This window comes from Heterodontus francisci, chromosome 49 (assembly GCF_036365525.1).
Source record: "Heterodontus francisci isolate sHetFra1 chromosome 49, sHetFra1.hap1, whole genome shotgun sequence".
NCBI lineage: Eukaryota > Metazoa > Chordata > Chondrichthyes > Heterodontiformes > Heterodontidae > Heterodontus > Heterodontus francisci.
Window position 1 is genome coordinate 4,108,210 of NC_090419.1, and position 72,089 is coordinate 4,180,298.

Sequence of the window (72,089 nt, forward strand, 5' to 3'; positions counted from 1 at the left end):
GAGGTGGGGTAGCAGTGAAGGCAGGAGCAAGTGGCTGAGGGAAAGCAATGGGGAGCGATCACCGAGCAGACGGGCATGGGAGGGAGTGGCTAAGAGAAGGGTGATGGCAGGAGGGGGCGGGTTACTGTTGGGATGGAAGCGGCGATGGCAGCCATTGAGGTGATTCGGGTTTAATTTCTTTTTCCTGACAAATTGAGTAGTGCCATCTTTATTACTGGCAGCTGCCTGAGAAGTCGCAGCAGTGACGTTTCAGTGGGTGATGCTGTATTTGAGCATCTGTCACTGCTGTGACACCTACTGGTTGCCTTTTCAGCAAACGATAAGTTTAATTTCTTCCTCTCGATGATTTCAAGATATATTTCCTGTGGCCATTTTCAGTGTTGTGCGCTGAGGTCATTTTATCTGTTATGCACAGTGGCCATTATAAATTATATTTGTTGCAGCCATTCTGAGAGAAATTTTGCTGTGGCCAGTTTACGTGATATTTCCTGCAGCCATCTGAAGTGAGATGAAATCACTTGCAATATGATTTCAAAACCAATGGACGTTCCAAACTGTGTTACATCCAATGAAGAAATTTTGAAGTCTTTTGCAATGTGGAAGACGCAGCTGCAAATTTGTGCACAGTACAATATTGTAAACAGTAAGCTCGAAGTCGCCAGATGCTCCTTTTCTACAATGTTGATTGAGGATTTAATATTGGCCAGGAAAGTACAGCTATCTGCCCTGCCCTTCCTTAAAATTCTGCAATGGGATCATTCGCCTCCACCTGTGAGAACAAAGGGAGCCCTGGTTTAATGTTTTATAAGAGACAAAGGTGCCTTCGACAATGAAGCGCTCCCTCAATAATGTAAAAACATCGAAACAGAAAGTAGGAGCAGGAGTAGGTCACTCAGCCCTTTAGGCCTTCTCTGCCATTCAAAAAAATATTATGGCTGACCGTCTAATTCCATACCCTGCTCCCCATGTCCCTTGATCACTTTGAATTTAGAAGAAATATCTAGCTCCTTCTTGAATATATTTACTGACTTGGTCTCGACTGCCTACTGCAGTAGAGAATTCCACAGGTTCACCACTCTCTGAGTGAAGAAAGTTCTCCTCATATTGGTTCCAAATGGCATATCCGTATCCTGAGACTGTGACCCCTGGTTCTGGACTCCCAAGCCATCGGGAACACTCTCCCTGCATCAAGCCTGTCTCGTCCTGTGAGAATTAAATTGGTTTCTATGAGATCCCCTCTCTTCTAAGCTCTAGTGAATATAGGCCTAGTCGACCCAATCTCTCAATTTACGTCAATCCTGCCGTCCCAGGAATCAGCCTAGTAAATCTTTTTTGCACTCCCTCCAAGACAAGAACATCCTTCCTAATATAAGTAGACCAGACCTGCACAAATACTCCAGATATCGTCTCACCAAGGCCCTCTGCAACGGCAGTAAGACATTCTTGCTCCTGTACCCAAATCCTCTTGCAAAGAAGGCCGACATACCATTGGCCTTCCTAATTGCTTGCTGACCTGAATGCTTGCTTTCAGCGACTGGTGTACAAGGACTCCCAGTTATCGTTGTACCTCCCCCTTTCCCAATCTATCACCATACAGATAATAATCTGCCTTTCTGCTTTTACAACCAAAGTGGATAAACGCACATTTATCCACGTAACACTGTATCATCCATACATTTGCCAACTCACCCAACTTGCCCAAGTCACATTGGAGCCTGTTTGCATCCTCCGCTGCATCCACAGCTCAGAACCCCAGCCCCAGCCGCCAGTCATTAATATATATTGTGCACAGCTGGGGCCCAAGCACTGATCCCTGCGGTACACCACTTGTCACTACCTGCCACCCTGGAAGAGACCCATTTATTCCTAATCTCTGTCTCCTGTCTGTCAAGCAATTCTCAATCCATGCTGGTATATTACCCCAATCCTATGTGCTTTAATCTTTCACACTAGCCTTTTATGTGGAACCTGATCAAAAGCTTTCTGAAAATCCAAATACACCACATTTACTGGTTCTCCCTTATACATTCTACTACTTACCGCCTCAAAATCTCCAGTAGATTTGTTAATCATGACTTGCTTTTCGCAAACCCATACTGATTTTGCCCAATCCCGTTCATACATTCTAGGTGTTCTGCTATCACTACCTCAGTAACAGACTCTAGCATTTTCTCTACTACAGATGTAAGAATTACGGGACTATATTTCCCTACTTTTTGCTCCGTCCTTTTGAAATAGTGGGGTAACATTTGTCAACCTCCAATCGGTAGGGACTGCTCCAGAGTCTATATAATTTTGGAAGATGACTACCAATGCATCCACTATTTCTAGGGCCACTTCCTTTCATACTCTGGGATGTAGCTTATCGGACCCTGGGCATTTGTCAGCCTTTAACCCCATTAATTTCCCCAGCACTTTTTTTTTACTCATTTTATTTCCTTCATATCCTCCCACTTATTTGACCTCTGATTCCCTAACATTTCCGGAAGGTCATTTGTATCCTGCTTTATTAAGACTGAACCAAATTATGAGTTTAATTGTTATGCCATTTCTTTGTTCCCCATTATAGTTTCCTCGTTTCTGACTGTAAGGGACCCACATTTGTCTTCACTAATCTTTTTTCTCTTCATATATTAATAGAAGCTTTTACAGTCAGTTTTTATGTTCCCCACATGTTTGCTCTCAAACTCTATTTCGCCCCACGTAATCAAACTCTTTGTTCTCATTTGCCAAACTCTAATTTGCTACCAATCCTCAGACTTACTGTTTGTTCTGGCAATTTTATATGGCTCCTCTCTGGATATTATACTATCAGTAATTTATTTTGGAAGCCATGGTTGAGCCATCTTTCTGGTTTTATTTTTGCGCCAGACAGGAATGAATAATTGTTGTAATTCATTCACACGTTCACGTGTGCATGCCAGTGAGGTGAGAAATAGGAAGTTAGTGCTGTTAAACACGTGGCTGAAAAGCTGGTGTAGAAGGGAGGGTTTCAGATAACTGGACCACTGGGATCTCTTCAGGGAAAGATGGGACCTGTACAAGAAGGACGGGTTGCATCTAAACTGGAGGGACACAAATATCCTGGCTGCGAGGCTTTCTAGCGTCACTTGGGAGAGTTTAAATTAGTGTGGCAGGGGGTGGGAATCAGAGCATTAGGACAGCAAGTGAAATAAATGAAGGGGAACTAGTAAATAAGGCCAGTAAGACTAAGAGAAAGAGCAGGCAGGGAGATGTTGCGGAGCACTGCGGGACTGGTCGTCTGAAGTGCATTTGTTTCAATGCAAGAAGTGCTGCAGGTAAGGCAGATGAACTCAGAGCTTGGATTAGTTCCTTGAATTATGATGTTGTTGCTATTACAGAGGCTTGGTTGAGGGAAGGACAGGATTGGCAGCTAAATGTTCCAGGATTTAGAAGCTTTAGGCGGGATAGAGGGGGATGTAAAAGGGGTGGGGTAGTTGAATTACTTGTTAAGGAGAATATCACAGCTGTACTGTACACCTCGAAGGGGTCGTGCAGCGAGGCAATATGGGTGGAGCTCAGGAATAGGAAGGGTGCAGTCACAATGTTGGGATTTTCTACAGGCCTCCTAACAGCCAGCAGGAGGTAGAGGAGCAGATATGTACCCATATTTTGGAAAGATGTAAAGGTATCAGGGTTGTCGTGGTGGGTGACTTTAACTTCCCTTATATTGACTGGACTCACTTAGTACTAGGGGCTTGGATGGCGCAGAAATTGAAAGGAGCATCTTGCAGGGCTTCTTGAAACAATATGTAGACAGTCCAACTAGGGATTGGGCCGTACAGGACCTGATATTGGGGATTGAGCCCGGCCAGGTGGTCGAAGTTTCAGTAGTGGAGCATTTAGGGAACAGTGACCATAATGCCATAAGTTTTAAGGTACTTGTGGATAAGAGTAGTCCTCGGGTGAAGGTGCTAAATTGGGGGAAGGCTAATTATAACAATATTAGGCAGGAACTGAGGAATTTAGATTGGGGGCGGCTGTTTGACATGTGGGAGTCTTTCAAACGTCAGCTGATTAGAATCCAGGACCAGCAAGTTCCTGTGAGGAAGAAGGATAAGTCTGGCAAGTTTTGGGAACCTTGGATAACGCGGGATATTGTGAGCCGAGTCAAAAAGAAAAAGGTAGCATTCGTAAGGGCTGGAAGGCTAGGAACCGACGAGCCCCTTGAGGAATATAAAGACAGTAGGAAGGAACTTAAGCAAGGAGTCAGGAGGGCTAAAAGGGGTCATCAAAAGTCATTGGCAAACATGATTAAGGAAATTCCCAAGGCTTTTTATACGTATATAAAGAGCAAGAGGGTAACTAGGGAAAGGGTTGGCCCACTCAAGGACAGAGAAGGGAATCTATGTGAGAAGCCAGAGAAAATGGGCGAGGTACTAAATGAGTACTTTGCATCAGATTTCAACAAAGAGAAGGACTTGGTGGATGATGAGCCTTGGGAAGGGAGTGTAGATAGTCTCAGTCATCTCATTATCAAAAAGGAGGAGGTGTCGGGTGTCTTGCAAAGCATTAAAGTAGATATGTCCCCAGGGCCTGATGGGATCCACCCCAGAATACTGAGGGAGGCAAGGGAAGAAATAATTGGGGCCTGGACAGAAATCTTGGCATCGTCATTGGCTACAGGTGAGGTGCCAGAGGACTGGAGAATAGCCAATGTTTTTCCTTTATTTAAGAAGGGTAACAAGGATAATCCAGGAAATTATATACCGGTGAGCCTTCCGTCAATGGTAGGGAAATTATTAGAAAGGATTCTTCGGGACATGATTTACTCCCATTTGGAAACAACGAACTTATTAGTGAGAGGCAGCATGGTTTTGTGAAGGGGAGGTCGTGTCTCACTAACTTGATTGAGTCTTTTGAGGAAGTGACAAAGATGATTGATGAAGGAAGGACAGTGGATGTGATCTATATGGACTTTAGTAAAGCCTTTGACAAGGTCCCTCATGGCAGACTGGTACAAATGGTGAAGTCACACGCGATCAGAGGTGAGCTGGCAAGATGAATACCGAACTGGCTCAGTCACAGAAGACAGAGGGTAGCAGTGAAAGGGTGCTTTTCTGATTGGAGGGCTGTGAATAGTGGTCTTCCGCAGGGATCAGTGCTGGCACCTTTGCTGTTTGTTGTATATATAAATGATTTGGAGGAAAATGTAGCTGGTCTGATTAGTAAGTTTGGAGACGACACAGAGGTTGGTGGAGTTGCCGATAGTGATGTGGATTGTCAGAGGATACAGCAGGATATAGATCGTTTGGAGACTTGGGTGGAGAAATGGTAGATGGATTTTAATCTGGACAAATGTGAGGTAATGCATTTTGGAAGGTCGAATGCAGGTGGGAAGTATACAGTAAATGGCAGAACCGTTAGACATATTGACAGGCAGAGAGATCTGGGCGTACAGGTCCACAGGTCACTGAAAGTGGCAACGCAGGTGGATAAGGTAGTCGAGAAGGCATACGGCATGCTTGCCTTCATTGGTCGGGGCATTAGAGTACAATAATTGGCAAGACATGCTGCAGCTGTACAGAACTTTAGTTGGGCCACACTTAGAATATTGCGTGCAATTCTGGTCGCCACACTACCAGAAGGACGTGGAGGCTTTGGAGTGGGTACAGAAGAGGTTAACCAGGATGTTGCCTGGTCTGGAGGGCATTAGCTATGAGGAGAGGTTGATTGTTTCCACTGGCACGACGGAGGTGTTGGGGCGACATGATAGAGGTTTACAAAGTTATGAGCAGCATGGACAGTGTGAACAGTCAGAAGCTTTTTCCCAGGGTGGAAGAGTCAGTTACTAAGAGACATAGGTTTAAGGTGCGAGGGGCAAACTTTAGAAAGGATGTGCGAGGCAAGTTCTTGACACTGAGGGTTGTGAGTGCCTAGAACTTGCTGCCGGGCGAGGTGGTGGAAGCAGGTACGATGGCGACATTTAAGAGGCATCTTGACAAATACATGAGCAGAATGGGAATAGAGGTCCCAGGAAGTGCAGAAGGTTTTAGTTTAGGCAGGCATCAAGATCGGCGCAGGCTTGGATGGCCGAATGGCCTGTTCCTGTGCTGTACTGTTTGTTGCTCTTTGCTCTTTGCTCCTTGTTCTTTGTTCTTTAACTATCCGTTGCCTACCCACCTTCAACTCTTTTGGTAAAGTTTGCCAATCTATAATAGCCAACTCGCGCCTCATACCTTCGTAGTTTCCTTTATTTAGAGTCAGGACCCTGGTTTTGGATTCAACTACTTCAATCTCCATCTTAGTGAAGAATTCAATAATGTTATGCTCGCTCCTCCCCATGGGACGCCGCACAACAAGATAGTTAATTATTCATTTCTCTATGCACGATACCTCGTCTAGGATAATATGATCTCTAGTTGGTTCCTAAACGTATTTTTCTTTTAAAAAAACGGTCATGTACACACTCAAGGGAATCCATCTCCGCACAATTATAGCTAATTTGGTTTGACCGATCTATATGTAGATTAAAGTCACCCATGATTACCGGTGTATGCTTAATGGATGCATCTCTAATTTCCTGTTTAATGCCATCCCTTACATCTCCACTACTGTTTGAGGGCCTACAAACCACCACCATCAACGTTTTCTGCCCCTTGTTGTTTCTTAGCTGCACCCAGACAGATTTCACATCATGATTTTCTTCAATATACTTCCTCACTATAGCATTGATTTTATCCTGTACTAACAACGAAACCCCACATCCTTTCCCTTTTTACACTGTCCTTGCTAAATATTGAATACCCCAGGATGTTCAGTTCCCATCCTTGGTCACCTTGCAGCTATGTCTCCATAATCGCTGCTATATCATAACCGTTTATCTCTACTTTTGCTGTTAATTCATCTACCTTATTGCAAATGCTCTGCGCATTAAGACAAGATGCCTTTAGATTTGTCTATTTAACATTGCTTGTCATTTTCAAACATTGTTAGCCATATGACTCTGATAGTGCACCACTCCCTCAATTCTGGCCCTCATTCAGTGTGCTCACTCAGTATTGTAATGGAGTGAAAGCCTTGATTTTTGTGTTCAAGTTCTAGAGTTGGACTCCTTATCGAGCATTCCTCTTTATAGCTAGTATCTGGAGTCCAGAACAGTGCACAGTCCTGACCCAGCCTTCCTCTATTTCTCTACATTTTTATTATCTGGTGTCCAGAGCTGCACACTTTCCCTGCTCAGCCTCCCTCCCAGCTCACTACGTTTATATATCTAGAATCTGGAGCACAGAGGCTGTACACATTTCTTGCACAGCCTCATTTCCTTCCTCTATATGTTTCACATCTGGACTCCAAATCTGTGCAGATTTTCATATTCAGTGTCCCATTCCTATCTCCAAATAAAAGGTGATAAAGGATTATAAAGAATTGCAAAGCATTGTTAACTTTTATAAAGGGTTACAATTATTAAAATGATTCAAATTGATTTCCAGGGTTACAAAGGATTAGAATACCTCAAAAAGGATTGGGAAATACTAACAATGTTATAATAATTATGAAGGCTCATTAAAGTTTATAAATGATTATAAAGCTTAAAAAAAGGATTATTAAAACGTTGTAAAGGAATATAAGGGGTAGTAATTGGTTAGAAACGTTCATAAAAATGTTATAAAGCTTTACAAGGAATATAAAGGATTATAAAGCATTATGAAAGATTATAAACTGATATAAAGAAGTATAAAGCGTTATAAATTATTATAAAATATCATAAATGTTTTAAATGATTACTCTTCATCAATGTTCACTATGGAGAACGAGGGATCATGTGGGTGTTGAGATCAGTGAGGCGGATTGTGACACAATTGAACAGATTCGCATTGAAAGGGAGGAAGCATTAGCTGTTTTAGCGGCTCAAAAGTGGATAAATCCCAAGGCCCAGATGAGTTGTATCCCAGGCTGTTATGTGAGGCAAGGGAAGCGTTTGCACGGGCTCTGACACAAATTTTCTAATCCTCTCTGGCCACAGGAGAGGTACAAGAGGATTGGACGACAGTGAATGTGGTACCATTACTCAAGAAGGGCAGTAGGGATAAATCAGGTAATTAAAGGCCGGTGAGTTTATCATCAGTTGTTGGGAAACTATTGGAAAAAACTCATAGAACCAGGATTACTCTCCACTTGGAGAGGCAGGATTAATCAGGGATAGTCAGCATGGCTTTGTCAGGGAGAGATCATGTCTAACTAACATGATTGAATTTTCTGAGGCGATGGCGAGATGTGTAGATGAGGGTAAGGCAGTTTATGTCGTCTACATGGCCTTCAGTTAGGCTTTTGATAAGGTCCCGCACTGGAGATTGGTTAAGAAGGTAAGAGCCCATGAGATCCAGGGCAATTTGGCAGATTGGGTCCTAGATTGGCTTAGTGGCAGGAGCAGAGGGTAATGGTCGAGGGCTGTTTTTGCGAGTGGAAGCCTGTGACAAATGGTGTACCACAGAGATCGGTGCAGGAACACTTGCTGTTTGTAGTGTACATTAATGATTTAGACGTGAATATAGGAGTTATGATCATTAAGTTCGCAGATAACACGATAATTGGTGGTGTTGTAAATAGTAAGGAGGAAAGCCTTAGATTACAGGACGAAATAGATGGGCTGGTAAGATGGGCGGAGCTGTGGCAAATGGAACTTAATCCTGAGAAGTGTGAGGGATGCATTATGTGAGGACTAACAAGGTAAGGGAATATAAGGGAATAAATAGATGGTAGGACCTTAGGAAGTACAGAGGGTCAGAGGGACCTTGGTCTACTTGTCGATAGATCACTGAAGGCAGCAGCACAGGTAGATAAGGTGATTCGGAAGGCATATGGGATACTGGCCTTTATTAGCCGAGTCATAGAATATAAGAGCAGGGAGGTTATGATGGAGCTGTATAAAACGCTAGTTAGGCCACAGCTGGAGTACTGTGTACAGCGTTGGCAACCACACTGTAGGAAGGATGTGATTGCACTGGAGAGGGTGCAGAGGAGATTCACCAGGATGTTGCCTGGGCTGGAGCATTTCAGCTCTGAAGATAGACTGAAAGGCTTGGTTTGTGTCCCTTAGAGCAGAGAAGGCTGAGCTGCGATATGATTGCGGCATACAAAATTATGAGGGGCATTGACAGGTTAGGTAGGAAGAAACTGTTTCCCTTAGCGGTGGGGTCAATAAACAGGGGGCATAGATTTAAGGTAATGTGCAGCAGGTTTAGAGGGAATTTGAGGATTTTCTGCCCCCAGAGGGTGGTTGGAATCTGGAATGCTCTGCTTGAAGTGGTGGTGGTGGCAAAAATATCACAACATTGAAGAAGTATTTAGATGAGAACTTGAAACGCCATGGCATACGAGGCTATGGGCCAAGTGCTGGAAAATGGGATTCGAATTGTTAGGTGCTCGATGGCTGGTACGAACACGATGGGCCGAAGGGTCTGTTTCTGTGCTGTGTATCTCTATGACTCTATAAGGGTTAGAGAGGCATTTGAAGCATTGTAAGATCTTGTCGAGGGGTGTACAGAATAAGAAGTGTGACAAGGGGTTAAATTCTGTATATTTATAAAGGATTAGAAAGTGCTAATAAGTATTAGAAAATGTTATAACGGTTTATAAAAGATCACGAGGGATCATAAAGGAATAAAAAGGGCTCCGCATATTTATTTAACGTGTTGTGAAGGTTTCTAATGTATTATAAAGTTTCTAACGAATTATGAAGGGTTATAAAGGTTTCTAAATAATAAATTAGGATTAGAAAGTTTTTTTTATTCTGTCATCGCTGGCAAGGCCAGCATTTGTTTCCCAAACCTAATTGCTGTTGAAGTGAATGGCTCGCTAGACCATTTCAAAGGGCTGTTTAGAGTCAACCACATTGCTGTGGGTCTGGAGTCACGCGTCGGTCAGTCCAGGTTTGGACAGCAGATTTCCTTCCCTGAAGGAGATTAGTGAACTGGATGGGTTTTTATGAAAATTGAGGATCGTTTTATGGCACCAACACTGAGACTAGCTTTTAATACCAGTTTGTTCTTCATTAATTGAATTTAAATTCCACCAGCTGTCCTGGTGGGATTCGAAGCCAGGACATTAGCCTAAATCTCTGGATTACTTACTCGGTGAAATTACCACTAACCTGCCATCTCCCCCATATATAGGGTGTCAAAGTGGTATAAAGTGTTAGAATGTACTGGAAAGCGTTATTTCTTTTTAACAAAGCTCTACAGCAAGCATCATAATGTGTGTTCACAGATTATGAAGAATGGAGGGTAATCCATCCCACCACTTTCTCTTCTGCTGCTGTTGTCCTGGTTGCGTTGGCGACCTCCGGTGGGCGGGACCGCTGCTGACGCTTTCCCTGTGGTCGAACGACTGAGAGCTGTTGCAGAACTTTCGGATGTCTTGGCAGAGGTCGCGATGTCACCATGGGGAACAGGCCCCGCTGTCCCCAACTCTCCTTAAGCATAGGTCCCATCCCGCTAGGTCACCATGGCAACAGACCCCGCCCCGATCTGTCACCATAACCACAGACATAGCCCCCGCTCTTTCATCATCGGGTCAGGTCCAGGGCCCACTCTGTCAACACAGCGACAGACCCCGCATCTGCTCTTTCTCTGTAGCGACAGGCTTTGCCCCACTCTACCACCACAGGCGCCAACCCATCTATTTCTACAAAGCATCACGCACCAAACTGGTAGCCCCCACCCCCGCTCTGTCATGATTGGGAGCAGTACCCGGCCCCGCTCTGTTGTCTGAACGACGGTCTCCGACCCGCTTTCTTACAATAGCGACAGGACCCGGCCCCAACTGCTGTAAATAGTTTGCGATTCCTTTCCTGCCATCATTGAATGAATTTAACAATTGAAGTAAAGGGATATTTCAGCGAATTCTTCAGCTGCACTCTGAACTGGGTTTGGGTCACGGCATAAATCGCAGTATTTGTGCAGCAACTCAGGAGCTGCAGCATGAAGCCCGCTTCCAGCAGATAACCAGGTAGAATGACAGACACATGCACCATATACCGCATTCGGTTCCAAATGGAATTCACCATAAACGCTGCCCATAGCAGGATGAAATTGGCCGAGATAACTGACAGTAAAATTATAGATTTCCTTCGGCTTTCCATCTCTGGGTCTCTGTGACTGCCCCCACTGCTGGGAGCCCGCAGTCTCCTGCGTCCTCTGCTGCTCACAACAATGTGCCTGATGGTAAAAGCATTGAGCAGCAGAATCACCACAAATGGGACCCCTGGGGTTACAATGTGATAGAGGAACTCGATTGTTAACCAGGTCCAAGATTCTACAGCATCCATTTTGACCTCACAAAACCAGGGTCTGTTCACCAGCCAATACCGAGCTGTTATCATAAAATACCACGGAATATTCTTTAAAAAGCTCAGCACGGTCACTGTTCCCAGAACCACAGACGCCGCTCTCACGCTGCAATATTTACTTTTGAGCTTCTGGCAACAAATAGCCACAAATCGATCAATGGTGAAGGTGATGGTGAACCAGACAGAACAGTCTGTGGCTGTGTAAACCAAGATGGCGTGGATGTTACACACGTGGATGGAATACAGGAACTGAAACTCTTCCTCATAAACAATGGGAATTTGCCGCAATATCAGGTCTAGGATAATGACCAGTAGATCCGCAGCTGCCATGGCCACCAGGTAACAGGTGACACATTTGGAGAGACCACACTTCCCCCGAGAGAGGATCACAATCGTCAGCAAGTTAACTGCGAGAAAGGGAAATAAACAGGCAAATTATGCAACAGGCTGAGAGGGAAGTTACGAGCTTGACTGAGAAATTATTGAGATTGTGAAATGTGTTCCTGTATCCAGTGATGTCATGAAATGTTTGGACCTGAAAGAACAAACGGGAAGGTATGTAATACTGCGGAAGGCAGGAGAGATTAAATGAGAAAGTGATCTTACTAGAATTGTGAAGTTCAATGTTGATCATAGCCATCCCCATCTCTATTTTCCCTGCCCAGCTTGCAAACTGTTCTATGTTGAAGCACTCCCAGTTCTGACGAAGGATCACTGAACTGAAACATTAATTCTGCCTCTCCCTCATTAACCCTGTTTCTCTCTCATTCCCATCCATCCTTTCAGGCATCCCATGCTGTCCATCCTGCTCTCTCCACTCCCCTCTTCTATGCTGCACCCTGGGCTCTCCAATGACGTCCCGTCATCACATGCTGGCCCCATCCTACTCCCATCCTACCCCCCATTTTCCTCCTCCCCTATGCTTAGAGGTACAGAGTTGAAAAAGGCCCTTTGGCCCAGCGTTTCTGTGCCAAACGACAACCACCCATTTATACTAATCCTACATTAACCCCATATTCTCTACCACATCCCCACCATTCTCCTACCGTCACTAGGTGCAATTGACAATGGCCAATTTACCTGTCAACCTGTAAGTCTTTGGCTGTGGGAGGAAACCAGAGCACCCGGCAGAAACCCGCAGACACAGGGAGAACTTGCAAACTCTGCACAGGCAGTACAAAGGTCGCTGGAGCTGTGAGGCTGCGGTGCAAACCACTGCACCGCCCTTTGCCATGCTGGGCTGCCTCCTCCTACTTTTTTTTATGAGTTTAGTTATACAGCACTGAAACAGGCCATTCGGCCCACCAAGTCTGTGCCGACCATCAACCACCCATTTATACTAATCCTGCACTAATTCCATATTCTTACCACATCCCCACCTGTCCCTATATTTCCCGACCACCTACCGATACTAGGGGAAATTGCTAATGGCCAATGTACCTATCAACCTGCAAGTCTTTGGCATGTGGGAGGAAACCAGAGCACCCGGAGGAAACCCACGCACACACAGGGAGAACTTGCAAACTCCACACAGGCAGTACCCAGAATTGAACCCGGGTCGCTGGAGCTGTGAGGCTGCGGTGCTAACCACTGCGCCACTGTGCCACTGTCCCCTTCCTGTCGCCCATGCTGTTGCCCTGGCTTTTCCCGTGGTGTCCATCCTCCTCTTCCATGCTATCTCCTCTGCCATTTTGTCCACTTTATTAAATTCCAGACAGTTTGCTCTGGAAGGATAATGCTGGAAGCTAAGTTTACTTAGGTTCACAATTACTTTGCATCGTAAAAGACTCGCAAACATGTAGCTCCTCACTCAAACACCTCCATTTGTCTCAGTGAATGTTTGATTATATGTTCTCAAATAAAACCGCAATTTACACCCTTCACTTACATGCGGGGGAGGTGGTGGCGTCGTAGTAGTATCACTGCACTAGTAATCCAGAGCACAAGGTAATGTTTTGGGGACATGGGTTCGAATCCCACCATGTCAGATGGTGAAAGTTGCATTCATTTAATAAATCTGGAATTGAAAGCTACTCTAATGGTGACCATGAAATCATTGTCGATTGTCATAAAAACCTATCTGGATCACCTTCAGGGAAGGAAATCTGCGTCCTTACCTGGTCTGGCCTATATGTGACTCCAGACCCACAGCAATGTTGTTAACTCTTAAATACCCTTTGAAATGACCCAGCAAGCCTCTCAGTTCAAGGACAATTACAGATTGGCAATAAATGCTGGCCTCGCCAGTGACGCCACATCGAGCCAAACAAAAATTACGGCCATGCTGGCCGAGAAGAATAAAATAGAAACTAGCCTCCGAATGTAACGCCACCTTCCTGCACCTGGTCCATAGCTTAGCAGCATGCAGCACTTCAGGTGCATGTTCATGTATAATTTTAAAAGAATTTAGGGTTTTCACCACCGTGCCTGGCAGTGAATTCCAAACACCCACCACCCTCTGGGTGAAAATGTCCCCTCTTATTCTTTTGCCAATCACCTTAAATCTGTGCCTCGAAATTGGCCTCTCCACTGGCGGTAGCAGGTGCGTCCTGTCTACTCTATCTAGGCCCCTCATAATTTTGTAACCCTCAATTAAGTCACCCCTCAGCCTCCTCTGTTCTGAGGAAAACAACACAAGCCTCTCCAATGTATCTTCATACCTGTAACTTTCGAACTCTGGCAACATTCTTGTAAATCTTCTCTGTACTCTCTCCAGAGTAATATTGTCCTTTCTGTAATGTGGTGACCAGAACTGTACACAATACTCCAACTGTGACCTAACCAGCGATTTATACAGTTCCAGCATTACTTCCCTGCTTTTGAATTCTATACCTCGGCCAATAAAGGAAAGCATTCCCTATGCCTACTTCACCACTCTAGCTACCTGCCCTACCACCTTCAGGAACCTTTGGATATACACTCCAAGGTCTTCACTTCTTCTACCCCAGTCAACATCCTCCCGTTTATTGTGTATTCCCTCGCTTTATTTGCCAAATGCATTACCTCACACTCATCTGGATTGAACTTCATTTGCCATTTATCCGCCCACTCAACCAAACCATAGATATCATTTTGGAGTCTTCAGCTATCCTCTTCACTATCAACTTCACGACTAATCTTTTGTATCATCAGCAAATTTCCCAATCATGCTTCCCACATTTAAGTCCAAAGCATTAATATATACCACAAACAGCAAGGGACCCAACACTGAGCCCTGTGGCACGCCACTGGAGACAGCTTTCCATTGACAACAACATCCATCGCCTACTATCCTTTGCTTCCCATCCTTGAGCCAATTCTGGATCCAATCTGTCACATTCCCCTGTATCCCATGGGTTTTCATTTTATTGACCAATCTGCCATGTAGTATCTTGTCAAATGCCTTACTAAAGTCCATGTAGACCACATCCACTGCACTACCCCCATCAATCCTTCTTGTTACTTCCTCAAAAACCTAGATTATGTTAGTAAGACATGACCTTCCCTTAAAACAAAATCCATGCTGACTGTTCTTGATTAATGCATGCCATTCTAAGCAGACGTTTATGCTGTTACTCAGAATAGATTCTAACAATGTACCCACCACCGAGGTCAGACTGACTGGCCTATCCTTTGCACCCTTTTTAAACAATGGTGCACCATTGGCAGACCTCCAATCGTCTGGTACCTCTCCTGTATCTAGTGAGGATTTGAAGATGATGATCCTCAGCACACCCATTATTTCCTTCCTGGCTTTCTTTAACAATCTGGGACGCAATACATCGGGCCCTGGCGATTTATCCAATTTCAAGGATATCAAACCATCTGGTATATCCTCTTTCATTATCTTATCTAATATTTCACACTCCTCCGCTTTAACTGCAATGTCTACATCAACCCTCTCCTTTGTGAAAACAGACACCAAAAACTCATTAAGAATCATGCCCACATCTTCTGCATTAACGCATAAGTTCCCTTGTGCATCGCTGACAGGCACTACCCTTCCCTTAATTATCCTCTTGCTCTTAATTTACTGACAAAGCATCTTCAGGTTTTCCTTGATTTCACTTGCCAATACGTTTTCATGTCCTCTCTTTGCTTTTCTAATTTCCTTTTTTACTTCACCCCTGCACTTTCTATACTCCTCCAGGCTTTCTGAGTATGACGATTGTGATGATTGTCATAAGCCTTCTTTTTTTCTGCTTTAACTTGCCCTGTAGGCTTCTAGATAACCAGGCGGCTCTATCTTTTACCGTCCCACTCTTTATTGAATGGGGACATGCCCTCAATGTGCCTGTAGTATCTCACTTTTGAACACCTCCCACTGGTTTGGCACTGATTTTCCCTCAAGTCGCTGTATCCAGTCCACTTTCGCCAGCTCACTTCTCAGTTTCTTAAAATTCTCCTTCCCCAAGTTTAGAATTGTTACTCCACTTTTATATTGGTCCTTTACCATTATTATACTAAAACTTACTGTATTATGGTCACCATCTCCATAATGGTCACCCACTGTTACTTCATCCACGAGCCCAGCTTCATTACAGAAGACTAAATCTAGATTTGCACCCCCTCTCATTGGACTTGTTACGTGATGGTTAAAAGAGTCCTCTTGAATGCAGTTCAAGAATTGCGTCCTCTCTGTGCCCTTCACACTATTTGCATCCCAGTTGATATTGGGGTAGTTGAAATTCCCAACTATTACCGCCCTATGGTTTTTGCACTCAGAAGTTTTCCTACATCGTGTTTTTGGGATCCTTAAGGGGGAGGGGGAGCACCCCCAAGTCGTGGTCCACATAGGCACCAACGACATAGGTAGGAAGAGAGATGGGGATTTAAGGCAGAAATTCAGGGAGCTAGGGTGGAAGCTTAGAGCGAGAACAACCAGAGTTGTTATCTCTGGGTTGTTGCCTGTGCCACGTGCTAGCGAAGAGAGGAATAGGGAGAGAGAGGAGTTGAACACGTGGCTGCAGGGATGGTGTAGGAGGGAGGGTTTTGGTTTCCTGGATAATTGGGGCTCTTTCTGGGGTAGGTGGGACCTCTACAAACAGGATGGTCTTCACCTGAACCAGAGGGGTACCAATATCCTGGGGGGGAGATTTGTTAGTGCTCTTCGGGGGGGTTTAAACTAAATCAGCAGGGGAATGGGAACCTAAATTGCAGTGCCAGTGTACAGGCTGTTGAGAGTAGTGAGGTAGGGGATAAGGTTACAGGGACGCAAGAGGGCACTGGCAAGCAAGAACTTGGTTTAAAGTGTGTCTACTTCAACGCCAGGAGCATCCGAATAAGGTGGGTGAGCTTGCAGCATGGGTTGGTACCTGGGATCCTGATGTTGTGGCCATTTCGGAGACATGGGTAGAGCAGGGGCAGGAATGGATGTTGCAGGTTCCGGGATTTAGATGTTTCAGAAAGAACAGAGAAGAGGGTAAAAGAGGGGGGTGGTGTGGCATTGTTAATCAAGGAAAGTATTACAGCGGCAGAAAGGACGTTTGAGGACTCGTCTACTGAGGTAGTATGGGCCGAGGTTAGAAACAGGAGAGGAGAGGTCACCCTGTTGGGAGTTTTCTATAGACCTCCGAATAGTTCCAGAGATGTAGAGGAAAGGATAGCGAAGATGATTCTCGACAGGAGCGAGAGTAACAGGGTAGTGGTTATGGGGGACTTTAACTTTCCAAATATTGACTGGAAATACTATAGTTCGAGTACTTTAGATGGGTCTGTTTTTGTCCAGTGTGTGCAGGAGGGTTGTCTGACACAGTATGTGGACAGGCCAACCAGGGGCGATGCCACATTGGATTTGGTACTGGGTAATGAACCCGGCCAGGTGTTCGATTTAGATGTAGGTGAGCACTTTGGCGATAGTGATCACAATTCGGTTAGGTTTACCTTAGCGATGGGCAGGGACAGGTATATACCGCAGGGCAAGAATTATAGCTGGGGGAAAGGAAATTATGACGCGATTAGGCAAGATTTAGGATGTGTAGGATGGGGAAGGAAACTGCAGGGGATGGGCACAAACGAAATGTGGAGCTTATTCAAGGAGCAGCTAATAAGTATGTACCTGTCAGGCAGGGAGGAAGTTGTCGAGCAAGGGAGCCGTGGTTTACTCAAGAAGTTGAAGCGCTTGTCAAGAGGAAGAGGGCGGCTTATGTTAGGATGAGACGTGAAGGCTCAGTTAGGACGCTTGAGAGTTACAAGCTAGCCAGGAAGGATCTAAAGGGAGGGCTAAGAAGAGCAAGGAGAGGACACGAGAAGTCATTGGCGGATAGGATCAAAGAAAACCCTAAGGCTTTCTATAGGTATATCAGGAATAAACGAATGATAAGAGTTAGAACAGGGCCAATCAAGGATAGTAGTGGGAAGTTGTGTGCGGAATCAGAGGAGATAGGGGAAGCGTTAAATGAATATTTTTCGTCAGTATTTACAGTAGAGAAAGAAAATGTTGCCGAGGAGATTACTGAGATACAGCCTACTAGGCTAGATGGGATTGAGATTCACAAGGAGGAGGTGTTAGCAATTTTGGAAAGAGTGAAAATAGATAAGTCCCCTGGGCCAGATGGGATTCATCCTAGGATTCTCTGGGAAGCCAGGGAGGAGATTGCAGAGCCGTTGTTGTTGATCTTTAAGTCGTCATTGTCGACAGGAGTAGTGCCGGAGGACTGGAGGATAGCAAATGTTGTCCCCTTGTTCAAGAAGGGGAGTAGAGACAGCCCTGGTAATTATAGACCTGTGAGCCTTACTTCGGTTGTGGGTAAAATGTTGGAAAAGGTTATAAGAGACAGGATTTATAATCATCTTGAAAAGAATAAGTTCATTTGCGATAGTCAGCACGGTTTTGTGAAAGGTAGGTCGTGCCTCACAAACCTTATTGAGTTTTTTGAGAAGGTGACCAAACAGGTGGATGAGGGTAAATCCGTGGATGTGGTGTATATGGATTTCAGTAAGGCGTTTGATAAGGTTCCCCACGGTAGGCTATTGCAGAAAATACGCAAGTATGGGGTTGAAGGTGATTTAGAGCTTTGGATCAGAAATTGGCTAGCTGAAAGAAGACAGAGGGTGGTGGTTGATGGCAAATGTTCATCCTGGAGTTTAGTTACTAGTGGTGTACCGCAAGGTTCTGTTTTGGGGCCACTGCTGTTTGTCATTTTTATAAACGACCTGGATGAGGGTGTAGAAGGGTGGGTTAGTAAATTTGCGGATGACACGAAGGTCGGTGGAGTTGTGGATAGTGTCGAAGGGTGTTGTAGGGTACAGAGGGACATAGATAGGCTGCAGAGCTGGGCTGAGAGATGGCAAATGGAGTTTAATGCGGAGAAGTGTGAGGTGATTCACTTTGGAAGGAGTAACAGCAATGCAGAGTACTGGGCTAATGGGAAGATTCTTGGTAGTGTAGATGAGCAGAGAGATCTTGGTATCCAGGTACATAAATCCCTGAAAGTTGCTACCCAGGTTAATAGGGCTGTTAAGAAGGCATATGGTGTGTTAGCCTTGATTAGTAGGGGGATCGAGTTTCAGAGCCACGGGGTCATGATGCAGCTGTACAAAACTCTGGTGAGGCCGCACCTGGAGTATTGCGTGCAGTTCTGGTCACCGCATTATAGGAAGGATGTCGAAGCTTTGGAAAGGGTGCAGAGGAGATTTACTAGGATGTTGCCTGGTATGGAAGGAAGGTCTTACGAGGAAAGGCTGAGGGACTTGGGGTTGTTTTCGTTAGAGAGAAGGAGGAGGAGAGGTGACTTAATAGAGACATACAAGATAATCAGAGGGTTAGATAGGGTGGATAGTGAGAGTCTTTTTCCTCGGATGAGGATGGCAAACACGAGGGGACATAGCTTTAAGTTGAGGGGTGAAAGATATAGGACAGATGTCAGAGGTAGTTTCTTTACGCAGAGAGTAGTAGGGGCGTGGAACGCCCTGCCTGCAACAGTAGTAGACTCGCCAACTTTAAGGGCATTTAAGTGGTCATTGGATAGACATATGGATGTAAATGGAATAGTGTAGGTCAGATGATCGGCGCAACATCGAGGGCCGAAGGGCCTGTACTGCGCTGTAATATTCTAATTCTAATAATATTCTAATATTTGTTCTTCTGCCTCCCTCTCACTATTTGGGCTGATATAGTACACTCCTAGTATTGTGGCTGCCCCTTTTTATTTCTAAGATCCACCCATATGGCCTTGTTTGATGATCCATTTTGCATATCATTCTTACTCAAGGCTGTTATTGATTCCTTAACTAATAATGCTACACCCCCTCCAACACAGAGAACGAATTAAAAGATAAACAAATAATCAAACAATTGATACACGATTAACAGATTCCCTTCCTTTTTTGATAATATAACTTGGATTAAGATGCTCAAACAGCATTTCAAAATAAATTACATATTACGTACAAAGTATTAACATCCTTTTCGTTGAGCAGCTTTTCCAGGAGCACAGGCATTGCGAGCGAGGAGTGAACAGCTGGGAAGTCAATTTCATCGTGAGTTTCGGTGGAGCAGGGACTGCTGGGTAAGTAGAAACCTATATATTTGGGCTGTGTAAATTCTCTTACCTTTTCGTTGTGCAGCTTTTCCAGGAGCACAGGCATTGCGAGCGAGGAGTGAACAGCTGGGAAGTCAATTTCATCGGGAGTTTCGGTGGAGCAGGGACTGCTGGGTAAGTAGAAACCTATATATTTGGGCTGTGTAAATTCTCTTACCTTTTCGTTGTGCAGCTTTTCCAGGAGCACAGGCATTGCGAGCGAGGAGTGAACAGCTGGGAAGTCAATTTCATCGGGAGTTTCGGTGGAGCAGGGACTGCTGGGTAAGTAGAAACCTATATATTTGGGCTGTTTCTGAACCAGAGACACTACTCTTGTAGTGTCTCCCACCCGCCCTCCTCCTCTTACCAAAAAAAAGGACTCGGTTGTGTGTAGGTAAGGTAAGGCTTTTTCTATTTCTCTTCTTGTTTTATCTTGTGATTGGTTAAAAACTTGGGAATTTAGAATAGTGGGAATGGAGGTTAAGGCAGTTGAATGTTCCTCCTGCAGAGTGTGGGAGGTAAGGGTCGCCAAGGGTGTTCCTGCTGACTGCATCTGCGGGAAGTGCACCCAGCTCCAGCTCCTCAAGGACTGCGTTAGGGAAATGGAGCTGGAGCTGGAGGAACTTCGGATCATTCGGGAGGCGGAGGGGATTATTGAGAGGAGTTATCGGGAGGCAGTCACACCTCAGGTAAAAGAAGAAGGTAGATGGGTTACCGTCAGGGGAAGGAGAGGGAACCAGCAGGCAGCGCAGGGATCCCCTGTGGCCGTTTCCCTCAACAACAGGTATACCGTTTTGGATACTGTTGGGGGAGACGACTTACCAGGGGTAGGCAATTGGATACAGGTCTCTGGCGCAGAGTCTGTCCCTGGTGCTCAGAAGGGAAGGGGTAAGAGGAGCAGAGCATTAGTCATTGGGGACTCCATAGTTAGGGGAACAGATAGGAGGTTTTGTGGGAACGAGAGAGACTCATGGTTGGTGTGTTGCCTCCCAGGTGCCAGGGTACGTGATGTCTCGGATCGTGTTTTTGGGATCCTAAAGGGGGAGGGGGAGCAGCCCCAAGTCGTGGGACACATAGGCACCAACGACATAGGTAGGAAGACAGATGGGGATTTACAGCAGAAATTAAGGGAGCTAGGGGGGAAGCTTAGAGTGAGAACAAACAGAGTTGTTATCTCTGAGTTGTTGCCCATGCCACGTGCTAGCGAAGTGAGGAATAGGGAGAGAGAGGAGTTGAACACGTGGCTGCAGGGATGGTGTAGGAGGGAGGGTTTTGGTTTCCTGGATAATTGTGGCTCTTTCTGGGTAGGTGGGACCTCTACAAACAGGATGGTCTTCACCTGAATCAGAGGGGTACCAATATCCTGGGTTGGAGATTTGCTCGGGCACTTCGGGGTGGGGGGGGGTTTAAACTAATTCAGCAGGGGGATGCGAACCTAAATTGTAGTTCCAGTGTGCAGGATGTTGAGAGTAGTGAAGTCAGGGATAAGGTTATAAGGACACAAGAGGGCACTGGCAAGCATGATCTTGGTTTAAAATGTGTCTGCTTCAACGCCAGGGGCAACCGGAATAAGGTGGGTGAGCTTGCAGCATGGGTTGGTACCCGGGATCTCGATGTTGTGGCCATTTCAGAGACATGGGTAGAGCAGGGACAGGAATGGATGTTGCGGGTTCCGGGATTTAGATGTTTCACGAAGAACTGAGAAGATAGTAAAAGAGGGGGGTGTGGCATTGTTAATCAAGGAAAGTATTACAGCGGCAGAAAGGACGTTTGAGGACTCGTCGACTGAGGTAGTATGGGCCGAGGTTAGAAACAGGAGAGGAGAGGTCACCCTGTTGGGAGTTTTCTATAGACCTCCAAATAGTTCCAGAGATGTAGAGGAAAGGATAGCAAAGATGATTCTTGACAGGAGCAAGAGTAACAGGGTAGTGGTTATGGGGGACTTTAACTTTCCAAATATTGACTGGAAATACTATAGTTCGAGTTCTTTAGATGGGTCAGTTTTTGTCCAGTGTGTGCAGGAGGGTTTTCTGACACAGTATGTAGACAGGCCAACCAGGGACGATGCCACATTGGATTTGGTACTGGGTAATGAACCCGGCCAGGTGTTAGATTTAGAAGTTGGTGAGCACTTTGGTGATAATGATCACAATTCGGTTAGGTTTACCTTAGCGATGGGCAGGGACAGGCATATACAGCAGGGAAAGAATTATAGCTGGGGGAAAGGAAATTATGATGCGATTAGGCAAGATTTAGGAAGCGTAGGATGGGGAAGGAAACTGCAGGGGATGGGCACAATCGAAATGTGGAGCTTATTCAAGGAGCAGCTACTGCGTGTCCTTGATAAGTATGTACCTGTCAGGCAGGCAGGAAGTTGTCGAGCGAGGGAGTCGTGGTTTACTAAAGAAGTTGAAGAGCTTGTCAAGAGGAAGAAGAAGGCTTATGTTAGGATGAGACGTGAAGGCTCAGTTAGGGCGCTTGAGAGTTACAAGCTAGCCAGGAAGGATCTAAAGGGAGAGATAAGAAGAGCAAGGAGAGGACACGAGAAGTCATTGGCGGATAGGATGAAAGAAAACCCTAAGGCTTTTTATAGGTATATCAGGAATAAAAGAATGACGAGAGATAGGTTAGGGCCAATCAAGGATAGTAGTGGGAAGTTGTGTGTGGAATCGGAGGAGATAGGGGAAGTGTTAAATGAATATTTTTCATCAGTATTTACAGTGGAGAAAGAAAATGTTGTCGAGGAGAATACTGAAATACAGACTACTAGGCTAGATGGGATTGAGGTTCACAAGGAGGAGGTGTTAGCAATTTTGGAAAGTGTGAAAATAGAAAAGTCCCCTGGGCCTGATAGGATTTATCCTAGGATTCTCTGGGAAGCCAGGGAGGAGATTGCAGAGCCTTTGTCCTTGATTTTTATGTCGTCATTGTCGACAGGAATAGTGCTGGAAGACTGGTGGATAGCAAATGTTGTCCCCTTGTTCAAGAAGGGGAGTAGAGACAGCCCTGGTAATTATAGACCTGTGAGCGTTACTTCGGTTGTGGGTAAAATGTTGGAAAAGGTTATAAGAGACAGGATTTATAATCATCTTGAAAAGAATAAGTTCATTAGCGATAGTCAGCACGGTTTTGTGAAGGGTAGGTCTTGCCTCACAAACCTTATTGAGTTTTTTGAGAAGGTGACCAAACAGGTGGGTGAGGGTAAAGCCGTGGATGTGGTCTATACGGATTTCAGTAAGGCGTTTGATAAAGATCCCCACGGTAGGCTATTGCAGAAAATACAGAAGTATGGGATTGAAGGTGAATTAGTGCTTTGGATCAGAAATTGGCTAGCTGAAAGAAGACAGAGGGTGGTGGTTGATGGTAAATGTTCATCCTGGAGTATAGTTTCTAATGGTGTACGGCAAGGATCTGTTTTGGGTCCACTGCTGTTTGTCATTTTTATAAATGACCTGGATGAGGGTGTAAAAGGGTGGGTTAGTAAATTTACGGATGACACGAAGGTCGGTGGAGTTGTGGATAGTGTCGAAGGATGTTGTAGGTTACAGAGGGACATAGATAGGCTGCAGAGCTGGGCTGAGAGATGGCAAATGGAGTTTAATGCAGAAAAGTGTGAGCTGATTCACTTCGGAAGGAGTAACAGGATTGCAGAATACTGGGCTAATGGGAAGATTCTTGGTAGTGTCGATGAGCAGAGAGATCTTGGTGTCCAGGTACATAAATCCCTGAAAGTTGCCACCCAGGTTAATAGAGCTGTTAAGAAGGCATTTGGTGTGTTAGCTTTTATTAGTAGGGGGATCGAGTTTAGGAGCCATGAGGTCATGCTGCAGCGGTACAGAACTCTGGTGCGGCCGCACCTGGAGTATTGCGTGCAGTTCTGGTCACCGCATTATAGGAAGGATGTGGAAGCTTTGGCAAAGGTGCAGAGGAGATTTACTAGGATGTTGCCTGGTATGGAGGGAAGGTTGTACGAGGAAAGGCTGAGGGACTGTAGGTTGTTTTCGTTGGAGAGAAGGAGGAGAAGAGGTGACTTAATAGAGACATATAAGATAATCAGAGGGTTGGACAGGGTGGATAGTGAGAGCCTTTTTCCTCGGATGGTGATGGCAAACACGAGGGGACATAGCTTTAAGTTGAGGGGTGATAGATATAGGACAGATGTCAGAGGTAGTTTCTTTACACAGCGAGTAGTAGGGGCGTGGAACGCCCTGCCTGCAACAGTAGTAGACTCGCCAACGTTAAGGCCATTTAAGTGGTAATTGGATAGACATATGGATGAAAATGGAATAGTGTAGGTCAGATGGTGTCACAGGTCGGCGCAACATCGAGGGCTGGAGGGCCTCTACTGCGCTGTAATGTTCTATGTTCTATGCTCAAAGAGCATTCAAACATCAATCAAATTAAATTCCGTATTGGCTCTGAAGTATTACATTGTCGGATGCAGCTCCTCCAACACACATAACAATTTCTTTGTACGAGCATATCTTTATATGTAACAATTGGATAACTGATTACTTGCATTTACTGTTTACATTCAGTTCTTTCCTTTCTCTCCAGCATTTGGTTCAATACAGCAAAGTCAACACTGTTACGACTGGCCACTCCAGTTAAAATCCCCAATCAAAAGATACTGATTAGGTTTGTGGTGGGAGAAACGCAGTACAGTAAGTTTTAATATGATAATATTATTTCAATCGCGTCCCTCCACAGATGGGCTAAAATATTATTTTAAACTGTCCAAATTAAAGAAAGACCCAGTCAAATTGTGCCATCTATGAATCCCCGAATCAGGCGAACCAAACCAAGTGTCTGTAAATGAGTAAATTAACTGCTTAATTATAAAAACTAAGTTCATAAACACTACGAAGATATATGAAAAAATATAAATAGAAGAAGATATTGTCCTTGCAGATTTACGCTCCTGCCAGATGTGGAACATCCAAGTTTGCTTGAAATCCTCACAGCTGTCCAATGGGGAAAATTAGGTTTTCCAACAATAGAACAGGTCATAGTCTAATTCAGAAGTCAACATTGTTGCTCCTTCTCCAGTGAAGAATTTCAACAATTAACAACTTGTAAACGCATTTTAATAAATCTATTTGGCTTTAGGATTACTTGTTAAGGATAAAAGACTGTTACAATCTAACTGTCCTTCCTTCTGTTTAAATTATCAGAGCTCTCTATGTTGGCTTGCCCTTTTCCAATTTCGGGAGAAAATAATAAGGAAACAGACTAAATTCTCTTCCTTCGGTTTAAATGATCTGAGAGTCCTCGTTTCAGGTGCTAAAACACAGCTTTCTGCCAGTTCCACTGAGTTAGAACTGTCTGTTTTCATTATAAGCCAGTTCATAATTAAATTGTAACAATGTATCTCTCGATCTGTGTCCTGAATGGCTGCATCTCGGGCAACGAAATGCACTATTTGACTCACAGTCTGCGAACTGCTGTTCCCTGGGCAACGAGAATGTTCCGAAGAAGGGTCACTGACCCGAAACGTTAACTCTGCTTCTCTTTCCACAGATGCTGCCAGACCTGCTGAGTGAATCCAGCATTTCTTGTTTTTGTTTCAGATTTCCAGCATCCGCAGTATTTTGCTTTTATTATAACGAGAATGATTTGTTTGACTCAGCTTCTGGAGCCTGCTATCTTAAAGCAGCCGTGCTCACTTTCTATCCTTAAAGGCACACTGCATTCTTGCCAGCAAAAAGAAATCTGCAGGATCATGACATCTCCGCCCCTAGTGGAACGAAACAGCATTCCTGAAATTCATTTCATTACACTGGTAAAAAAATGCAAATTGAAAAAAACGATAACACATTTTTTTCGCATTTACAGGCATACTCTTTTCTAAAATATTAAGACTACAGCAACACGTTCCACAGGAACATTTCAGCTTTAAAATTTCAAAAGGCTCACCCAATGAACCTATTTCAAATTTACAAGCACTCCAACTGTTTCGTGTCCCTATTGCTCATCACATCAGCCACGTGAACTTCACAGCTAGGAGCACTGATGACTGCTGAGTTCACTATTCTCTGAGAATTTACGAGGGCCCCTTAACTTATGCGGCATTACTTGACACTGAAAAAACCCTGTCCAGTGTAACCTAAGCTGATTGTTTCTCACCCTCGGGTGTCAAAGGAATTTGACTGTATCGCTCCAACACATCTGTCTCTTTCAGACACATGGTGTTGCTCACTCTATCCTTTTAAATGAGAATTTGGATCGCAGTCTTCCTTCTTTACCACAAATACTTTTCTCGAGTCTATGCAAGTTTGAGCCGACCCAGTAGGCTTAGACATCAAGACCACCTGCGAATTCCAACTGTCCTGACTGCGTTCAACTAAGCTTCCCTTCAGCATGCATTGTACTTCTGCTTCCACTGGGGCCTATCTGTCTGGACCTAAGCATCAAGGATCTTGTTTTAAAGGAATCGTCCCGCCTATACCCACATCATGTGTTGCTAATATTGTACAACCTGGCTTATCCCTACAAACATTTTGAAACGTTGTGGAAACCCTGGGTAGGACTTCAAGCTGTTTTGCCTCTAAGTGCAAAAGCCTATTGTTTATTTTTCCTCACAATTCTGTATTCGCTAATTGAATATTTGGAATTTCAATCTGAGAATTTCCTGGGCCAACTTGTGCCTCATCCGCTCTGTCTTTTTCCTTCTCAACCGTCCCGATTACATGACATAGCTGTTTTGGCTTATCCTCCTTCCTGCGATAATATTGTTTGAATATGTAAATGTGTTGCAACCTGTTCTTCTTCTAGCGATCAGGGGTGTCAATCAAGTAATCTACCTTACTCACTCTTTTGATCACAGTGTCATCCATCCCCAATGTCCTCATGATGATCCTATCATCCAAGCCACAGATGAAGTAAAAGAACCATTATTGTTGACATTGCTCCACTCCCAGAACATCAAACACAATTAGAACAGGAAATGTTCCACTACTCCGAATGGTATTATGTACTGAGGCCGAAGAATCAAGAAATGGAAACGGAAACAGAGGAATTAGTAGTAATAGCAGCTTGTGGGACATAGGTTAAAATACTGATGTACCCTCATGGATAAAAATATAACATCACACATGCTAGTGTGTATTCAACTGGTCACTTCGATGTTATTGATGACCACCCTCATGCATATAAGAGATATGATTACGAACCTGAGAAGTAGAATTTTGGTCACTGAAGCTGTACAACAAGATGAACAATTACTGCGAACAAGGGTATGGACAGCACTGGGATCAAATGTAAATGATAGCGGAAGAACGTAGTGCATCGTTACAGAAAACTACAGGATATTTTCAAACCTTGATTATGAGGGATCAGTTTCCTTTACCCTCAAGGTGGGGTTATTGTAGGATTGAATTTATTTTATTACATTACTTATAGAAATTAATTGCCATATCCGTAAGTATATTGGTTAAAATTGTAACATAACCACATAAACATGATGGATAAACTCCGTTGAAGGTTAGCTAGAGTTCTGTACATGTCATGACATGTCGAGAAGCAATGAAAAGCACTAATTCTGACCATGTAAATGTTGTTCGAATGTGGGTAGCCCCAGGGAGATTGTTATCTTCTTAAGCCGTGAAGTCTGTAAATATGTCTCGCGAAATAGCTGTGAAAAAGGCCAAGCGCATATCAATCTCCTTAGGTGGTCATTGTTGATGAATACACAGCAAGGTAATACAAATATGGAGCCCACCCCACCCCTACCCCACCCCCGAATGACAATGTCAATGACATAAAAACGGCTGGAAGTACAGTCATGGAGGGGCATTGCATATGACATCAACATTGTGAGAAGGGCTGAACTGAATTAATTTGTTTCCGAAGGATATTTGTTAACCACGATCTGGGCCATCACACATTTCTCCTGCATCACGGGGTTCAGCAGGATGTTATTACGCAGTCCATTAGAAACTTTCCCAGTATCTGAAAGCAGGAGTAATAGTATTCCCCTGTCAAAGAGTGAAGTAGTCCATTCGTCCCAATGAGTCCACCCTGGCTCCCTGGAGAACAATCAAGTCAGTCGCATTCCCCATCTCTGTTTCCATTTTCATTCAAGTCCATTTCATTCAATGTCTATTGAATATCCTTTTAAAATCATGCACTCTCTCGACTTTAACCACCCTCACAGGCAGTCATTTCCAGTCGATGCATGAAAAGGTCCTGCCTCACATTCCCTTTTATCTCTTTCCCAAGTCTTAACCTTGGACCTTGTGCCATCAGCGAATAGGAGCAGCTTTTCAACGTCTACCTTACCTAAACCTGTCATAATCTTATACACCAATATCACATCTCTCCTCAATCTCCTTTGCTCCAAGAAAGCAATTGATGTTTATTCAATCAAGTCTTGTAACTAAAATTTTCCAACCCTGGTCTGGTTCTGGTAAGTTGCAGATGACACAAAGCTGGGGTGGGGTGGGGGTTGCTGCTGGTGGGGGGTATGAGCAGTGAGGAGGATACAAAGAGGCTACAGTGTGATTTGGACAAGTTGGCTGAGTGGGGAAATGCATGGCAGATGCAGTATAACGTGGAAAATGTGACGTATCCACTTTGGTTGTAAAAGCAGAAAGGCAGATTATTGTCTGAATGGTGATAGATTGGGAAAGGGGGAGGTGCATTGAGACCTGGGTGTCCTTGTACACCAGTCACTGAAAGCAAGCATTGAGGTACAGCAAGCAGTTAGGACGGCGAATGGTATGTTGGCCTTCATTGCAAGAGGATTTGAGTACAGGAGCAAGAATGTCTGACTGCGGTTATACAGGGCCTTGGTGCTACCACATATTGCGTGCAGATTTGGCTTCCTTATCTGAGGGAGAATGTTCTTGCCTTGGAGGGAGTGCAAAGAAGATTTCCTAGGCTGATTCATGGGATGGCAGGATTGACGTATGAGGAGAGATTAGGTCTACGAGGCATTTATTCACTAGAGTTTGGAAGACTGAGAGGGGATCGCATAGAAACATTTATCCACGTTATACTACATGTAACTGGACTAGACAGGCTAGATGCAGGGAGAGTGTTATAACTTAGGACCGAGATGAGGAGAAATTTCTTCACTTAGAGGGTGGTGAAACTCTGCAATTCTCTACCATAGAAGGCAGTGGACGCCAAGTGATTAAATATATTCAAGAAGGAGATCAATATATTTCTTAATTCCAAAGGGATCAAGGGATATGTGGAAAAGTGGGAACAGGGTGCTGAATTAGACAATCCGCCATGATCTTTTTTGAATGACGGAGCAGGCCCAAAGGGCTGAATGACTTATTCTTGCTCATATTTTCTATGTTTCTATGTTTCCAAATCCCTTCTGCACCCTTTCAAGGACCCTGACACCCTTCCTAAAATGTGATGGCCAAGTCTGGCCGCAATGCTCTTGTAGGTGCCTAACCGGAGTTTTATGCAGCATCATCATAAATTCCCTGCTTTTGTACTCTATGCCTGTGTATATTTCCTATGATCCCATATGCGTTGCTAACCACATTATCAATATGTCTTGCCACCTTCAAAGATCTGTGAAAAAGGAACTCCCAGTTCCCTCTGTCCCTGTACAGTCTTGGGCGTTGTACTATTAAGTCTATAATGCCTCTCTCTATGCCTTCTGCCAAAGTGCATCACCTCACACTTATCTGACTAAATTTCGATCTGCCATTTGTCTGCCTGTCCATGACACAGAAATGCAATTTCTGTGAAACTATATTGTTGATTAACCTGTTCCTTTCTCAATGACAGTTAATCCTGTTTCTCCAAAAATTTTCAAAATAATTCCACTACTGAGTTTGGACTGACTAGGCTGCAATTATTCGGTCTAAACTTCGCTCCCTTTTTAACCTGAGGTACGTTAGCAATTTTCCAATCCTCCGGCACCACACCTGTTTCCAGTGAGGACTAGAAAATGATGGTCGGACCTTCTGCTATTAGCTCTCTTGCTTCCCTTTACAGCCCAGGATACATTACATCTGTCCCTGGTGATTTTTCTAATTTCAATCCCATTAATATTTCCTCTTACCCTATGTTTATCACATCCAATACTTCACACTGTTCCTCCTTAAATACAACATCTGCATCGTCTCTCGTTTGTGAAGAGAGACGCAAAGTCTTCATTAAGAACTATACCAATATCTTCTGCTCCTCCACACAGGTTATCTATTTGGTCTTTTATGGGCCCTACTCTCTTCTTAGTTATCACTTTACTCTTAATGTATTGATAAAACATCTTTGAGTTCACCTTGATTTTGCTTGCCAATATTCTTTCCTGCCCTCTCTTTGCTTTCCTAATTTCCTTTTTGATGTCACCCCTCCACTTTCTATACTCCTCTCAGCTCGCCGTAGTATTGTGTTATCGGTGTTGGATGTAAGATTTCCTTTTCTGCTTTATCTTACTCTGTAGGCACCTTGACATCAATGTTATTCTAGATTTGGCTGCCTCATCCTTTATCTGTGTGGGAACATGTTTACCCTGAACCCCTGAAATCTCCCCCTTTTAATGCCTCCTACTGTTCTGACACTGATTTACCTTCAGGTAGCTGTTTCCAGTTCATTTTCGCTAAATCACTCCTCAGTTTTGCAAAATTGGCCTTGCCCCAATTGAGAATTCTAACTCCTGTACTATCTCTATCCCTTTCCACAATTATGTTAAAATGACTGAATTATGATCGCTACCACCAAAATGCTCTCCCACTGCCTCTCCTTCCACTGCCCATCATAATTTCCAAAAATTAAGCTTAAAACTGCGCCCTATATTGTTGGACTTGTTACATACTAGGCAAGAAGTTTCTCCTGAATGCACCTCAAGATTTTTTCTCCCTTAATTCCTTTCACACTCAAACTGCCTAGTTAATATTTGTGTAATTAAAATCCCCTACTATTACAGCCCTTTTGTTCTTGCATTTCTCAGAGATTTGCCTACACATCTTCTCTTTTATCTCCCTCTGATATTTGGGGGTGATTGCCCCTTTTTGTTCCTTAGCTCACTCCATATGGCCTCATTTGATGAACCTTCCAACAATATAATCCCTCGTCACAGCTGTCATAGTTTTCTTGACCAAAATTGCCACTCCCCCTCCTTTATTATCCCCCTCTGTATTGTGTCTGAAAACATTGTAACTAGGAACGTTGAGCTGCCATTCCTGTCCCTTCTTAATCCATGTTTCTGTTGTAGCTATGATATCATACTGCCAGGTGTCTATTTGTGCCCTCAGCTCATCTACTTTATTTTCTATACTCCTTGCATTGAAAGAGTTACCGTTGGGCACTGCCAAACTCTTTTTTGTTTTATTTTCTGACCCTTGCTTGCTCTGTCTTCCAGACTCATCCATTAATTTTACGCCTTCCATTTATATTTCTGATATTGTCCCGGCTGAGTCTCCCCTCAGGTTCCCATCCCACTGACAAATAAGTTTAAACACTCGCCAAAAGCACTAGCAAAATGTCCCACAAGGAATTCAGTCCTGGCTTTTTTCAGGTCCAGCATGCCCGGCCTGTACACATCCCATCTCCCCCAGATGCGGACGATCACAATGTCCCAGTAATCTGAAGCGCTCCCTCCTGCATCATCTTTCCAGACATGCATTCATCTGTCTTATCCTTCCATTTGCACACTGGGATTAATCTGGAACTTACGAGTTTTGAGGTCCTTCTTGCTAATATCTTACATAGCTCTCTAAATTCTTTCTGCAAGACCACATCTCTCTTTCTACCTATGTTGTTGGTTCCGATGTGCACCAGAACTGCTCACCCTCCCTTTCAGGATGTTCTTCAGCCACTCAGTGACATTCTTGACCCTTATACCAGGGAGGCACTACATCATCCTGGATTCACATCTATGGCACAGAAACGCCTGTCTGTTTTCTGACTTTTGAATTACCTAAAAATATGGCTCTTCCAACATTCCCTGTAACCCCACCCCCCTCCACCTCCCGTGCAGCGGAGCCACACGTGGTGTCATGGATGTGGCTCTGGCTACACTCCCCAGGTGAACCATTCCTCAGTATTCAGAACTGAATACCTGTTGGAGAGAGAGATGCGCTCAGTGGTCTCCTGCACTACCTGCCTGATTCTTTTTGACCGTCTTGTGGTCACCGCTTTCTTCTCTTCCCGCATATTCTTAAGCTGTGTGGTGACTACATCTATAAACGTGCTATCGACATAGCTCTCACCCTCTTGAATGCACCGCAGTCTCGCCAGCTGCCACTTAAGTTCAAAAACCCAGAGTTCAAGTTGCTTCAATTGACAAAACTTCCTGCAGAAATGTTTCTTCAAGAGTCGGGAAATACCCTGGAGCTTCCACAAAACACCCGAAGTGCACTGTGGAGGTTGAAGCAACATGGCCATTCCTTTATCTATTAGTTGATTCTTTGTTTCTGCGAAATAAAACCTTTCCAATACTGCAACAGCTTAGAATTATTAATAAAACCTTACTCGTACTGATAAATCCCACTAAAAATCAATATAGTTCACAAGTTAAAATAAACCTCACTCAAAAATGTAGCAGCTGCTCAGTTATTCCTTATTATTAAGGAGCAGAGGAAGGCTGACAGCAACTTTGAAAGAAGACAATATAAAAGCAGGTGAAGCAACAGCGAGACATGGGCTGTATGTATTCAGATCTTTGAAGGTAGCAGACCAAGTTGAGAAGGCTGTTTAAAAAGCGTTCCATGCCCTTGACTTTATAAATAGAGGCACGGACTAGCACAATCTATGAACAAATGCTATTTTTTATACTTCATTGGTTAGGACCCAGATGAAACTTCATGTTCACTGCTGAGCACCACACTTTGGAAAAGATGTCAAGGACTTAGTAACGATGCAATAGAGGTTTATTAGAAAGCTATCAGGGATCTGTAACTGTAGTACGTGGAGAGATTTGAAAAACTGAGATTGTTCTCTTTACAGCAGTGAAGGGCAAGTGTAAATTTCACAAGAAGTTCAAACTCTTGAAGGGTTTTGATGGGGTAACAAGGGCAAACCTGTTTCTAGTGTCAGAAAGTTTGGTGTTAAGAAGACACAGATTTAAGGTAACTGGCAAAGATCCAGAGGCGAAATGAGCAGACATTTCGAACACAGCGGGTTGTTGGGATCTGGAATTCTCTGTCTGAAAACAGATGCAATAATATCTTTCAAAAAGAAGTTTAACAAAAAGTTGAAAAGGGAAAACATATGCAGGTGTCTGGCGAAAGTGGAGACGAGGGAAACACATTAGGTGGCTCTTTCAAGGAGATAGCACTAACACAATCGGCCGAATAGCCTCCTTTTGTTCTGTAACCAGATCCCCCTCATCCTCCCCTTTGCAGAACCTCCCCTCTCAGCAGTCATTACTCCATTTGTTGGTCATGTTTCAGATCTGTAGGCATTGTAAATACTGCCCCTATATCTATTCCAGAGTGTGTCAACCAACCCTCTGACCTCCCTGAATGTATGCAGCAGCCCACAACACAACATCCAACAAGAAAACACTAACTTTACAATAGCACAAATAGGGAAAAAGACCCTCATCTGAAATTTAGATATTCTTCTAAATAATGCAAGAGGAGGTTCCTCGTGCTGCTGAATGCACGTTCACCTGGGAGCGACGAACTCAGGTGTTCAGTGGAAATGCACAAACTAAGTTTCAAAGACGTATATTAAAGCTGCCAGAATGGCTGATTGATGTCACATTCTGACAACTCCTTATGCTACTAGCACACACAAATTACACCCGGGTTAGAACCATGCCCAATATGGGGCACTGTGCAGCCCATAGCAGAAGTGGCCATCAGTGGGGCTGTCACCATTAAATGTACCTGGCCTCCCATAATGTTCGCACTAGTGATGCCACAGAGACAATCGTTGTGTCCAGGATGAGATACAAAGGGAACAAATCACTTTAAAATGAGTCTTTGAAAAATACGTTCGAACAAAGGATTTACGGTTACATGGGAAATTGACGGGTGGTTGGGAGCATTTGGAGGGGATAGTACATGTAGGATTTCTAACACAAGAATGAGGATATTAAACTTGAGATGCTGTCAGACCGGGAACCAATGTACATCAGTGTGCACAGGGGCGATGGATGATCAGGAGTTGGTTTGAGTTGGGATACAGGCAGAAACGTTTTGGGTCAGCTGTGGTTTATAAAGTGTAGATTTAGCAAAGACATGGATGAGTGTTTGTGCAGCAGATGGGATGAGGCAGAGGAGGGGTATGAGTGATGAGTGGTGGTAGTAGTCAGGGTAGTTGCTGGAAAGAATATGAGTTCGGAACTCAGCTTAGCTTTAAATAGAAAACCGAGGTTGTCCACAGTCTGGTTCAACATCAGACGTTGGCTACGGAGGGGTATGTGGTACATGGATAGGGTATGGAGTTTCTTAAGGATAACAATGACACTTGCTTCGGTCTTCACAAAGTTTAAATTACAAGAGCTGTATTTCAGGGAAACAGACTTACATATCTCATAGCTGGAAATAGGGACTTACCAGTGGCAGCAACGAGCAGCAAAGATGAGCGAGTAAATCACAGGAACAACGATACAATGAAACAATGTTTATGGAGCTAATAGCTGGAGATAGGCACGTACCAATGGCAGCAAGATCAGCAATGATGAACACATAAATTACAAGAGCAGCAATACAGTTATAAATAGTTTATGAAGCTAATAGTTGGATAAAGTGACTGGGCAGAAATGAAAACAGCAGCAAGGAGGGGGGAGTTAGCGACAAGAGCACCAATGGTTTATTTAATTAATAACTGGAAAAGAAGACTTACCAGGGACACCAACAATAGCCAGGAGCGGATAGTAAATGTACTGAAGAACCAGAAGTGCATAATAGATCCGATATTCTAAAGTTATCTGGTTGTAATATGTGGAAAGATAGAAAAGATCCGAGGAGAAACTCCTGCCCATTGTTGTAACATTCCAATCCATTGTTCTCTGATTCAGATCCATTGTGGTAACATTGTTCTCAGATTCTAATCGATCCTCTCCCACTGTCTGCAGCCGATGATCCCTGTTCATGCCAAAATAATGCTCCTGCTGGCACTACTGGATAACACATTGAAAGGAGTCCCTTATTAATTCAACAGGGAAACCCTCCAATGGCAGAATTAGGGTCACTAGAGACTGACATTAATTACAGTCACTGAATGGAAAGGTTCAGTTAACCCTTTTTAATCCAACTCTTCTGGTACCACAATGAAGTGGAATATTTACCAGTCTGGAGTTATGTATGAGGGTTGCTAAGGGAGGGAAAATGGAAATAGTGGAGGAACTGGCCAGAATCTTTCAATCCTCTTTGGATATGGGACTGGAGCCAAAGGATTGCAGATTTACCAATGTTGCACATTTTGAGACAGGGGAAATGAGGACAGCTTCTAATTAAAGAAGTCTGTCAGTCTAACATCAGTGAAATGTTGGGGAAACTTTTCGAGTCTAGAATCTGTGGCCAATAATTCCTTGTGTGGGAAAGAGAATGTATGTTTTTGTAAATGACACTCAGACTTGATATGATAATGTCAAATCGTATCTGACAAACGGAATCGAGATTTTTGATGAAGTAATGGAGACGGTTGATGAGGGTAGAGTGGTTGATGTTATTTATATGGACATCCAAACGTTGTGCAATCAGGTGCCATTTAATAGACTGGTTAGGAAGATTGCAGCCGTTGAATTAAAGTGGCGGTGACAATGTCGATATGATATTGGCTAAGGGGCAGAATGCAGAGAGAAGTGGTGAACAGTTTTTTTTTCCAGACTGGTTCAGAGTATATAGTGGTCTTCCCCAGGAGTCGGTAGTCCGACCACTGCTATTTTTGTCACATACAAGTAACATAGACATACATATAAAGGGCATAATTTCAACATTTGCAGATGACGTGGAAGCACTATTTATTTTTTTTATCTGATTTATGTAATGTGGACGTCGACGGAAAGGCCAGCATTTGATGAGCAAATCTAATTACCCTTGAGAGGTGGTGGTGAAGTGCTTTCTTGAACTGCTGCAGTCCATCTCTGCGGGTATACTCACAGTGCTGTTATGAAAGGAGATCCAGAATTTTGATTCAGCAACAATGAAGGAATGTCGCTATATTTCCAAGTCATGATGTTGCGTGTCTTGCAGGGGAAAGTGCAGATGGTTATGTTTCCATACGTCTGCGGCCCTTGTCCTTCTAGGCGGGCACAGTCGCGGGATTGGAAGGTTCTGTCGAAGGAGGTGCGGTGAGTTGTTGCAGTATATCGTGTATATGTTACACTCTGCTGCCACAGTGCAACTGTGTCTGAGGGAGTATTGTTCAAGGTGATGGATGTTTTCTGACCAGATGGGTGGGTTTCTCCTGGATTTTGCTTTTTATTCGTCATGGGTGTGAGCATCACTAAAGAGATCAGCATTTATTGTCCAGCCTTAATTGCCATTGTAATACTGAGCTGCCTTTTTCAACCGCTGCAGTCATTGGTGTGCATGCACACCAACGGTGCTGTTAGGAGTGGAGTTCCAGGATTTTGACACAGTGACAGTAAAGGAATGGCAATATAGTTCAAAGTCAGGGCAGTATGTTGTTTGGAGGGGAACTTGCAGGTGGCGGTGTTCCCATGAATGTGATGCCCTTTTCCTTCTAGGTCGCTGGCTTGGAAGCTACGGTCAAAGGGGCCTTGGTGAGTTGCGGTGGTGCAACTTTTAGATAGTGCAACTGCTGCCACTGTGCACTGGGAACGTTGAAAGTGGTGGACAGCATGCCAATTAAGCGGGCTGCTTTGCCCTGGATGGTGTCGAGCTTGTTGACTGCTGGTGCAGCTGCACCCATCCAGGCAAATGGAGAATATGCCATCACACTCCTTCCGTGTGCCTTGCAAATGGTGAACAGGAACTGGAGTATTCCATAACACTCCTGACTTGTGCCTTGTCGATGATGGACAGAAATTGGGGATCCAGGAGACAAGTTACTCATGGCAGAATTCTCAGTCTCTGACTTGGTTCTGTAGCTAGAGTATTTATGTTATCCAGTTCAGCTTCTGGGTCAATGACAAAAAAACAACCACCACCTCCACCCCTCCCTCCCCCGACCCACCCCACACCACCCCTTACCAGGATATTGATAGTGGAGAATTGAGCAATGGCGATATCATTAAATGTCAAGGGTAGGTGGTTACTTTCTCTCTTTTACGAGATGAGCATTGTCTGCCACTTGTGTGGTGCGAGCGTCACTGGTCACTTATGAGCCCAAGCTGAAATGTTGTCTAGATCTTGCTGCATATGGATATGGACCTCTTCAGCAGAACAATGACCGTAAAATGTAGGAGGTGCAACGGCTGGGCGGCCACCAATGGTGGGGGACTGTATATAATGTAGGCCAACACCATGTTTATGATACAAACCCAACATTGTATTAGTAGTAATACTCCCAATGTTTTGTCGTTTGCCAGTTGAGGGACAAGTGTGTTACAAAAGACAAATCTTAGAGCGTGCGACTTATCATGAAAATAGTAAAATAATTAATGATGGGCCGATAGGGATATCTCCCCCTCAACCGGGGGTCTGTGAGATTATTAGGATACTAAAAGTTACTAATAAATGTACTAATTGTTAAAGCCCAGCTATTATAAACTAACAAATGACTTGTTATCTTAAACTTACATTTAGCTTTATTAGAACCCTTCTTTGGAGTACGGTAAAGTGGAAAAACTAAGGAAATAGGGCACAGTATGGGCAGGATGTCAATGCAAAGAGATTCCGGGAGATTACATCAAGTTTTAAAATTCTTACTTGCAGCAAAAGGGCGAAACCTTGAGAGCAGTGTAATGGGATAAGGAACCTGGGAATGCAAAAGCATTGAGATAAAAAGTCAACACATGGGGCTGCTACTTGCACAAATCCGACAGGTGAGCAACCAACAGCAAACCATCCTTGGTTGGTTAAGAAAGTCATCCTTTAATACAAGACTAATCATTGATTGGGAGAGGGGAGGGTTAAGTGGAAAGATACCAGCATTAAAGAGGTACTGTCTTTGCTAGTGCATGGCAGAGGCTTTTCGAACAACAAACGACAAAAGAGAGAGAGCAACAAGGAAACTTGAAGATCAAAAGCTGCAAGAGAAAGAGTCATGCACGCTGACATCCTTTCTCGAATACGGGTAGTATCTGTGTTAGAGTGTTAATTACTACCACAGTTTGTGACAATGGTTTATCTGAAAACTTATTAAACTTGTCTCAAATAAATCTCATAAAGTCGATTCATAACAAGCTTTGTGCTGTCAAGTCTTTTCCCACCTTGGAAGGGGATATAAAACACGCTTATCTTCTTAAATCTTAAAATATCCATCCTGTAAAGAAATCTCAGGAAGTTATATGTTTCATTCAAGTTGCCTCGTACTCTGCAAAATTCCAGCGGATTCAGGCCTAGCTTGTCCAACCTTTCCTCGTGAGACAACCCACCCATTCCAGGCATTAGTCCAGTAAACATTCTCTGAACTGCTTCAAACGCATTTACATTCTTCCTTAAATATAGACAGCAATACTTTGCACAGTACTTCAGATGCGGTCTCACCAATTCCCTGTAGAACTGAAGCATAACTGACCTACTTTTGTATTCAATTCCCCTCACGATAAATAATAGGATTCGATAAGCTTTCCTAATAACATGCTGTAACTGCATAATAACGTTTAACGATTCATGCACGAGGACGCCCAGATCCCTCTGCATCTCAGAGCTATGCAATCTCTCACCATTTAGATTATATACTTATTTTATACTTCCTCCCAAAATGGTCAATTTCACATTTTCCCACAGTATTCTCCATTTGCCAGATATTTGTCATAGAGTTATACAGAATAGAAACTGGCCCTTTGGCGCTTTGCGGCTATGCCGGCCATCCAGCACACAACTATTCAAATCCCATACTTCTGCACTTGGCCCGTAGCTTTGTATGCTAAAGCGTTTCAAGTGGTCATCTAAATACTTTTTAAATGCTGTGAGGGTTCCTGCTTCCGCTACTTCTTCAGGTAGTGCGTTCCAAATTCCCTAAACCTCCTGCCCCTTACCCTAAATCTATGCTCCCTGGTTCTTGACCCCACCGCTAAGGGAAAAGGTTTCTTGCTATCAAAGCTATCAATGCCCCTCATAATCTTGTATACCTCAATTATGTTCCCCCTCAGACTTCTCTGCTCCACCGAAAACAACTCTAGCCTTTTCAGCCTCTCTTCATAGCTGAAATGCTCCAGCCCAGGCAACATCCTGGTGAATCTCCTCTGCACTCTCTTCAGTGCAATCACATCCTTCCAATAGCGTGGTGACCAGGACTATACACAGTACTCCAGCTGTGGCCTAACTAGTGTTTTATATAGCTCCATTATAACATCTCAGAACGTATATTCCATGCCTTGCCTAATAAAGGCAAGTATCCTATCTGCCTTCCTAAACACCTTATCTATCTGTGCTGTTGCCTTCAGTGATCTATGGGCAAGTACACCAAGGTCCTTCTGACCTTCTGTACTTCCTAGGGTCCGACCATTCATTGTATATTCCCTTGCCTTGTTAGTCCTCCCAAAATGCATCATCTCACACTTTTCAGGATTACATACCATTTGCCACTGCTCTGCACATCTTACCAGCCTATCTATATCGGCCTGTAATCTCAGGATTTCTTCCTCACTATTTACAACACCACCAATGTTCGTGTCATCTGTGAACTTACTTATCATACTATATACTATATCATACTCCTATATTCACGTCTAAATCAATAATGTACACTACAACGTGTCCCAGTACATCACTGGTCACAGGCTTCCAATCGCAAAAACAGCCCTCGACCGTTACCCTCGGCCTCCTGCCTCTATGCCAATTTTGAATCCAAATTGCCAAATTGCCCTGGATCCCATGGGCTCTTAGCTTCTTAACCAGTCCTCTGGTACCTCTGCTGTGGTCAGAGGATTTCAACGTTAATGTCAAAGCCCCTGCTATCTCCTCCCTTGCCTCACATAACAGCCTGGGATACATGTCATCTAGGCCTGAGGATTTATCCACTTTTAATCCCGCTAAAACAGCCAATACCTCCCCCTTTCAAAGCTAATATGTTCAAGTCTATCACAATCCAATTTCCTGATCTCTACACCTACATCGTCCTTCTCCATAGTGAACACCGATGAAAAGTAATCATTTAAAACCTCACCTATGTCTTCTGGCTCCACACAAAGGTTGCCACGTTGGTGCCTAATGGGGCCTACTCTTTCTCTGGTTATCCTCTTACCCTTAATATACTTATAAAACGACTTGGGATTTTCCTTTATCTTGCCTGCCAGTGTTTTTTCATGTCCCCTCTTCGCTCCCCTAATTACTTTTTAAGTGCCACTCTACACTTCCCATACGCCTGTAGTGCCTCCGCTGTTTTCAGTGCTTGGGATCTGCTGTAAGCCTCTTTATTTCCCTGATCCAATACTCTATATCCCTTGACATCCAGGGTTCCCTGGGCTTGTTAGTCCATCCCTTCACCTTTACGGGGAAATGTTGGCTCTGAACTCTCACAATTTCCTCCCTATATGACTCCCACTGATGTGTTGTAGACTTTCCTACAAAGTAGCTGCTCCCAGTCCACTTTGGCCAGAGTCTGTTTGTCATATTGAAATCGGCCTTTCCCCAATTCAGTACCTTTATTTCTGGTCCATTTTTGTTCTTTTCCATAACTACCTTAAAACTTACAGAGTTATGGTCAGTATCCCCGAACTTCTCCCCCACTGACACTGCCAACAGTTGACCGGCTTCATTCCCCAGGATTAGGTCCAGTACTTCCCCTTGTCTTGTAGGACTTTCCACTTACTGGCTCAAAAAGCTCTCCTGTATGCATTTTAAGATTTATGTCCCTTTCAAGCCTTTTACACTAAGACTATCCCAGTTAATATTGGGGAAGTTGAAATCCCCTACTATGATTACCCTATTATTTTTACAACTCTCAGAGATTTGCCCACATATCTGCTCCTCTATCTCTTGCTGACTGTTTGGAGGCCTGTAGTACTCACCCAGTCAAGTTATTGCCCACTTTTTGTTTTTCAGTTCTACCCAAATGGCTTCATCTGAGGAATCTTCTATGACGTCATCCCTCCTACAGCAGTAATTGACTCCTTGATCAACTGTGCAATGCCACCTCCTCTTTTACACCCTCCACTGTTGCGCCTGAAGATTCTATACCCTGGAATGTTGAGCTGACAGTTCTGTCCCTCCCTCAACCATGTCTCTGTTAAAGCAATACCATCATAATGTCATGTGCTAATCAACGCCCTCAATTCATCTGCCTTACTAGTAAGACTCCTTGTATTGGAATAGATGCAATCCAACCTTGTATTTTTCCCTTGTGCCTTAAAAGGTCCATAGTTGCTCTGTCTTCCAGGCAGACTCACTTTCTGTTCTATATTACCACCTACTGTACCTCCAGTCTTTATCCCATGCTCCTGCCAAATTAGTTTAAACCCCTCCTCCCCCGCCCTCCCTCCCCCGCAACAGCACGAGCAAATCTCCCAGCAAGGATGCCTGTCCCATTCCGGTTCAAGTCCATCCCGTGCAACTTGTACAGGTTCCACTTTTGCAAGAAACAGACCCAGTGATCGAGGAAACTAGAGCCCTCGCATTGCACCATCTCCTCAGCCTTGCATTCATCTGCTCTATCCTCCTATTTCTAAACTCACTGGCACATGGCACTGGGAGTAATCCAAAGATTACAACCTTAGAAGTCCTGCGTTTTAATCTGCTACCTAGTTCCCTAAATACTTGTTGCAGGACCTCATCCCTCTTTCCACCTATGTCGTTGGCACTAATGTGTGCAACTACCTCTGACGGTACACCCTGTCTGTTCAAATGTCCTTCAACAGTTCTGAGACATCCTTGACCTTAACACCAGGGAGGCAACAAACCATTCTGGAGTCTCGTTTCCGGTCACAGAAACGCCTGTCTGTTCCCCTTACGATTGAATCCCCTAACAGTATGGGTCTTCCACTCTTTTTTACCCCCGCGTGAGCAGCATCGCCATCCATGGTGCCACGAACTTGGCTGTTGCTGCTATCCCCTGGGAGGTCATCACTCCCAACAGTATCCAAAGCGGTATATCTGTTTGAGAGAGGGTCGGCCATGGGGACCCCTGCACTACCTGCTTGCGCCTACTACTCCTCCTCGTGGTCACCATCCTTTTTCTGCCTCTGCAGCCATTATCTGTGACCACCTCGCTAGGCGTGCTATCCACGACGTCCTCAGCATCGCGGATGCTCCACAGTGAGTCCATCCGGCGCTCCAGCTGCACAATACGGTCAGCTAGTAGCTGCAGCTGGACACACTTCCTGCACACATCGTCGTCAGGAACACTGGAAGTGTCCCTGATTTCCCACATAGCGCAGGAGGAGCATGCCATGGTGCTGAGCTCTCCTGCAATGACTTAGCCTTAGATTAAGCTCCTTAGTTACTCCCTTTAATTTAGAGTACTAAAGTAAGGATAAGTGAGGGAAGGGGGCAAATCTGCATTGCGTATATGGATAAGAGGGGGAATGGGTCAACTCTGCGTTATGTGTAAGGATGAGATGGAAAGCGGTTAGCTCTGCATTGTGTGTATTGATAAGTAAGGGATGGGAGCAACTCTGCATTGCATATTTGGGTAAGAGGGGGAATGGGTCAACTCTGCATTGTGTATATGGGTAAGAGGGGGAATAGGTCAACTCTGCATTGTGTGTATGGATACGAGGGGAAATAGATCAATTCTGCATTGTGTGTATGCATTAGGGGCAGAGGTGCACATCTGCATTTTGCGTATGGATAAGATTGTGGGGGATGTGGGCAAATCTGAATTGTGCCTATGGATCAAGAAGTAGTCAACTCTGCATTGCATGTATGGATAAGGGGGAAGGGGGCAACTCTGCTTTGTGTGTATGGATCAAGGGGGTAAGGGGTAACTCTGCATTGTGCATATTGTAATGACCTAGATTGAACTGTCAGATGTGACTCGAAGTCTTCAGGCGAATTTGACGGACAGTCTTTACTGGATAGGTGTTCAAAGCATTCTGGTTGCAGCAGGCATCACATCGTTCTTTTAACAAGGAGTATAGCAACAGTTTTATTTGGATTCTAAAATTGGTAGCTTTTCAGCAGAAACTTTACTGGGAATTCCAGCAAGCACACAAAAAAGATGGAAAGTCAATTCTGAAGCTGAGACTTCTTAGAATTTGGAAGTAATAGGAATTTACTACTGCCTGTGCGGAGTTTGCAAGTTCTCCCTGTGACCACGTGGGTTTCTGCCGGGTGCTCCGGTTTCCTCCCACAGCCAAAGACTTGCAGGTTGATAGGTAAATTGGCCGTTGTAAATTGCCCTTAGTGTAGGTAGGTGGTAGGAAAATGGTGGGGATGTGGTAGAGAATATGGGGTTAATGTAGGATTAGTATAAATGGGCGATTGTTTGTCGGCACAGACTTGGTGGGCCAAAGGGCTGTATCACTAAAAATAAATACTACCTCCAATAATACGAATGTCCTTTCTCCAGCGTTTTTTCTCTCCTTTGGCAATTTAGAGCCTGAAGATGAATGTAGATTTTCTGCTAAGGCAGGCAAATTTCTCCCTTCAGTGCAGGGCTCGTTTCACTGATCTCCTGATCAGACTGGTTATAGCCAGTTTTACCCACAGTTAAAAGCTGCAGTACACCATGCGACCTCCTCGCTCTCCTGCTGTTGCCTCGGAAATAGGTGCAGCTGGCACACTGTGCACTTTAATTTTTAAAGGCACACTGTTTTAAACAGGGAAAAAATAAACTACACTTCCATGACACCTCCGCTGTTGCTGAATTAAAACGCCAATCTTAAATTGTGTTTAATTATGCTGTAAAAAAGAATCTGGAAAGAAACACTCCAAACATATACTTACACTGTTGATTCCATTCATTCTACTGATAATTAGCAGACTTTTCCTTGTACCATCGCCATCCATGTAACTAAACAGTGTTAAATTATGACGAAACATTGGCATAATATTGTTTTTTCTGCGAAATATGTACAATCGTCCAATGATAAGGCTGTAATAATAAACTTCAGCTAAATATTCGTGTTTTTTTACATAAATGTTAGTGTGATATGGTCAGTGTACATTAATATTTCTTTGCAGTCTTGGTGGACATATACTGCGAAATGTTTGAGAGTTAGCAAAAGTCCTAATGTTTCTTTTTCCACGGTGGAATACTTTATTAGGTGGCAATTTAGTCTTCTTCAAAAGAACCCTATTGTTTCTTCTACGCCCGATTCATCATCTTGTGATAGGACGGCACCAAACACCAGGTCACTGTCAGCGATTGCTATTTTGAAGTGTTTCACAACATTTGGACCAACACCGGTTCAGTAGTTAAGATTGCCTTTAGATTTTCAAAATCTGCCTGCCATTAATCAGACCCTACTGCTTTGTTTGTGCAGTAAATACAGCAAAAAATGCCATCAACATTTTTTGTAAAAACTGCACATCCCAAAAAACCTCAGTATTTCACATTTAGATTTATGGATAGGGAATTCTACGAAGGCTTGTACATTTGCCGTTTTTGGCAATACTTGTCTTGTCCCACTAGATGTCCGTGGTGGGTTATTTTGCTTTTCTGAATCCGTTTTTTGCCAGATTTACTACCATGTCTACTACTTGCAACATTTTAAACAGAATTCTAGCTGGTTTATGTGTTCTTGTCAAGTGTTGCCGTATATTAGTACATCATACAGATACACTATGCAGTTGCGAACACTGGCTACCACCTGATTCAGTAATCTTTGAACGGTAGCCTGGTCATTATTTAGCCCAAATGGCATCACTCGGCACTGATAAACACGTCTGGTGTTGCAAAAGCTAATATCTCTTTGGCTCGAGGAGTCAAAATAACTTGCCAGAATCCCTTTCACAAGTCGATCTTGGTAAGAAACCAAGCACTGCCCACCCTGCCGATACAGTCATCTGAACGTGGAATTGGGTTGGAGTCTGCCTTCATTACTTCATTGCATTTTCTGTAGTCTATGCAAAGTTGGGTTGACCCATCAGGTTTAGGCACCAAGGCTATTGGTGAACTCCAGTGCTTTGACTAGGTTCGATGAAGTTGTTTTCCAGCATGCATTGGATTTTTGCTTTCACTTCGGCCTGTTTGACCAGACTTAAGCAGTGTGGATGTTGCTTTCAGGGAACGGATTCCCCTATATCCACATCATGTGTGGCTAAGGTCGTGCATCCCTACAGACTCTTTTAAATGTTGTGAAACGTTGGGTTACGTCTTCACGTTGCATTGCATCTGAGTGCAAAAGCATGTTTTCAAGTTTTCCTAGCCATTCTTATATTCACTAACCTGATAGTTGGAGGTTCAATCTGAGAATTGTCCAGGCTTCCGTCTGCCTTATCCTCGCCATCCTGTTCCTGTTAAACAGTCCCAATTACCTGACACACCTGTTCTGCTTTATCCTCCCTGCAATAATATTGCTTAGACATAATGATATGACACAACCGATTCTTCTTCTGTCAATCGTAGTTTTTAATCAAGTGATCTACCTGACCCACTCTTTTGATCACTTTATATGGGCTACTGAACCGTGCTTTTAATGGTTCCCCCTATAATGGCAACAACAGCAATATTTCTTTCCCTGGTTGAAAATTGCGGGTCTTTGCATTCTTCTCTGCACATTTTTTTTTCATATTGGCTTGCGATGCATTAAGGTGTTCCAGAGCCACACGTGATTTTGTCTTCTGAATCCCCCTATATCTTGCAAAAGGAATGTCATGTGCTAACTTTAATAATCCTTGGCGATGTTTAGGTGGTGCCACTCTATGTTTAACAACTGCCCAAACTTCCTCTCCGAGTCTATGAGGCGGTCTCCATTTCCTCCTCAAAACCCTGATTTCCATTTCATAGCCTCGTACAACTACTTTCGCCTTAAACTTCTACCAGAGCCGTCTGTGCCATTCTCTATAACTCTGGATCAGCTTGCTGTGCTGGAATTATAGAAGCTCTCTTGACTTGAACATCACATTTGGATTATCTAAATCCCCAAATAAGGTTTCAGATACTCGGCTATCCCTTTGTGATGCCACTTTTCCCTCCGACAATCGAACCTGTTTCGCCATTGCTCAGGTGAAGATGCACAGATGAACTATACCTGGATCATGTCCCTGTAATTGCTATTTCTTTAACTCCACTTGGTGTCTCTGCAATTACAGGAGAAACTGATACTTCTGATCCAGCCAAGCATTTCCTAGGACTAGATCAATTCCCTCTACTGGCAAACTGTGGAGAACTCCTACAGTTACCATTCTAGATATTAGGTCGCACTCTATGTGCACTTTATATAAAGGTACGGATATATACTCCCCTCCAGTTTCATTGACTGCAACTGTAGCGTTCAGGGCGATCTCTGGTGGAAATGGTATACCTTTCCACAGAAAGAGTGCTTGGGTTGATCCTATATCCCTGAGTACAGGGCTAGGTTTTCCTGCCTCACGTAAATAATATGGAGTTACTTTCCCATTTGGAAAAAAAATCATGATGGCTTTCAGGTATTCTATTTTTAACCTCTACACTCGCTTCAGTTTTTGTTTTACAGCTGCCGTTAAATCTGCTGCCCAGTCTGCTGTACTCTCAGTCAGGGCTCTTTTCTCAGCATTAGCTTTCTGTAACGCAACGAGGCCTATAGGTTTAGCTCGCAATTGCAAGCATTCTGAACGAGGATGACCCAGTGGCAATGATAACACTTCAGCTTGTGAACCTCACTTCTGCCCTCAACACCTACCCTTCTGGCCTGAGGAGTTGATCCTGGAGAGTTCCCAGCTGCTTCTCCTTGTCCTTGGCTACTTTCCTTTATTTCAGTCTCCAACTTTCTATCCTTCTTGGGTTTATGGGGGTGATTGACAAAAGGTTTTGGCTTATTCACAAGCTCAAAATCATCAGCAATTTCCGCTGCTTGCCTAGATTTCAGAGGCCAAAGTACAAGTAAACTTACAGGTTATCTACTGAAGAAAATTAATTTTTTAAACTTTTATAAGGTCATCTTATGTGGTTTCCATGTTTAATGCCCGTATTCAACGGTCAAAATTAATTTGCTTCACCCTCTCAAATTCTACATACGTCTGCCTAGCTCATCTCCATAAGTTCCTAAACTTCGGATTGTAAGCTTCAGGGACTAAATCATATGCAACGAGAATAGCAGTTGTTGCCATCTCATAATCTGCAGAAGACTCTTCAGGCATCAACTTCATGAGCACCGCCCATCAACTTGCTTTGCCTAAGCATTGAACAGCTTTCCTTTGGCCGTTTCATTTGTTTGCCTTTTGTTTTCAAAAGATATGAATAATGCCTCTACTTCCCTTCCCTCACACTTAGGAAGAGCTTGTATGTACTTAACCAGCTTGTCGCTGTGTCCTGGTCTTAAATCAGATTGTTCCTGGCCTGAATTTTTCCTGGAGTCAAGATTACCCCTTTGTCTTAGTTCCATTTCTTTTAACCTTAACTTCCTTCTCTTCTCCTTCACTTTCTCTCTGATGTGCTGTCTCTTTCTTCCTTTTGTCTTTTTCAAGTTCAACTTTTCTTAATGCTTTTTCAGCCTCAAGCTTTTCTTTTTGTCTCTGACTGAATTTTAGCCCATATCACTGCATCACTATATGGCTTAGTCGCTTCTTTCTTCTTTTTCCTCTTCTAATTTTAAATGTTGGGCTATTATGTCAATTATCCGTGTTTCTTTAACACCTAATTTCAACTCTAACCCCAACTTTGCTACCAAATCTTTTACTTTAATTTTGGTTGAAGTTTTCAAGTTACTGAGGGACACATTGTCTTTTCCCAGAAAAACTGCTGCAACTGCTAATGCCATTCGGATGGTACATACAGCGTTTACCCTGGTATACGAGAAAGCTGGTTCATTTAATTTGTCTCTTTAAAATTATTACTCCCCTTATAATTCACGTAATTGGTGTTAGATTTGGATCCCGACAATTAATGATCCCAGGAGCGAGAGCAATTAAAATGAGCCAAGACACGAGCCCCCAATTAAAATCATCCCAGAGCAAGCCGCCAATTAATATGTTACAACCGAGGTGGGAGTAATTCACTATCAATTCAGTACCAATACTCCACAGGTAGCTGCATATCATTCAAGTTTTCCCACGGACCGGAAACTGCACAATTTAAACAATTTATTGCCCACCCGGCAAAAAAATACACCAAACCAGGTATCTTTAAAGAACAGCAAATTAACAATTTATAAATAAACCAAATCTGAAACACTACTGATAAACTTATCTCCACAGACATTATAACTTCTTATTTCCCTTAACCCCCATGCACACACATAGATTCGAAACCAATGGTTAATCGCTTTTTATTGTTTTTTAATAGCTGTTTCTTAGAAATAAATGAACAGCTGGGTTGTAAGTTCGGGTGAGTTACGTTCTCGATTGGTGTGGTGTCCCGCAGTTTAATCATCAGGTGTGACTCGAAGTCACCTGGCGAATTTGTTGAACAGTCTTTACTGGATAGGTGCTCAAAGCATTTCAGTTGCAGAGGGCATCACACAGTTCCTTTAACATGGAGTACAGCAAAAGGTATATTTGTATTCTAAAATTTCAGTAGAAACATTACTGAGAATTCCAGCAAACACAACAAATAATGGCGGAGAGCCACTACTGAAGCAGAATCTTCTTAGAGTTTGGAAGTAAAAAGGGATCTACTACATACGACAATGCAAATGTCCTTTTCCCAGAGTTTTTCTCTCCTTCGGCAATACAGAGTGTGAAGATAAATGAAGACTTTCTGCTAAAACATAGACAATTATCTCTTCAGTGTGGATCTGGCTTCACTGATCTCTTGATCAGACTGGTAAGAGGCAATTCTTATGCACAGTTAAAAGTAACGGTACACCATGTGACCTCTTCTCTCTCCTGCTATTGCCTAGGAAGCAGGAGCAGCTGGCACACTGTGCCAATTAGTTTTGAAAGACGCACTGTTTTCAAATACAGTCCTGAAGGCACACTGTTTTAAACAGGAAAAATAAACTACACTTCAATCACAGTATGGATAACGGGGAATAGGTCAACTATAAACTGCACAGTGACACAGTAAGAGTGGCACAGTGGTTAGCACCGCAACCTCATAGCTCCAGCGACCCGGGTACAGGTCTAAGTTCTGTCTGTGCAGAGTTTGCAAGTTCTCCCTGTGACTGCATGGGTTTCCACTGGGTGCTCCGGTTTCCTTACACAGCCAAAGACTTGCAGGTTGATAAGTAATTTGGTCATTGTAAACTGCCCATTGTAAATTGCCCCTACTGTAGGTAGGTGGTAGGCGAATGTGGTAGGGAATGTGGGATTAATGTAGGATAAGCATAAATGGGTGGTTGCTGGTTGGCACAGACTCGGTGGGGTGAAGGGCATATTTCAGTGATGCATCTCTGAAATAAAAAAAAACTCTGCGTTGTGTGTATGGATGGGGGCTGGAGCAATTCTGCATAGAAATGGACAGAGGGAAATTGCAGTGTTTGTGTGGATAGTGGCAGGAAGAAACTGCACTGTGTGCATGGATAGGGGTGGGGGAAACTTTGCATTGTGTGTATGGATATTGGCAGGGGGAAACTCTGCATTGTGTGCATGGATAGAGGCAGGGGAAAACTGTATAGTGTGATCGGACAGGGGCACGGGGAGCTCTGCATTGGGTATATGGATAGGGGCAGGAGGCAACGCTGCATTTTGTGTATGGATAAGTGGGGAAAGTGGTCAACTCTGCGTTATTTCATGGATGGTGGGAAGCAGATAACTCTGCATCTGGACACGCTGGGCTGAATTTTAAGGGCACCCCTGCCAGAAGCAGACCGGGGTGAAAAGAAATGCGGCCAGTTAGCCGCGTGCCTCCATGTCAACGTGATCTATGATGCAACGGTTCATGTACATGTGCATGTCGGCCGCCCTCAATCACCTGGATGTTCTGCAATGCCGAGAAAGTCGTCAGCTGATAAGTGAGCAGATGCTGGCACCACATATAAAAGGCAGCCAGCCCAGCATTAACCCACTTCCTACTTTTCTATTGTGCTGCTGGAGCGGAGCAGCCAGGAGTGGCTGCAGCACAGCTCCTTCTCTGAAGGAGGCACCCCTGAAAGGCAACTATAAATGACGGAGGTGTGAGGAAGGGTGACCCCACGGTTCAGTGATGCCTCACTGCTCACTCTCCTTCAGGCTGCAAGGGAAAAGCAGGAGGACCCTTTCCCCAGCGAAGGTAAGACGAGGTCCTCCCGCCTGATTAACCAAGCCTGGACAGAGTTTACAAAGGAGGCGAGCAGCCATGGGGTTGCCTTGCTGGATTGGGTGCAGCGTCTTAAGAGGGTTAATGACCTCCTTCGTTCAGCCAAGTTAAATGGCACTTTGCAGAATGGGTCTGTTTGACCTGGGTGTTCCCATGGCACAGGGGTGCCACTGCCATGTCACAGACAGGGAGGACAGGTGGTGAGGATTGATGGCACATCAGTGACCGCATATGCGAATCAGCTCAACCTTGTTTTCACTCAAAGCATGGCATATCCATGACAGGATGAGTCCGCATACCAGACTAAGCTTCCCCCACCTGTTGTTACACCACTCTTGTTGTGGCACACATCATGTTGTTGCTGTGCATCTTTGAATATCTGTATCCTTGCTCTTCCAGGTGAAGATGGCCCACAATATTTGAGAGGCATGCAGGGCCAGTTGAGGGGTGCCAGATGCAAGGTCGCTCATCCAAGCCGAGGAAGAGCTGCTGGAGCTAACTGGCGGCCAGGTAGCATTTGATTTTTCAGACGTGGAGCTTTGGGTCCCGGCTGAGCAGACTTATATTTGACAAACACAATGTTTCCTCATAACATTTCATCTTTTGCGAATATGCTGTCACGATTGTAACATTTGAACCAAAATACCTAAATACATGCTCTTCACATTGTATCTCGCAGGGCGGCAATCCGAGTCGACATTGGAGGACCTTGAGACTTCCAACACCACTGAGGAAGAAGAAAACTCCGAGGATGAAGCATCCCATGACACTCCCACACCTTCCACCAGCACAGATTCACTCACCTCAGTGGGAATCCATTTGGCTTTAGAATAAGAGTCACAAGTTCTGATAGCACCACACAAGGCTGAGGCTGAGAAAGGTAATTCCTCTGGCAGGTAGAGAACAGTGGGTGGCCAGGCCCATGCTGAGCCCTCGGCTGATGTCGAGCCTCTGGTGTCGACAGCACAGGGCAAGATGGAGCTGCAGCGAAAGGTAAGACAACATCTGGTGGGGATGCCAGAATCCATGTGCAGCCTTGAGTAGATGGTGGGGAATTCCATTCGCACCATGACAGCTGCCGTGTCCTTGACATGTGAGCTCATGGCTTCCTGTATCGAGATGTTAGTGATCGTCATGGAAAGCCACATTCCACTGATACACACTGACTTGCTGACCCTCGCCATGGGCATAACCTCGACACAGCAGTGGCTAAGCAAGAGGTGGAGCAGGGGCCGAGAGAGTGTTTCTGCTCCTGGTCATTCCCGGGAGGGCAGCGAGATTCCTATGAGCCTTGAGAAAGAGGAGGCCAGCCAGCGCTGCATATCTGGCGTCGCCCGTCAGGATGTGTGGACACCAGTTGCGCAGCGCCTCCTCGGGTGAGTCCAGCTCCAGCAGCCACAAGGTCTGAGGATAACCCTGCACTGGTACAGCAGGCCGTCAGGCAGCCAGGGCCCTCCAGCCCTCAGGCAGCCACAGGACAAGCGCCGAAGTCATCCGAAGCCAATGCGCGTCCTGGTCAGCAGCCTGCCTCCAGTCAAGCTGCTAGTGCAGAAACCACGCCCACAAAATGTTTTCACAAAGACACCATGCATCATATGGATTTTTCTGGGTGACACTGCTGTGTGTTAATCGATGTTCATCAAAGTGATTTTCTAACACGTATATCCTTTCTGCTGTGTGAATGACGCATGCCACCATGTACCAATTATTTGACCTCACATTACATCATTGGTGTGACAGTACTGCCAATATAAGGAATAACATCGTTGTCATGCCAGTATGTGTGATGTGGCACGGCACAGATGCAGTCACATGGGTTAGTCATCTGCTGCCAGCAATGGTGGAGTCACAGATGTCACAGAGGCAGAAGACTGCAGGCGAGATGAATGACAGTGGTGTGTGTTGTGGGGAGCATATGGTTTACTTCAGGGAGTGTGGAAGCACTCAGCTATCAGACACTGTCGTGCATCCCTGGCTCCCCACTCGCTTTGCATGCCCTCAATCAAGGTTCTACACCCTCTGATTCATCTATGCTGCTGCAAGCCCTCTGTTTCCTCATTGTCCAAGGATGTCTCCTGCTGCTGTACCTAATCATGCTGCGAGGCCTCCCCTCTCTTTTCTGCAATTCTGTGCAGAACACAACATACAATAATGCCCCCAGCCCTTTCTTCGTCATACTGTAGGGCCCCATCCGATCTATCCAGGGAGTGGAAGTGCATCTTCAGCATACCGATGGCCTGCTCAATGATAGCTACTTTCGAACCATGGCAGGCATTGTATCATTCTTCTGCATTGCTGCTGGGTTTCCTTACCGGCGTGAGGAGCCATATCTGCAAAAATCCACCCTTGAATTTGAGCCTCTGCAGAGAAGAGCACCGGTAGCTGGGACTGGCACAGGATGAAGGAGTCATGTCAGCTGTCTGGAAAGCGGGCAGACACTTGCAGGAAACGCTTCCTGTAGTCGAATACTAGCTATACGTTGAGTCCAGCTAAAATGGTGAAATGATGACTGAATCGCACCGGAATGCATGCAAAAACGAAATTTGAATATTTACATCCGGATCCCGTCGCCGAGCAGCTGGACGGAGGGATGCGGGCTAAATAGCCTCACTGCTCTCAGACCGATTGGTGTCAGCTTCTGTTTGGTGTTCTGCCAGAATGATCTTCCAGCTGCCCTCACTCCAAAGCCCTCCGACATTGGGAACCCTGTAAAATCCAGTACAGGGTATGAAGCAAACTGCTTGGCTATGCCATGTCTGGGTGTGAGGGGACCCACTGCCAATCTCAAACCCCACCCGCATCCAGAGGAAGGGACATCTCTCTGAGTCTGTTATGTGTGATGTGTTTGCTCTTAATGTCTCTGTCTCAATTCTTATCACTCTCTCATTCCTCTGTTCACTAACTGGGATTTGTTTGTCTTGGGATGTTTCTGACAGAATGTTCGTGTAACTGAGAGGGGAAGCTCCCGATCATCCTGTACCTTTTCTTATGAATCACTTGCTCTCATTTTTCGAATTTATGGGCTTTTTAAAATTCGGTCATGCGTGCGCTGGCGAGGACAGCACGTATTGTCCATCCCTAATTGGCCTTGAGAAGGTTGTGGTGAGTGATTGGGTTTTATGAGCCCGTCGCCAATCACTTCAAAGAGTTGTCACGATCTTAATCGCGGCAGCTCATTAAAATGGCCTCCACAATCATGTGGCGGGTGGGCGCTGTCCATCATCTGTTCACAGCCGTTGGTGCCATTTTTAAAGGGCAGCCAGCCCTGCCAGAAGATTTAAAAACAAAAATGCTGGAAATATTCAGCAGGTCTGTCAGCATCCATGGAGAGAGAAGCAGAGTTACCGTTTCCAATCAGTGACGCTTCATCAGAACTCGATCACAAACCAGGAGAGAAACAATAGGAAATGAAGGTGAACAAGGTAAAGGAGACAAATGAATGTCCCGTTGGAGCAAAGAGCAGAACTTCTTCAAGGTAGGCATTTCTGGAAGAGAAGTGGCTGTTCTGATGAAGGGTCACTGACCTGAAACATTACTTCTGCTTCGCTCTCCACAAATTCTGCCAGATCTGCTGAGAATTTGCAGCATTTCTTGTTTCTATTTCAGATTTCCAGGATCTGCAGTATTTTGCTTTTCTTTAACTGCCGTTAGATTTATTACTTTTTTTTAAAGAATGATCCCCCCAAAATTGTATAAATAAATCTCATATTCCCCTTTAACACCCCCCATAGCAATTACTTAACTATTTGCCATCCAACCAAAAAACACATGCCTTTCACATCTGACCTCTCCCTCCCAAACTGCATAAAGTTTAAGATTAAACTCTTTCCACCATCCCCTACACCCATGACGTGTATTTGACCACTCCCTCCCACGCCCCGCACTGCTAAACCTACCTCCTACCCACTCCCCACCAGTGTCATGCCAAGTTCCCTCTGATGGGGATCTGAAGACGTAGAAGAGCCGGCCGCTGGCCTGAAGATCGTGGTAGCCCTTCAAGATCCCGGTGAGTATATTTAAATTAATGAATTTTATGGATTTGAATATTAAAATTGCAGTCACGTTGCCCAGTGGTGCGGGTGGGGGAGTGGGTGGGGAAGGGGGTGTGGGTGGAAGGCGCGATGGAGCCTTGTTGCCACCGGGAGGATTGGGCCAGGCCGTGTCCACGTTGAGACCCATGACGGGACTCCGCCGGAGCCATCTTCAGGTATCCTGCGCCACGGATCGCGACTTTGAGTGCTTCTTAAAATCCACCCTACTGTTTTCTCTCTCCTCCTGGAAGCATTTGTTTTACTTTGAAAACAGGAATGGCAAGATGTAAAGGTAGAGAGGGAGCTTTGGGATTAGGAATTTTATTGGCCAGGATTTGCCTCTTCTTGGGAGAGAGGCCTTCACCCTGTAGCAGCATCCAATGTGTCTCTGCGCACTTGCATCTGTTTATTACACTGCGGGTGAATTTCCTCTCGAGGATCCTGGGGTTCAATGCTTCAGTTAGACATATTCCTGTTGGATTTCGGTCCTTACATTTTATACCTGGCTTTTCAATGTGTTACAATCATGTTAATCCATGATCAGGGAGTGTCAATCCCCACAGAGATGAGATTGAAGTCACAAAGAGTACCGGTGTGAAAGTTTCTTTTCTTCTTCTTCTCTTCTTCTTCTTCTTCATTTCGTCTGAACAATTCTTACGTTTCCAGAAAATGCAACGAATTTGATAGCTAAATGATGTGCACAGGAGCCATTTTAAAATGAGCTTGATCGGCACTATTCATTTTAAGTGATATCTCTCAATGGCAGCGACTTTATGTGATATGCAGGCTGGCCATTTAAGTGACGTGCACTGTGGGCATTTAATATGATGGTCACTGCAGCCATTTTAAATGCCATTTTATGGCCATTTTAAGTGATACTTGATGTGGGCAGTTTCAGGGATATTTGCTGTGCTAATTTGATCTGACGTGCACAATAGCCATCTAAAATGATAAAATGTCCGTTCTGTCAGAACTTTTGCTTTGGCTAGTTGAAGTGTTATTTGCTACAGCCATCTCAAATGATACGAAAGAAAAGAAATTATGCAAAGTCCCCCAGTTACATTGCCCATTCGCAACGATTGGACGTCTCAAAGTGCTGTACAGACAATGAACTAGTTTTGAAGTGGACTATCAGTTATTTTTTTTCCTTTGGCCTCCTTGTCTCGAGAGACAATGGGTAAGCGCCTGGAGGTGGTCAATGGTTTGTGCAGCAGCGCCTGGAGTGGCTATCAAAGCCAATTCTAGCGTGACAGACTCTTCCACAGGTGCTGCAGATAAAATTGGTTGTCGGGGCTGTTACACTGTTGACTATCGGTTATCTCTTTTTTTCTTTTGGGCCTCCTTATCTCGAGAGACAATGGATACGTGCCTGGAGGTGGTCAGTGGTTTGTGAAGCAGCGCCTGGAGTGGCTATAAAGGCCAATTCTGGAGTGACAGGCTCTTCCACAGGTGCTGCAGAGAAATTTGTTTGTTGGGGCTGTTGCACAGTTGGCTCTCCCCTTGCGCCTCTGTCTTTTTTCCTGCCAACTACTAAGTCTCTTCGACTCGCCACAATTTAGCCCTGTCTTTATGGCTGCCCGCCAGCTCTGGCGAATGCTGGCAACTGACTCCCATGACTTGTGATCAATGTCACACGATTTCATGTCGCGTTTGCAGACGTCTTTATAACGGAGACATGGACGGCCGGTGGGTCTGATACCAGTGGCGAGCTCGCTGTACAATGTGTCTTTGGGGATCCTGCCATCTTCCATGCGGCTCACATGGCCAAGCCATCTCAAGCGCCGCTGACTCAGTAGTGTGTATAAGCTGGGGATGTTGGCCGCTTCAAGGACTTCTGTGTTGGAGATATAGTCCTGCCACCTGATGCCAAGTATTCTCCGAAGGCAGCGAAGATGGAATGAATTGAGACGTCGCTCTTGGCTGGCATACGTTGTCCAGGCCTCGCTGCCGTAGAGCAAGGTACTGAGGACACAGGCCTGATACACTCGGACTTTTGTGTTCCGTGTCAGTGCGCCATTTTCCCACACTCTCTTGGCCAGTCTGAACATAGCAGTGGAAGCCTTACCCATGCGGTTATAATGTGGAAAAAAGAGGTCATTTTTCACACAGTAATATATTACAAATAGCAAGGTAGAAATGACAAGACCATTTTCTGTGTTGTTCATTGAACTGAAAATATCGGCCAGGAGACCCCGGCTAACAGCCCTGCTCTTCCTTAAAATAATGTCATGGGATCATTTAAATCAGTGTACAAAGTGGGGACCTGGGCTAACGTCTCATGTGAAACAAGGCACCTTTGACGGTTCAGGGCTCCCTCAGTAATGTCACTCCGACAGTGCAGCACCCCCTCAGTAATTTCCCATCGAAAGTGAGAAACTCCTTCAGTAATGTCCCTCTGAGAGCACAATGGTCTCTCCATAATCTCCCTCCGAGAGTGCAGCAATCACTCAGTAATATCCCTACAATGGTGCAGCGCTCCCTCAGTAATGTGCCTCCAACCTTGCAGCCCTCTCTCAGTAATGACCGTCCAATAGTGCAGCGCTCCCTCAATAATATCCCTCCCAGATTGTAGCATTCCATCAGCAATGTCCCTCCAATAGTGCAGTGGTCCCGAAGTAATGTCCCTCCCATAGTGCTTTGCTCCCTCATTAATCTCCCTCTGACAGTGCAGTTTTGCCTCAGTAATGTCCCTTTGACAGTGCAGCATTCCCTCAGTAATGTCCCTCCGATAGTATGGCATTGCCTCAGTTATGTCCCTCTGATAGCACATCGCTCTCTTAATAATTATCCACTGATGGTGCAGCACTCCCACAGTCATGTCCCTCTGACAGTGCGGCACTGCCTCAGTGATGTCCTTAGAACTGTGTAGCGCTCCCTCAGTGCTGTCTATCCTATAGTGCAGCACTCCTTCAGTACTTACCCTCCCATAGTGCAACATTTCCTCAGTAATGTCCCTCCAATACTGCTGTGATCCCTCAGCAATGTCTCGCTGATACTACAGTGCTCCCTCAGCAATGTCTCGCTGATAGTGCAGCGCTCCCTCAGTAATATCACTCCAATAGTGAAGCTATCCCTCAGTAATGTCCCTTCAGCAGTGCAGCAGCTTCTCAGTGCAGACCCTCCAATTGAGCAACACTCTCTCATTAATGCCCCCGGACTGTTCAGTGCTTCTCAAGTTATGTCCGTCTGACAGTGCAGCACTCCCTCAGTAATCTCTCTCCATCAGTAGAGCACTCCCCTGATAATATCCCTCTGGCAGTGTTGTGCTCCTTCAGTAATATCCCTCCGACAGTGCAGCACTCCCATAATAATGTCCCTCAGTAATCTCCCTCGGATAGTGCAGCACTCCGTCATTAATGTCCCTCTGACCATGCACAGCGTCCTCAGTAATATCCGTCCAACAGTGCAGCACTCCCCCAGTGCTGGTCTTCGTTCAGTGCCCTCACTCAGCACTTCACTGGAGTATCAGTCTTGATTTTGTTGCACAGGATCTAGTGTTGGACTCAATATCCAACCTTCCTTAATAAAAGCAAAATACTGCGGATGCTGGAAATCTGAAACAAAAACAAGAAATGCTGGATTCACTCAGCAGGTCTGGCAGCATCTGTGGAAAGAGAAGCAGAGTTAACGTTTCGGGTCAGTGACCCTTCTTCGGAACTGACAAATATTAGAAAAGTCACAGATTATAAACAAGTGAACAAGTTTATAATCTGTGACTTTTCTAATATTTGTCAGTTCCGAAGAAGGGTCACTGACCCGAAACGTTAACTCTGCTTCTCTTTCCACAGATGCTGCCAGACCTGCTGAGTGAATCCAGCATTTCTTGTTTTTGATCCAACCTTCCTTCCTCTGTAAATCCAGAATCTGGAGCCCAGAGCTTTATACACTCCTTATCTAGCCTCCCTCCCTCTATAGATCTAGTATCTGGAGCCTGGAGCTGTACACACTGCTTATTCTGTCTCTCTCCCTCCCTCTAAGTATATGTATCGAGATATATGCAATCACCCGTCCCTCCCTCTACATGAAATGTCATAAAGGATTATAAGGAATTGTAATATATTATTAAGTATTATAATGGACTATAACGATTAAAACGTTCTCTAAATGTGCACAGGTTAGAAAGGATAACATTTCATCAAGGATTATAAACATGCACAATATTATATTGCTTATAAAGGTTTATAAAGGATTATGAAGGGTCATAAACAATTATAAAGTATTATATTTTTTTATAAAGCATTTTCTTTTGTTCTTTCATTGAATGTATGCATCGCTGGTAAGGCCTGTCTCTACTGCCAATCTCGAATTTCCCTTGACAACTGAATTGCTTGCTAAGTCAGTTCAGAGGGCAGTAATGATTCAGCCATATTTCTCTTGCTCTTGAGTCACATGTAGGCCAGACTATGTAAGGAGAGCAGATACCCTTGTCTCAAGGGCATTACTGAATCAGATGTGTTTTTGTGACAATCGATAAGAATGTCAGGCACCATTATTGACACTAGCTTTCAATTCCAGTCTGCTTTTCTTGTTGTCATTAATTAATTGACTTTTAATATCACCAGCTGCTCTGCTGGATTTGAACACCTATCCTCAGGGCATCAGGCTGGGTGGCTGGATTACTAGGTCAGCTTTCACTGGTTTTCGCTTGATGAAACATTACAAAAAGTTAAAAATTATTATTAAAGAATAGTTCTAGGTTATATAGGATTAGGACGGTTTACAAAAAGATTATTAAGTTTTATAAGGTCTATAAAAGACGATAAAATGTAATTAAGAATTGCAGGTTATAAAGGTATAGAAGGCAGGACAAAGGATTATAGACAGTTGTAACGAAATATAAAAGGTTATATAGTAGTATGAAGTGTGATAAGGGTTATAACATAATTTGACATATTGTATGGGGTTATCAAGGATATTTTTTATATTCTTTTATGGCATGTGTGCAGCGCTGGCTAGGCCAGCATTTATTTTCAATCCTAATTGCCCCTGAGAAAATGGTGGTGAGCTTCATGTTGAACTGCTACCAAGTCAATAAAAAAATAATGAAACTGGATGGATCACCCATTATCGACCTAAGCACCAGACAACGGCAAACCCAGCCCTATAGACCCTGAAAAGTCCTCCTTACTAACCTCTGGGGGGGGCTTGTGCCAAGATTGGGAAAGCTTCCCACAGACTCGTCAAGCAACAGCCTGAGATGATCATACTAGCAGAATCATAACTTATAGACAATGTCCCAAACATTGTCATCACGATCCACGGGTATGTCCTCGACCACCAGCAGGGCAGACCCAGCAGAGGTGGCGGCAATATGGTATCAGTCAGGAAGGAGTTGCCCTGGCTGTCCACAACATCGACTCCAGACCTCATGAAGTCCCATGGCATCAGGTTAAATATGGGCAGGAAAACCTCCTGCTGATTACACCTACCTCCCTCCATCTTCGGCTGATGAATCAGTATTGGTCCATGTTGACCATCACTTGGAGGAAGCACTGATGGAGGCAACAGCGCAGAATGTAATGTGGGTGGGAGCTTCAATGTCCATTAACAAGAGTGGCTCGGTACCACCACTGCTGACCAAGCTGGCCGAGTCCTAAAGGGCATATTGGCTCGACAGGGTGGCACAGTGGCGCAGTGGTTAGCACCACAGCCTCACAGCTCCAGGGACCCGGATTCGATTCCGGGTACTGCCTGTGTGGAGTTTGCAAGATCTCCCTGTGTCTGCGTGGGTTTTCTCCGGGTGCTCCGGTTTCCTCCCACAAGCCAAAAGACTTGCAGGTTGATAGGTAAATTGGCCATTATAAATTGTCACCAGTATAGGTAGGTGGTAGGGAAATATAGGGACAGGTGGGGATGTTTGGTTGGAATATGGGATTAGTGTAGGATTAGTATAAATGGGTGGTTGATGTTCGGCACAGATTCGGTGGGCCAAAGGGCCTGTTTCAGTGCTGTATCTCTAATCTAATCTAGACTGGGTCTGCAGCAGGTGGTGAGAGGACCACCAAGAAGGAAAAACATATCTGACCTCGCCCTGATCAATCTGCCTGCCGCAGATGCATTTTTCCATGAAAGTACTGTTCGGAGTGACCACCGCACAGTCCTTGTGGAGATAAAGTCCCGCCTTCACATTGACGACACCCTCCATCGTGTTGTGTGGCACTACCACTGTGCTAAATGGGATAGATTCTGAAAAGATCTAGTAATGCAAAACTGGGCATCTATGAGGGGCTGTGGGCCTCCCGCAGCAGTAGAATTGTACTCAACCATAATCTGCAACCTCATGGCCCGGCATGTCTCCCACTGTACCATTACCATCAAACCAGAATACAACCCTAGTTCAATGAAGAGTGCAGGAGGGCATGCCAGGAGCAGCTCCCGGCATACCTCAGAATAAGGTGTCAGCCTGGTGAAGCTACAACAGAGAACTACTTGCGCTCCAAACTGCGTATGCAGCATGCGATTGACAGAGCTAAGTGATCCCATAATCAACTGTTCAGATCTCAGCTCTGCAGTCCTGCCACATCCAGCAGTAAATGGTGTTGGACAATTAAACAACTAACTGGAGGAGATTGTTCAACAAATACCCCCATCCTCAATTATGAGGGGGCACAGCACATCAGTGCAAAAGATAAGACTGATGCAGTTGCGACAATCATCAGCCAGAAGTGTCGAGCTGATGATCCATCTCGGCCTCCTCCTGAAGCCCCATGAATCACAGATGCGGGACTTCACACAAAGAACAAAGAACAAAGAAAATTACAGCACAGGAACAGGCCCTTCGGCCCTCCAAGCTTGCGCCGATTCAGATCCTCTATCTAAACATGTCGCTTATATTCTAAGGGTCTGTATCTCTTTGCTTCCTGCCCATTCATGTATCTGTCTAGATACATCTTAAAAGACGCTATCGTGCCCGCGTCTACCACCTCCGCTGGCAATGCGCTCCAGGCACCCACCACCCTCTGCATAAAGAACCTTCCACGCATATCCCCCCTAAACTTTTCCCCTCTCACTTTGAACACAATTCAATTCACTCCGCCTGCTATCGAGAAATGACTGAATGCGATGGATACTGCAAAGGCCATGTGCCCTGACAATATTCCGGCAAAAGTACTGAAGGCCTGTGCTCCGAACTTGCTGCACATCTAGCCAATCTGTTCCAACACTGGTATCTACCCGGCAATGTAGCAAATTGCCCAGGTATGTGTTGTACACAGAAAACAGGTGAAATCTAATCCACCCAGTTACCGCACCATCAGTCTACTCTCAATCATCAATAAAGTGATGTAAGTTGTCATCGACAGTGCTATCAAGTGGCAATTGCTTAGCAATAACCTGCTTGGTGACGCTAAATTATGGTTCCACCAGAGCCTGACCTCATTACAGCCTTGGTTCAAACATAGACAAAAGAGCTGAACACAAAGCTTGAAGTGAGAGTGACTGCCGTTGACATCAAGGCATCCTTTGGCTGAGTATGGCATCAAGGATACCTAGTAAAATTGAAATCAATGGGAATCAGCGGGAAAACTCGCCGCTGGTTGGAGTCATACATCGCGCAAAGCAAGATGGTTGTGGTTGTTGAAGATCAATCATCTCAGCTCCAGGACATCACAACAGGACTTCCTCAGTGTAGTGTCTGAAATACTGTCCACTTGCCTTGATGGGTGCAGCTCCAACAACATTTAAGAAGCTCGACACCACCCAGGACAAAGCAGCCCCCATGATTTGCACCCCATCCACAAACATCCACCACCGACTCACAGTGGCAGCAGTGTATACCTTCTGGAGGATGCATTGCAGCAACTCACCAAGCAGTTGAGGCCAAAACACTGTATGTTTTCAAGAAGGAGTTAGATATAGCTCTTGGTGCAAAAGGGATCAAAGGATATGGGGGAAAGCGGGAATAGGTTACATAGTTGGATGAGCGGCCATGATCATAATGAATGGTGGAGCAGGCTCGAAAGTCCAAATGACCTACTCCTGCTCCAATTTTGTATGTTTCTATGTTTCTAAGGGCAACGGCTGCAAATGCATGGGAACACCACCATTTGCATTTTCCCCTCCAAATCACACACCATCCTGACATGGAACTATATCGCCGTTCCTTCACTGTTGCTGGGTCAAAGTCCTAAAGTTCCCTTCCTAACAGCGCTGTGGGTGTACTTACCTCACACAGACTGCAGCGGTTCAAGAAGGCAGCTCACCTTCTCAAGGGCAATTAGTATGGACAATAGATGCTGGCCTTGCCAGCGACGCCCACATCACATGAATGAATAAAAAAGTCCAAGTGGTGTGGGTACACCAACAGTGCTGTTCGAAATGGAATTCCAGAATTTTGGATCAGCGTCAGTGAAGAAACGGTGATCCAGTTTTCAGTCAGGATTTTGTGTAACTTGAAGGAGAATTTGGAGGTGGTGTTGTTGCCATGAATCAGCTGCCCTTGTCCTTCTAGTTTGTCGAAGTCGCGGGTTTCAAAGGTGATGTCTAAGGCATCGAAGTGCATTGCTGCAGTGCATCTTGTAGATGGTACACACTGGTGCCGCTCTGCTTTGGTGAGAGGGAACTGAATGTTTGTGTATGGTTTGCCAATCAAGCGGGCTGCTTTATGCTGTATGGTGTCAAGCTTCTCGATTGTTTTCGGAGCTGTACCCATCCAAGCAACTGGAGAGTATTACAACACATTCTAGTTGTTTTCCTTGTAGATTTTACACAGGCTTAGGGGAGTGAGGAGCAATTTAGTCGCCGCACGGTTCCTAGCCTTGGACCTGCTTTGGCAATCACGCTATTTTATGGCTACGCCATAATTTCTATTGAATGGTAACCCCGAGGATGTTCATGTTGGGGGATTCAGCGATCATAGTGTCATTGCATGTCAAAGGGAGATGGTTATATGCTCTCTTGTTGGAGATGGTCATTGCCTGGCACTTGATTGGCATGGATGTTACTTGCCATTTATTAGCCCAAGCCTGGATATTGTCTGGGACTTCCCGCGTTTCGACATGAACTGCGTCAATATCTGAGGAGTCACGAATGGTGCTGAACATTGTGCAATCATCAGCGAACATCCTCACTTCTGACATTATGACTGAAGGAAAGTCATTGATGAAACAGCTTAAGATGGTTGTTTCTAGGGCATTGCCCTGAGGAACTCCTGCAGTGATGTCCTGGAATTGAGATGATTGACCTCCAACAACCACAGCCAACTTCCTTTGCACGATTTACCATTCCAACCAGTGGAAGTTTTTCTCCCATATTACCATTGACTCCAGTTTTGCTAAGGCTTCTCGATGCTATACTTGGTCAAATCCTGCCTTGATTTCCAGGGCAGTCACTCCCCACTTCAACTCTTCTGTTCAGCCTTTTTGTTCATGAGTTCAGGAGCTAAGTAGCCCTGATGGAACCCAAACAGAGCGTAACGCAGCACGTTATTGCGAAGCAAGTGCCACGTTAGAGCAGTGTCAACGACACCTTCCATCACATTATGGCTGGATTTGTCCTGCGTTTGGTCTACAGGACATAACTCAACAATTTGCCATATTGCTGGGTAGCTGCTTAGAACAGCTTGGCTAGGCGTACGGCAATTTCTGGAGCACGGGAATATGAATTGTTAGAAAGACTTCCACAGTTTTGTGAAGAATTATGCATGTTTATAAATGATTATAACGTGTTATGAAGGATTATAAAGAATTAGAAAGGGTTATAATGGATTGTAGCATATTATATTGGGTTATAAAGGGATATAAACGATTATAAGGTATAAACGATTATAAGATATAAACGATTAAACATAATTATAAAAAAAATTAAGTTTTATAAAGGTTTATAAAGTATTATCAATGATTAAAAATGTTTATGAATTGTTATGTAAGATAAATGCTTATAATATTGTATTAACTGTTTTAAGGGTGATAAAGGATTATAAAGAGTTATTAAGATATCTAAATTATTTATGTAGGATGCTGAAGTGTTATAAACAGTTATAATGTGTTATATAGAAATTAAAACGTATTATAAAGGATTATAAATAATTATAATATAGTAGAAACGATATAAAAGATGATAAATGTTTGTAAAGAATTATTAAAGGTTATAAACGGTTGTAATGAGAGAGTGTTGTGCTTTGGGGGTTGTTGGGGCTTCAGGAGCGGGCCTCCATGGGGAATAGGATGACCGATTGGGAGGAGCCCTCCAGTCTGCATGAAGGCTGCTGGTTTTCACCTGGTGGTATTCTTGGGGCCTTCACTGCTCGCCGGTCGTGCCTCAAATAGCTGTGATGGCAAGAGAAGGACCTTAACAGGCAGTTTATTGGCTGATTAAGTGCCTTGATTGGCTTGGGGAGGGGGAGGGGGAGGTAGTGTTTTTCTTGCCACCGCTGCCTCGTGTTAAATTGCAGCGAAGGAAGGAAGGTGTTGGGAACAGTTAAGGCACTACGTTCCACCTACCTGAATGCCGCCCGCTCCTGGCCTCGCCACTTCAACCGCTTGTCTGCTCAATCCTTGCCTCACCTCCCCGCAGCGACCTATGGAACACTCACTATGGGCCTGCTCTCCGCTCTGCCTCTGCTCCCCGCTCCCTCCCACTTCTGCTGTCCGTTCCCTCCCGCTTCTGGTCCCTGCTTCCTCCTGCAATCACCGCCTTTCGGGCCTGCATGGGGAAGGTGGGGAGTGTTGCCCAGTTAGGCAGCGGAGTGGAGGGAGAATGCGAGCAGGAGGGACTGCGGAGAAGAAGTTGGTAGGAGCGGGGTGAAGAGGGAGAGCAGATGGGAGGAAGTGGTGAAGCTGGGACCGAAAATCGACAGGTGAGAGGTTGAAGCAGGGTCGAGGGGGAGAAGTGGCGAGGCGAGGAGCCTGTGCCAAGCGGACAGGCGAGGGAGGCAGCGGTGTAGAGTAGCCTGATGGCAGGAGGGAGCCGTGCATTGTTGGGGGAGGGATCATAAGATCATAAGAACTAGGAGCAGGAGTAGGCCGTCCGGCCCCTCGAGCCCGCTCCGCCATTCAATAAGATCATGGCTGATCTTTTCGTGGATTCAGATCCTCTTACCCGCGCTCCCACCATATCCCTTAATTCCTTTATTGTTCAAAAAGGTATCTACCTTAGCTTTAAAAGAAGTTTACTGAAGAAGCGTCAACTATTTCACTGGGCAATGAATTCCATAGATTAACAACCCTCTGGGTGAAGAAGTTCCTTCTTAATTCAGTCCTAAATCTGCTCCCTCTAATCTTGAGGCTATGCCGTCTTGTCCTAGCTTCACCTGCCAGTGTAAACATCCTCTCTACTTGTATCGTATCTATTCCCTTCATGATTTTATATGTTTCTATAAGATCCCCCCCTCATTCTTCTGAACTCCAATGAATATAATCCCAATCTACTCAATCTATCCTCATAAGCCAACCCCCTCAACTCCGGAATCAACCTAGTGAACCTCCTCTGCACCCTCTCCAGTGCCAGTATATCCTTTCTCAAGTAAGGAGACCAAAACTGCACACAGTACTCCAGGTGCGGCCTCACCAGTACCTTATACAGCTGCAACATGACCTCTCTGCTTTTAAACTCATTCCCTTGAGCAATGAAGGACACAATTCCATTTGCCTTCCTAATTACTTGCTGTACCTGCAGACCAACCCTCTGCGATTCATGCACAAGGACACCTAGGTCCCTCTGCATAGCAGCATGCTGCAACTTTTTACCATTCAAGTAATAATCCTTTTTACTGTTATTCCTACCGAAATGAATGACTTCACATTTATTAACATTGTATTCCATCTGCCAGACCTTTGCCCACTCACTCAATATATCTATGTTCCTCTGCAAAGTTTCACAGTCATCTGCACACTTTGCTCTGCCACTCATCTTAGTGTCATCTGCAAACTTTGACACCTACACATGGTCCCCAACTCCAAATCATCGATATAAATTGTAAATAATTGTGGTCCCAACACCGATCCCTGAGGCACACCACTAGTGACTGATTGCCAACCCCGATAGCACTCATTTATCCCCACTCTCTGCTTCCTGTTAGTCAACCAATCGTCTATCCATGCTAATACTTTACCCCTGACGCTATGCATCCTTATTTTATGCAGCAGCCTCTTGTGCGGCAACTTGTCGAAGGTCTTTTGGAAATCTAGGTACTCCACTTCCATTCCATTGTCCACCTTGCTCATAATGTCATCATAGAATTCCTAAAGATTTGTCAAGCATTACATGCCCTTCATGAACCCATGCTGCGTCTGCCCAACGGGACAATTTCTATCGAGATGCCCTGCTATTTCTTCCTTGATAATAGACTCAAGCATCTTCCCCACTACAGAGGTTAAGCTAACTGGTCTATAATTCCACATCTTTTGTCTACCTCCCTTTTTAAACAGTGGCGTCACATCTGCTGTTTTCCAATCAACTGGGACTACCCCAGAGTCCAGCGAATTTTGGAAAATTACCGTCAGTGCACATTCTATTTCTCCCGCCATCTCTTTTAGTACCCTGGGATGCATTCCATCAGGGCCAGGCGACTTATCAATCCTTAGCTCCATTAGCTTGCCCAACACTACCTCTTCCGTAATAATGATTGTTCCCAGGTCCTCACCTCCGTTCGTCTCTTTGTCAATTACTGGCATGTTATTAATGTCCTCCACTGTGAAGACCGATACAAAATACCTGTTCAATACCTCGGCCATTTCATCATATCCCATAACTAAATTCCCCTTCTCATCCTCTAAAGGACCAACGTTTACTTTCGGCACTCTTTTTCGTTTTATATATTTATAGAAACTTTTGCTATCTGTCTTTATATTCTGTGCTAGTTTTTTCTCATGTTCCATCTTACTTTTCTTTATAGCTCTTTTTGTAGCTTTCTGTTGACCTTTAAAGTTTTCCCAATCTTCTAGCTTCATGCTGCTTTTGGCCACTTTGTATGCCTTCTTTTTCAATTTGATAGCCTCCCTTATTTCCTTCGACACCCATGGCAGATTACCCCTTTTCTTCCAGTCCTTCCTTTTCACTGGAATATACTTTTGCTGAGCACTTTGAAAAATTGCTTTGAAAGTCCTCCACTGCTCGTCAACTGTCCCACTGTAAAATCTTTGTTTCCAGTCCACTTTAGCCAAGTCCTCCCTCATTCTATTGTAGTCCCCCTTGTTCAAGTGCAGGACCCTGGTATTGGATTTTATCTTCACACTATCCATCTGTATTCTAAATTCAACCATACTGTGATCACTCCTTCCAAGAGGATCCCTAACCATGAGGTCATTAATTATTCCTGTCTCATTACACAGTACTAGATCTAGGATAGCTTGCTCCCTCGTCGGTTCCATTACATACTGTTCAAGAAAACTATCACGGATACACTCAACGAATTCCTCCTCAAGGCTACCCTGACTGAGCTGGTTCGACCAATCTACATGTAGATTAAAATCCCCCATAATAATTGCTGTCCCATTTTTACAGGCATTAGTTATTTCTTTGTTTATTGCCCGCCCCAATGTGATGTTATTATTTGGTGGCCTATAGACTACGCCTATCAATGACTTTTTCTTCTTAGAGTTTCTAATTTCCACCCAAATGGATTCAACCTCAATCTCCATAGAACCGATATCATCTCTCAGCACCGCCCTGATGTCGTCCTTGAGTATCAGAGCTACACCACCTCCCTTACCTTCCTGTCTGTCCTTCTGAATAGTCTGGTACCCCTGGATATTTAATTCCCAGCCGTGACCAACCTGTAACCATGTCTCCATAATGGCTACCAAATCATATTTATTCGCGATGATTTGTGCCGTTAACTCATCAACCTTGTTACGAATGCTCCGAGCATTCAGGTAAAGTGCCTTTTTGCTAGCTTTCTTACCCTCATGATTCCCAACATCTCTAATAATAACTCCTGAGTTATCCTTCTTTTCTGCTTCTTTCATCGTCTGCCTTGAACCTAAACCCTCCTGCACACATGTTAGCCTGCTGCTTACCTTTATATTTATCATCATGCTCCCTGTCGTTTTCCCTTTCCCTTCCCCCGAGTCACTAGTTTGGATGGCTAGGTGATTGCAGCCCCTGTGGCCATTTGGGTTTTATTTGTTCCCCTTTTTGTAATAAATTTATCATTACCATCTTTATTACTGGCAGCTGCAAAAAATTGTAGTGACGTTTCTGTGCATGAGGCTGCATTTGCGCATGTGCAAATACTACACCGCCGAGTGGCTGCATTGTCAGCAAACGCAGACAAAGATTTAATGGCATTAGCATATTCAGATTAATGTTCTGCCGCCGTGCAGTGGGGCGGCCACCCCGAGGCCCAGGCACCACCAGGAAAATGCAGCGGAGCTTGCCCAGTTTCGAGGCCCATGGGGGCCTTGCCGGCAAGCACTTTCTGGGCCACCCAACAACGACCTCCAACGTCGGAGGGATGGAAAAAATCAGCCGAACGTGTCAGATAGCCACTTATATGTAATGCAACTTCATGACCTTCACAGTTCTTTGCGAGCCACTGCAATGACAAGATTGTATATCATAGACGGCAAGTAAAAACCATTAATCTCTGCTGGACCAAGTCAAAACCTTGGACAGGTAACCTCCAACGTTCAAAAGAGATTTGAAACATGTTTCAGCACACTAAACCATTGACCACGAACACATCCTGGAGGAGGACAACGATGTGTTTATAGGTTCAGGCTATCTTCGTGGAGAATATGATCTCTAAACAGATGTGAGGTTAAGACCAATTCAGCATCTGCTAAGGAAAGTTCCAGCTGCCGTCAAGACCTGACTGAAAGACAAGACAGAAGTGCTGGAAAAGGAACTAATCAAAAAAGTGACAACACCTACAGAATGAATTCGTAGCATGGCAGTCATGACACAACTCAGAAAGCTGAGAGTATACAGCGACCCAAAGGATCTAAATAAAGCTCTGAAGCGATCTCACTACCCCATGACAACTATCGAAGGTATTTTGCCACAACTTGTAAAGGCAAATATCTTCACTGTACTAGCTGCAAAAGATGGTTACTGGCAAGTAAGGCTGGATAAAAGCAACAGCATTCGAAGTACATTCTGGACGCCATTCGGGAGATGCAGATGGTTGTGCATGCAGTTTGGTTTTTCCACGGCTTCAGAAGAGTATGTGCGCCGACATCATGAGGTCGTTAGTGATCTCCCAGAGTAGAAGCTGTAGTGAATAAACTGCTAGTTTTTGGATGTGGAGATACAATGGAAGAAGCCATTGCTGACCACAATCAAAATCTTGTCTTCCTGATCGACAGATCTCGCTAGATGAAACCAGAAATAGAATAAAAAGATTGTAATTAAAGATGCCTGAGGTCAAGCACATAGGTCATGTGCTGCCAGAAAAGGGTCTGCGCCGAGATACTGAAAAGGTGACAGCAGTAGCAGTGACGTGATGAACCACAGATGGAAAATAATGGATAGAAAATGATGGATAGAAAATTGGTTGGCAGACAGGAAACAAAGAGTAAGGATAAATGCGTCGTTTTCCAATTGGGAGGAACTGTGGGGGGGACTGGATGGATCAGTGCTAGGACTCCAAATATCGGAATGGCTAGAAACTGAGAGAAGGGAATATGCAGCGAGACCTGGGTGTTCTCATATACCAGTCACTGAGGGTAAGCATGCAGGTCCAACAAGCAGTAAAAAAGGGAATTGGTATGTTGATAGTTTAGTTTAGAGAGATACAGCACTGAAACAGGCACTTCGGCCCACCGAGTCTGTGCCGACCATCAACCACCCATTTATACTAATCCTACATGAATCCCATATTCCTACCACATCCCCACCTGTCCCCATATTTCCCTACCACCTACCTATACTAGGGGCAATTTATAATGGCCAATTTACCTATCAACCTGCAAGTCTTTGGCATGTGGGAGGAAACTGGAGCACCCGGAGGAAACCCACGCAGACACAGGGAGAGCTTGCAAACTCCACACAGGCAGTACCCAGTATTGAACCCGGGTCGCTGGAGCTGTGAGGCTGCATTGCTAACCACTGCGCCACTGTGCCGCCTCTTCTGAGCGGGAGGATTCGAGTCCAGGAGCAGGGATGACTTGCTGCAATTATCCAGGAATTGGTGACGACAGCTGGAAATTTCCTTGGCAGATGCTGAATTGGTCTTATCCTCTCCTCTGTTTCGAGATCATATTCTCCAGGAATATTGTATGCAGTTTTGGTCTCCTTATCTGAGGAAGGATGTTCTTGCTATAGAGGGAGTGCAGCGAAGGTTTACCAGGCTGAGTCCTGGGATGGCAGGTCTCACGTATGAAGAGAGATTGCGTCGGTTAGGATTATATTCGCTGGAGTTCAGAAGCGTGAGGGGGATCTCATAGAAACCTGTAAAATTGTAACTGGACTTGACAGCGGAGATGCAGGAAGGATGTTCCCCATGACGGGGGTGTCCAGAACCACGGGTCAGTCTAAGGATACGGGGTAAACCTTTCAGGACTGAGATGAGGAGAAATTTCTTCACCCAGAGAGTGGCGACCCTGTGGATTTTCTGCTATCACAGAAAAAGTTGAGGCCAAAACATTGTATGTTTTCAAGAAGAAGTTAGATATGGTTCTTTGAGCTAAAGGGATCAAAGGGTATGGGCGAAAGAGGGATCAGGTGACTGAGTTGTATGATCAGCTATGATCATAATGAATGGCGGAACAGTCTCGAAGGGCCGAATGGCCTACTCCTGCTCCTTTGTTCTATGTTTCTATGTTTCATTCTAGCAATGCAACGATTTCCTGGATTCGTCAACATTTATGCAACATTCTTGCCCAATGTGTTGTCGCAGTGTGAACCGCTATGCTATCTCACTGCCAAGGACATTAAGAGATAGTGAGTTACAGGAACACACTATACAGGAGCCGAAGTAGACCATATGGCCCATTCAACCTGCTCCAACACTCAGTACAATCATGACTGATCGTGGGCTTCAGTTCCACTTTCCTGCCCACTCACCATATTCCTTGATTCCCTGCAAGACCAAATATCCATCTAAGCCAGTCTTAAATTCAATCAGCGATGGAGCACCACAAACCTTTGGTGTACGGAATTCTCAAAATTCAAAACTAGGATTATACCCCTATCCTGATATTGTGCCCCCCGATTCTAGATTCCCCGACTAATGGAAACAATCTCTTAGCTTCCACCCTCTCAAGCCCGTTCAGAATCTTGTATTTAGAACGCCTCTCATTCTTCTAAACCCCAAAGAATGTAGGCCCAATTTACTCAGCTTCTTATCGTAGGACAACCTACTGATCCCCGGGACCAATTTAGTAAAACTTTGCTGCACTGCCTCCAGTGCAAGTAAATTCTTTCTATATTTCTATGGAAATATGGAGACCAAAACTGATCACAGTATTCCAAAGTGGCATGACCAAAGCCCTGTCCAATTCTGGTAAGATTTCTTTATTCCTGTGCGCCAGTCCCCTTGCAATAAAGATCAACATGCCATTTGCCCTCCGAAAAACCTGATGCACCGACATGTTAACGTTGTGCATTCCTTGTACTAGTACCCCATGTCTCTCTGAACATCAGCACTTAACAGTTACACACATTTAAAAAATATTGTTTTTCTATTTTATGACCAAAGTGAACAACATCACAATTCATTACATTACACTCCATTTTCCATCTTATTGTCCACTCATTTAACCTGCCTATGACTCTTTGCACCCTCCCTATGTCCTCCCTGCATCTTACCATTCCACCAAGCTTTCTATCAGCAACAAACTGAGATACATTATTCTTTGTCTCGTCGACCATGTAATTAATACAAAGTGCAGATAGTTGAGGTTCCAGAAATGATCCTTGTGGCACCCCACTATCCACTGCCTGCCAACGTGAAAATTCCCTATTTGTGCCCGCTCTCTGCTTTCTGTCTGTTAACCAATCCTCTCCCCGCGCTAATATATTACCCCCAACAGCATGAGTCCTTATCTTGCCTATTCATCTTTTATGTGGCACCTCATAGAATGCCTTTAGTAATCATGGGATACCACATCGTCTGTT

General features: G+C 44.6%; 1 protein-coding gene across 1 annotated transcript; it reads right to left on the minus strand.

Moving 5' to 3' along the window:
• Positions 1 to 10,819: 10,819 nt before the first annotated feature.
• On the minus strand, positions 10,820 to 38,501 carry LOC137358346 (uncharacterized). The gene is made up of 5 exons (XM_068024289.1): positions 38,069 to 38,501; positions 37,566 to 37,614; positions 36,442 to 36,784; positions 34,573 to 34,846; positions 10,820 to 11,718 (listed from the first exon to the last, which is right to left on the minus strand). Exons 1-5 carry the CDS (start codon positions 38,499 to 38,501, stop codon positions 10,820 to 10,822), a joined length of 1,998 nt encoding a protein of 665 aa, XP_067880390.1.
• Positions 38,502 to 72,089: the final 33,588 nt, after the last annotated feature.

Bases quoted from the DNA above. Each gene is read 5' to 3' on its own strand.
- LOC137358346 (XM_068024289.1), bottom strand. From the start codon at position 38,501: ATGCAGAGGGATCTGGGCGTCCTCGTGCATGAATCGTTAAACGTTATT. The intron at 34,847-36,441 runs GTAGCTTCCAAG...GTTATCCAGTAG, and splicing joins TCACCAAGGCCCCTTTGACC to TGCCAGCAGGAGCATTATTT. The intron at 11,719-34,572 runs GTAAGTCTTCTT...CCTTTCTCGCAG, and splicing joins GGCTATTGTTGGTGTCCCTG to TTAACTTGCTGACGATTGTG.